The sequence below is a fragment of the Plecotus auritus genome, assembly GCF_963455305.1.
Source record: "Plecotus auritus genome assembly, chromosome: X".
Lineage (NCBI taxonomy): Eukaryota > Metazoa > Chordata > Mammalia > Chiroptera > Vespertilionidae > Plecotus > Plecotus auritus.
Genome location: NC_137784.1, coordinates 4,949,552 through 5,020,719, shown reverse-complemented (window position 1 = coordinate 5,020,719; position 71,168 = coordinate 4,949,552). Strand labels below are relative to the sequence as shown.

Here is a 71,168-nt window from a genome sequence, read left to right as displayed (position 1 = left end):
GCTGATTTCTCAACAGAAAGTATGCAGGCCAGATGGGAGTGGCAAGAAATTTTCAAAGTGATGAATAGCAAGAACCTACAACCAAGATTACTCTACCCAGCAAAGCTATCATTCAGAATTGAAGGGCAGATAAAGAGCTTCACAGATAAGAAAAAGCTAAAGGAGTTCATCACCACCAAACCAGTATTATATGAAATGCTGAAAGGTATTCTTAAAGAAGAGGAAGAAGAAAAAGGTAAAGATAAAAATTATGAACAACAAATACATATCTATCAACAAGTGAACCTAAAAATCAAGTGAATTAAAAACCTGAGGAACAGAATAATCTGGTGAATATAATAGAATCAGGGGCATAGAAAGGGAGTGGACTGATAATTCTCAGGGGGAAAGGGGTATGGGGGGGTTCATGAAGAGACTGGACAAAAATCATACACCTATGGATGAGGATAGTGGGGGGGGAGGTAAGGGCAGAAGGTGGTGTGGGAACTGGGTGGAGGGGAGCTATGGGGGGAAAAAGGAGAAACAATTGTAATAATCTGAATAAAATTTATTTAAAAAAAAAAACTTCCTATGCGCACTGCGGGCCCATAGCTGACGAGTTGGCTGCTAAGAAGGACAGGCAGCGGCACCCGGCGGGCCATATAAATGTCCTCGGCGGGCCGCATGTGGCCCGTGGGTCATAGTTTGAGGACCCCTGTCTAGGGTAAGGATTAAAAACAAAATAAAACCATAGACTGTGCTTGGGCAGTAAGAGTCAATTCAAGCCCTAGCTGGTGTGGCTCAGTGGATAGAGCACCAGCCTACCAACAGAAGGGTCCCAGGTTCGGTTCTGGTCCAGGGCACATGCCCAGGTTGCAGTCTTGATCCCCAGTAGGGGATGTGTAGGAGGCAGCCAATCAATGAATCTCCCTCATCATTGATGTTTCCGTCTCTCTCCCCCCCTCTCCCTTCCTCTCTGAAATCAATAAAAATATATCTATATTTTTAAAAAGAGTCAAGGCCACTCTGTAAGTAGCAAGGATGTTCATGTGTGTGATGTCCAGCTTGAACTAGAAGCCAGTCACAAGTCTGAAACAAATTATAGCAGAACATCTACTAGTATATTATGAAGTCATTTAACATTCTGTTGTAGTGTTACAGAAGACCGGGAAAAAAACCAAGCCACGCGTAGAGAAAGGGAGTTACATTTTATTAAGTGCAGGGTCAGAGAAAATGTGCCTTTCAAATTGTGCCCCCCCCACATGGAGGAAACCTTTTCTATTTATACTTTTCCTAGCTCTTTTGTCTCCTAAATTTGGAATGAGACTTTCGGGCCTTCTAGGAAAGAAGGCCTACGTGCTGGGAAGGGGCCATGAGACCATATCTCAAGGCCTGGCCTGGTGTCAGCACTGACAGCTCTGTCTGGGGCATAGTCCACAGCCTCTCTGGAATGGGAGTAGTCTTATTTTCCTTATTATTTAAGCAAGCAAGCGTTTACAGAAGCCAAAATAGCAGGGTTAAAATTTCAAACAGCAGTTTTTTTATAAGATGGATGCTTCAGTGGAAAGGTATTTATGGACATGGAAAAACTGTTAATGATACACAAACAACAAGAGGCATCACAAAACAGAACTTGTATTCCTGCTCACCTGAGGATCTTTTTAAGCCTGAGGTTACCACCCACTTACACAAAACATCGGCGCCGGCTGCAGCATGTGTGCACCCAAGAATTGGAACTCTCATTGTGCAGGCTCAGCCTAGTGTTTTGCGGGGTAAACTGAGGCAGGTACTTGCCAGGTTTCCTGTTCTATGGTCAAGAACGTTCATGGCCAGGCCTGGCTGGTTTGCCTCAGTGGATAGAGCATTGGCCTGCAGACCAAAGGGTCCCTGGTTCGATTCTGGTCAAGGACACGTACCTTAGTTGCAGGCTCGTCCCTGGCCTGGGCCCTGGTTAGGGCTCATGCAGGAGGCAGCCAATCCATGTGTTTCTCTCACATCGATGTTTCTCTCTGTCTTTCCCTCTCTCTTCCAATCTCCCTTAAAATCAATGGAAAAATATACTTGGGTGAGGATTAAAAAAAAAAAAAGGAATGTTCTCAGCCTACTCACGGCCTACAGGCAGCATATAATTAGGCTCTGATGTGGGCATGGCTCCTTAACCCTCCCTCCGACATGGTACCTAGCCAGGGGCAGTGGGTGCCTGTGAAGACAGTGCAGGTGATATTGACATCCCTTGGCAAGTTTGAGGGAAAGCATCGGCATTGGATTGGTCCCTAGTGACAAGGCCCAAAATAACTTTTGGTCCTCAGTCTTCTTAGCCAAGACACAATGCTGGAAGCTAAGGCTTACTCCATGCAACAGAACCCAGTGATCACTAATAGCAGCTACTTATGAAGGGGCGATGTGCCGGGCTTTTTATTCCGCATTTTCTCCAATCCCATAGACCAGTGGTTGGTAAAACGCAGCTCGCGAGCCACATGCGGCTCTTTGGCCCCTTGATTGTACCTCAATCATATTGAGGACGTTTTTAGCAAAGGCCAGCTTAGGAGTTTCCTAATTAAGTTAATAAGAATTTATCTACCTATATAGTTTAAGTTTAAAAAATTTGGCTCTCAAAAGAAATTTCAATCGTACTATTGATATTTGGCTCTGCTGACTAGTGAGTTTGCAGACCACTGCCACAGACAGTCCTCCGAGTCAGGGATTATTATCTCCACTGAAAATCAAGACAACGAAGGCCCTGGGATAGGGAGGGCATTCAGGGGCTTGCCCAAGGTGGCCCATCAGCACTCGTGCCTCCCACACGGGTTCCAGTTCCTGCTCTTTCTCAGTTTCCTTGTTCACATCCCAACAGGATTTAGAAGCTTTGAAAAGGGCCTGGAAACGCCTAAAGAGGGTTCAGATGTCTGCGTGTTAATGGTGCAGTGTGACCTCTGCTCTGTACCTGGGACAGATCAAAGTAGCCATAGCATGGGACGGACGCGCACGTTTCCATGACAACAGTCCATGAGCTGAGTGCCACAGTCACTTCAGTCTTGGCACTGCAGTCAGGTCAGCGGCCAGAGCCAGATTCGAAGTCTCCTTCCAGCCAGAATTCCAGAGAAATGGAAAGAAAATGGTTTCATACACGGTCCTAAGTATCAAATCATTAAAAAAAAATTGACCTAAGTAATAATGTATGTCTCCAAATGTCAAGAACTCTTTAAAGCTTCATTGAAGTTTGGTGTAAGAATTTTTAAGGGGTCCACTGGCGTGGCTCAGTGGCTGAGCGTCTGCCTAAGAACCAGGAGGTCATGGTTCGATTCCCGGTCAGGGCACATGCTCGGGTTGCGGGCTCGATCACCCGTAGGGGGCGTGCAGGAAGTGGTGGAGGTGAAGGGGGTCCTAATATGAGGTGACAGAAGATTTGACTTTGGGGGGCGGGCACACAGTGCAATATGCAGATCTTGTCACATAGGAACCTACACCTGAAACCTATATGATCAAGTCGACCAATGTCACCTCAATCATTTTAATTTGAAAAAATAAGGGTCACACACAGGCAGTGGGTTGTAGAAACTGTATTCCAAAATAGGTCGTTTGGTTCCATATTTTATGTTCTGTGTGTTTGTGTGTGTGTGTGTGTGTGTGTGTGTGTGCAAGTGTGAGTGCGCACCCAGCTCAATCTCCTCATCTGTCAGTTGAGTGGGATATTCATATGCAACTCAGAGGATTGCTGGGAAGATTAAGAGATAATATACTAAAAAGTACTTAGAATTGTTCCTAGCACATAATTGTTTGTCCTCGTTATCATCATCATCATCATCATCATCATCCACTATATTCTGCTCCTTCATCTCTCATGAACTTTGTCAAATCTCAGCCCCTAAACTAGCCATGAGCACTATTTTCAAGACGTTGCTTTGCTGCGGGGATGCATGGTTAGGCAAACTTATGAAAACTGTGTGAAACCAGACATGATCCATCAAACTCAGTGACCCATTGGATGGGAAGTGGGAGAGAGAAGGAGGAATCTTGGGAGACGTACAGATGTTTGGACATAAGGAGTTGGGTGAGTGATAGGTCCATTGGCCAGAAGAAGGGCTACTGCAGGAGGGACAGGCTGGGGGAAGACAGCCACATCATACAGTGGAGAAGCCAGAACTGGAACCATAATTCCTCTTCAGGCTGTGGTTTCTCAGGGTTGAGATCTTCATCGTGGGGTTGCCCATACATGACAGGGAGCATTCTGGGGCACACGTCATTGCATGTTATAGCTAAACCATAACTGAAATATTAGCCTTTTTCTTTTTCTGGCTGGTGAATGGAGATTTCCTCTTCAGACGAACCTTTCAGAGCAAGACTTCACATGCTTTCTTTTGTTTCCCTCCATTTCCACCCCTTCCTATGTACTTGAGCAAAGCCTTTGCCCTCGTCCCCTTAAAAAGTTTAAGAATGCAGAAGCCTTGGGGATCCCAAAAGGGACAAATCCCATCAGTGGCAGCCTCCCTTGCAACCCTCCTCTATATTCCCAGCCTGTAGATGTCTCCATCTCTAATGTGGGTGGAGCATTTTTTTTCCCTCTTGGGTGTAGAGGTAAAAAACACAGGGTGGGCTCTGGCATGGAGTCCCACACTTGTCACTTCCTAGTCTTGTTACTGAACTCAAGGTGTTCAGTGTTGAAGACCGAGGTGTTGTTGTCACAAAGTAGTTTTATTGATTTGTAGCAAGTAAAGGAGACGGGGATTTACACCCAATGCTTTGCCTCTCTGAATTGTTTCCTTGCAGTTGGCTACAGGTACCCAGGTGGCCACATGTACCCAGTTGCTTACAAGTGACCAGTTGAGTACATGTCAAGCTCATCCTGTGTACGGCCGCATCTGTAAAATACTGTGCTACATTTTAACATTTAGAAGAACTTTATTTGGTAGTAACATTTAGAACTGCCTGGACCTTGAGACCCTGTTCCATCTAATAATGTGTGACCTTGGACAAGTGATTAGCCTCTCGCTGAGGCAGTTTTCCAACATTTATTTATTTAATTTTAAATATGTTATTACTTTTTTATTTTTTTATTGTTTAAAGTATTACATATATTAGTACATATATCTCCTTTTTTCCCCCCATTGACCTTCCCCCAGCCTCCCCTACACCCTGTCACATGCCCTCATCCCAACCCCCAGTGTCTTCTCACACCTGTCAGAATGGCAATCACCAAAAAATCAACAAACAACAAGTGCTGGCGAGGATGCGAAGAAAAAGGAACCCTTGTGCACTGCTGTGGGAATGCAGACTGGTGCAGCCACTGTGGAGAACAGTATGGAGTTTCCTCAAAAAACTAAAAATGGAACTCCCATTTGACCCAGTAATCCCACTTCTAGGAATTTATCCCAAGAAACTAGAAACACCTATCCGAAAGGATATATGCACCCCTATGTTCATAGCAGCACAATTCACCATAGCTAAGATTTGGAATCAGCCTAAATGCTCATCAGCAGATGAGTGGATTAGAAAATTATGGTATATCTTCACAATGGAATACTACGCTGCTATAAAAAAGAAGGAATTTACCATTTGCAGCAGCATGGATGGACCTGGAGAGCATTATGCTAAGTGAAATAAGCCGGGCAATGAAAGAAAAATACCACATCATCTCACTCATTTATAGAAAATAAAGAACATTATAACCTGATGAACCAAAAGATAGATGCGGAGGCAGTAAAGCACCGAACAGACTGTCAAATTACAGCGGGCAGGCTGGGGAGTGTTGGGGAGGGAGGGAAATAGATCAACCAAAGGACTTGTATGCATGCATATAAGCACACCAATGTTATTATTATTTTTTAAAGTCAGAGAGCGAGGAAGAGAGGGAGGGAGGGAGAGAGAAACACTGATGCAAAAGAAAAATATCGATCAACTTCTCCCCTCATGCACCCCAACTGGGCTGCAGCCCACCACCTGGACATGCTCCTCTACCCAGAATCAATCCCAAGACCCTTCAGTGCACAGGCCGACACCAACCAACTGAGCCCCATGGGCAGGGCCAGTTTCCGTTCCCAGGCCTGTGTTTAGAAGAAGCCAGTCGGCTCAGTGCACATGCTTTTGCGGAGAGCCTGGCATAACATAAGTGCTGGGTAAGGGCTTGCTATCCACATTCCTCAGCCACTTCTCCTTGTCCGCCATGCCTTCAACACATGGTTATTGAGCATCCGTGTGCTGGATGCTGGACACACACAGAAGAACACACATGACCCCTGGCCTCCAAGAGGACACATTTCAGGAAAGGCGAGCCTGCTGTGTGCTCTGATGAAGCTAGTGTCCTGGAGAGCAGGCAAGTGCTTCCGTCTCTAGGAGGGACGGTGTCAGAAAAGCTCCATAGAGGACGTTGCTCTTTCTAATATTTTTTAATTTTTTAGACATATATTTTTATTGATTTCAGAGAAGAAGGGAGAGGGAAAGAGAGAGAAACATCAATGATGAGAGACAATCATGGATCCACTGCCTCCCGCACTCCCCACACTGAGGATTGAGCCCGCAACCCAGGCATGTGCCCTGACCGGGAATCGAACCCTGACCTCCTGGTTCATAGGTTCACACTCAACCACTGGTCGATGTCGGTTGGTGAAGTTGCTCTTTTTAAACAAAAAGCAAGCACATGAATGGGAGGTGGGGGTTAATGGGGGAATAAGGACACATATGTAATACCTTAATCAATAAAGAAATTAAAAACAAAAAAAAACTCCCAAGAGTTCATATGAGAAAAATCAACTGGAATCAGGTAGCACCAAATTAGAGGTGGTTAGGAGCCCTTCACTGTCAGAAGCACAGGGGCAGATTGTTACAGACAAAATGCATTAATAAGGAAAGCATTGGTGGACTATAGTATAAAGACTAGTTGGCTGCTTGCAACTGGCTATGCTTAGCCTTAACCTCGAGGCATTTACAGTTTTAGCTTTGGCCTTCCTTCCTTCCTTCCTTCCTTCCTTCCTTCCTTCCTTCCTTCCTTGTTTCCTTCCTTCCTTTTCCTTCCTTCCTTCCTTCCTTCCTTCCTTCCTTCCTTCCTTCCTTCCATCAATCCATTCATTCATCATTCCTTACTTCATTCCTTTCTTCCTTCCTTCCTGCCTTCTATCCATCCTTCCTTCCTTCATTTCTTTTATATAAGATTTGTCTTTAAAAAATATGTTTTTCTTGATTTTAGAGATAAAGGAAGAGAGAGAAACATCAATGATGACAAAGAATCATGGATTGGCTGCCTTCTGCATGCCCCACACTGGGGATACAGCTCACAACCCAGGCATGTGCCCTTGAGCAGAATAGAAACCGGGACCTTCAGTCCCCAGGGCAACGCTCTATCCACGGATCCAAACCAGCCAGGGTAAGACTTCACCTCTTGAAGACCTGCTCCCTGACTCTGGCCCTTTAAGAAGACTACTGTCACAAGCCTGCAGACTAGCCCTGGGAGCCATGGAAATAAGAGAATGTTTGTTTTCCTTATTTCTGTTACTGCTTGGCAGGGACTACCCTTTGTACCTCTGTGAAGTCTTCCTCTGCCTTTTTGTATTGTTTGGGTAATGATTGGCCTTTATCTTTCTCCCTGGTTAAGAAAGCCCTGAGATTTCTTGGGGCGGGGTTGGAGGGTTGGGGGGCGTCACTTTATTTAATCCTTTTATTTGCTCTGTGAACAGTTTAACTGTCATCAGTGGTCTTACAGGAGAGATGAACCCTAGACACCTTCCTTCCTTCTTTCCTTCTTTCTTCCTTCCTTCCTTCCTTCCTTCCTTCCTTCCTTCCTTCCTTCCTTCCTTCCTTCCTTCCTTCCTTCTCTCCTTTATTCCTTTGTAACTTCTTCACTCTCTTCTTTCCTTTCAACCTTCCTTCCTTCCTTCCATCCTTCCTTCCTTCTTTCCTTCATTTTGTCTTTCCTTCCATCTTTCTTCTTTCCCTCCTTCCTTCCATCCATCCTTCCATTCTTCCTTCCTTCCATCCTTCCTTCCTTCCTACCTTCTCTCCTTCCTTTCTTTCTTGCTTTGTTTCTTATTTCCTTCCTTCCTGCCATCTATCCATTCTTCCTTCCTTTCTTCCTTACATGCTTCCTTCCTTCCTTCCTTCTTTTCTTCCTTCCTCTCTTCCATCCATCCACCCTTCCTTCCTTCCTTGCTTTCTTCCTTCCTTCCTCTCTTCCATCTTTCCATCCTTCCTACCATCTATCCATCCATCCTTCCTATCTTCATTTCATCCTTCCTTCCTTCCTTTCTTCCACCCTTCCTTCCTTTCTTCTCCCTTCCTTCCTTCTCTCCTTCATTCCTTTCTAACTTCTTCACTCTCTTCTTTCCTTTCAACCTTCCTTCCTTCCTTCTTTCCTTCATTTAGTCTTTCCTTCCATCTTCCTTTTTTCCTTCCTTCCTTCCATCATTCCTTCTTCCTACCTTCTCTCCTTCCTTTCTTTCTTGCTTTGCTTCTCATTTCCTTCCTTCCTTCCTGCCATCTATCCATTTTTCCTTCCTTTCTTTCTTTCATCCTTCCATCTTTTCTTCCTTCCTTTCTTCCATCCATCCACCATTCCTCCCTTCCTTGCTTCCTTCCTTCTTACCTTCCTTCCTTCCTTCCTTCCTTCCTTTCATCTTTCCATCCTTCCTGCCATTAACCATCCATCCTTCCTATCTTCCTTTCTTCCTTCAATCCATCCATTCTTCCTTCCTTCCTTGCCATTCTTCCTTTCTTTCTACCTTCCCTCCATCCATCAATCCTTCCTTCCTTGCATACTTCCTTTTTTCTTCCTTTCTTCCTGTCTTCATTTCTTCCTTCTTTCCTACCATAACCCATTCCTTTCTTTCTGGCTTTGTTTTTTCTTTCCTTCCTTCCTTCCTTCCTTTCTTCCTTCCTTCCTTCCTTCCTGCCATTTATCCATTCATTCTTCCTTCCTTCCTCTCATACTTCCTGACTTCCTTTCTTTCTTCTTCCATCCTTACTTCCTGCCATCTTTCTAACCTTCCTTCCATCCTTCCATCTTTCTCTCCTTCCTTCCTTCCATCCTTTCTTTTTTCTTCCTTCCTTCCCTCCATTCTTCGTTACTTCCATCCTAGCTTCCTTCCTTTCTTCCTTCTATTCATAATTCCTTCTTTCCAGCCATTCATCCATCATTCCTTTCTTTTTCCATCCTTCCTTCCATCCTTCCTTCTTTCCTTCCATCCATCCCTCCTTCCTTTATTCCTTCCTTACTTCATCCCATCCATCACTCCTTCCTTCCTTTCTTACTCCCTTCCTTCCTTCCTTGCTTTATTTCCCTTCCTTCCTTCCTTCCATCCATTTATCCATCATTCCTTCCTTCTTTCCTTCCATATGTCCTTCCTTCCTTCCTTCCTTTTTTGCTTCCATATTTACTTCCTTCCTGCCTTCTTTCCTTGCTTCCTTCCTTCTTTCCATCTTTTCATCCTTCCTGCCATCTATTCATCCTTCCTTCCTATCTTCCTTCCTTCTTCCCTTTTTCCTTTCCTCCTTCCTAACTGTTCCCCTTTCTTCCTTACTTCTCTCCTTTATTTCCTACCTTATCTCCTTCATTCCTTTCTAACTTCTTAACTCTCTTCTTTCCTTTCAACCTTCCTTCCTTCCTTCTTTCCTTCCTTCATATCGTCTTTCCTTCCATCTTTCTTTTCTTCTTTCCTTCCTTCATTTCATCCATCCTTCCATTCTTCCTTCTTCCATTCTTTCCCTTCCTTCCTTCCTTCCTTCCTTCCTTCCTTCCTTCCTTCTACCGTTGCATCCTTCCTTTCTTTCTTCTATTCATCATTCATTCCATCCATTCATCCATCACTCCTTTCTTTTTTTCCATCCTTTTTTCCATCTTCCCTCCCTTCCTTCCTTTATTCCTTCCTTATTTCCTCCCATCCATCACTCCTTCCTTCCTTCCTTCCTTCTTACCTTCCTTCCTTCCTTCCTTCCTTCCTTCCTTTCTTCCTTCCTTCCTTCCTTCCTTCTTTCCTTCCTTCCTTCCTTCCTTCCTTCCTTCCTTCCTTCCTTCCTTTCTTCCTTCCTTCCTTCCTTTTTCTTTCTTTCTCTTCCTTCCTTCATTCCATCTTTCTTTCCTTCCTTCCTTCCTTTCTTCCATCCTTCCTTCCTTTTATATAAGATTTGTCTTATAAAAATATGTTTTCTTGAATTTAGAGTGAAAGGAAGAGAGAGAAACATCAGTGATGAGAGATAATCATGGATTGGTTGCCTCCTGCATGCCCCACATTGGGGATCAAGCGTACAGCGGGGGCATACCCTGATCAGGAATCGAACCCTGACCTCCTGGCTCTTAGGTCGACGCTCAACCATGCCTGTTGGGCTATAGCCAATCTTAATTGTGTCTTTCAACCAATGTCCAGAAGTGGAACTGCCTGTTTGAAAGTTTGTACATATTTTGATTGACTTTAGAGACAGAGAGAGGGAGAGAGAAACATCGATGTGGTGTTCCACTGACTGATGCATTCATTGGTTGATTCTTCTATGTGCCCTGACCAGGGATTGAGCTCTGCAACCAGTGCCTGTGGGAAGATGCTCTAACCCCTTACCTGTCCTGCAGGGTGAAAGTCTGTATACTTTAAGGCTTTCAGTAAATCTTGCCCAAAGACCCTTCACCAGCAGAACAAGGGGGTCAAGTGTCTCCATTCTGTAATACGGCATTTCCCTCTCCAGTATAGTGCCACTCATCCCGTTGGGCGGTTCCAGGCCGTGGGTCCCATCCTGACGACGCCCTATATTGGTTTGCAGATCCCCTGGATACAGAGCCATGGCCTTGTTCGACAAGGCCAATTGCCAGGCAGCGAGTTTAGTGCTCAACATCCTGGGATGGATCCTCACCATGGTTTGCACGGGTCTGGCCAATTGGCGGGTATGGTACATAGAGAGCAGCCCTGCGCCCCCCTGGGGGATGGCCTGCGTGGGCATGTGGAAGGTCTGCACTTACCAGCCCAACAGCCTGCAGAGCCAACCCACTGTGTGTCACCGCTACACCTACAGTGACACCTATCTGCCGCTGGATATCCGCATCGCTCAGCACCTGCTGCTGGCCGCCATCCTCCTCGGGCTCCTGGGGAAAGGGCTCATGGTCATGGGCCTGCGCAGAGTGTACGCGGGACAGCTTCAGAAGGACACCAGCTGCGATCTGTTCTTCGCTTCCAGAGTCCTGAGCATGATAGCTGGCGCATTGATCTTCATTGTCGTGATCTTGAACAACCAGGCTGTGATGGGTGAAGAGGGCATAGCCTTCCCGCCATCCTTCCACATCCCCTTACGGCCAGACCAGCAGAAGATTGGCAGCACCGTGCCCCTGGCAGTCCTGGCTGCATTCCTGATGCTGTTGAGCGGGCTGCTTACCATCTCTTTCGAGCTGTCCCCTGACTCCGAAGTGTACCCCGAAGTCTCGCAAGTGTGAAATTCCTGGTTGCATAGCTTTGCAAATCCACGATGAGCAGTTTATGGGGGTGAAGTATCTATGATATAGGTCCAAGGATTCATGACCATGGCAAAGGTCATCTTGAGCAGCAAGTGACCATATCCTGCTCTGTGCAAATTGGGCTCATCGATTGGTTAAGGAACTTTCATTAAAAAAATTCCAAAGAAACCACATTGCACCTGTCTTACTGAATGTGGATTTTACTTATTATTGATTAAACTTGTGTCCTGGGCACGAAATTCATGCCCATTAAAATGGGATTAATTAGAGGACATATTTTAATATTGCTATTTGCCCTTTCTCTATAATAGAAGTATCAGAGATGAAAGAAAATTAGTAAAATGTATATGAAAGTATTATTCCTTTCAGAGTCTGGGGCACACCACGGAACCCAGAGTCAAGTCCCCGCCTACCCACGTGCGCCTCAAAATTTTGTGAGACCCAGACCCAACCATCCCTCCCTCCTATTGGGCTAGGTCCAGACCTGGGTGGTTCCACCTTTGTCAAGGCCTGCCGAATGGTGGGGCCCAGCAACAGGTCTGCTGGGCCGGCGCGGGGGTTGGGACATGGCCTGAGGTCCCCCAGCATGGGCTGGGGTGGGGGGCGCGTCCTGAGGACTTCCGCCAAGCCCTGCCAGGGTGGAGGCATGGCCTGAGGTCACCCAGGCCTGGACAGGGTCGGGGTGTGTGGCCTGAGGTCTCCCAGTCTGGGCCAGGCGGGAGGCATGGCCTGAGGTCACTTGTCAAGCTCCGCCAGGTGGGGTGTGGCCTGAGGTCTCCCTTCAAGCCCTGCAAGGTGAGGGATGCAGCCTGAGGTCCCCTGGCTTGGTGCCAGGGTGGGGGCGCAGCCTGAGGTCCCCTGTCAAGCCCCACGGGGGCACAGCCTGAGGTCTTGCTGATTGCTCGTTAAGGCTCTTTATGGGAACTTGGCCTATGCTGTGGGCGCAGCCATCTTGTGTTCCGTAAACCCTGCCTCCGCTGGGGGCGCCGCCTTCTTTGTGGTGGAGATATGGTCAATTTGCATATTCCCTCTTTATTATGTAGGATAATCAATGCTATAGTCCTACTTGTGGAAATGAGAGTTGCTGGGATTCTCACAGCTTCCTCTCAAACTCCCACTAAAAACAACTGACCGTCGGCATGGCCCTAACACCTCTCCACCACCTGTGCAATACCCCACCTGTGCAAAAGCAGAAGAGCGGGAGGAATCCCCCTTCCATTGCCGGACTCAGCACTTACCGAGATTTTGCCATATTCGCTTTCTCTCACTTCCTTCCCTTCTTTTCCTCTACTTTTCTTTCTCCGAAGAACTTTAACACAAACCCCAGACGTCATGTTCCTTCATCCCTATGCACTTCAAAATTATTCTCTAAAAAAAAGGACATTTCCTTGCCTAACCATTGTACAGCTTTAAACATAACAACTATCTATACTAATAAAAGCTTAATATACTAATAGCCCAGACACACTTCTGGACAAAGTGGGGGATGCCAGCGAAGCCCAGGTCCCAGGTGCCTGCTGTGGCCCGAGGAAAGCCCGGGTGCCTGCCTGCGGCCAGAAGGAAGCCGGGGTCCTGGGTGCCAGAGGGAAGTCGGTGCTGGCAGTCAGGGGAAGGAAGGCCTACTCTTGCATGAATTTTGTGCATCGGGCCTCTAGTTTCTTATGAACATCTAATAAATACCAGAATTTTAAATGCTTCAAAAGTAATTCTACACTTTTATTTCATCATTCTTGCATAATATGTCCACTCTGCCTCTTAAGTTTTTATTTTTGTTAAGAGAGGGGGGCTCTATTTCTTTTAAAAAATATTTTCATTGATTTCAGAACAGAAGGTTGAGGGAGAGAGAGATTGAAACATCAATGATGAGAGACAATCATGGATTGGCTGCCTCCTACACATCCCCACTGGGTTTCAAGTCCCCAGTCAGGAATCAAACCATGACCTCCTGGTTCCTAGGTGGATGCTCAACCACTGAGCCATACGGGCTAGGCTGAAATGGGCTTCTTCTCAAAGAGTATTTAAGAAGTGGGATCACTGGGTCAAATGGCAGTTCCATTTTTAGTTTTTTGAGGAAATTCCATACCGTTCACCACAGTGGCTGCACCAGTCTATATTCCCACCAGCAGGGCATGAGGATTCCCTTTTCTACACATCCTCACCAGCACTTGTTGTCTATTGATTTGTTGATGATCGCCATTCTGAATATGCAAATTGGCTATAACTCCACCACTGGGGGGGGTGGGATGAGGGCATGTGACAGGGCATAGGGGAGGCTGGGGAAAGTCAATGGGGGAAAAAAAGGAGATATATGTACTACTATATGTAACACTTTAAACAATAAAAAAAAGAAAAGAAAGATTCTATAATTTTTAAAAAAAGTATTTAAGTCTCTGAGAGCACAGTGTTTCAAAAAATTTCCCCTGGGGCAAAAGTCTATGAGCTATTCAAATATGTGTTACGAAGACATTGCCTGTGACCCTAGAATGGTCAATGGATCCTTTGCCTGTCGGCTTTGAATCCGATCTGTGGGCAATGGATTCTTCCCTCATCCCTCTGAGGGAGCGAGTGTGAGGTGGTAGAAGCATTCTTTAGGAAATGTCCCTTCGCTGCCTGCCATGATGTGCACACTGTCCTTAGAACTGGGAGGAAGTCACAGCCTCTGCACTGAGTGAGAGACCACGGCTCCCTTCCCACGGGTTTGAAAGGAGCCTCTGCATCCCATGGATGGTCAGGGCTGGCCTTGGGCGGAGTCTTACCCACTCTCCATGCAGGTCTGGAATGGCTGGGAAGTGGTTCCCAGGTAAACACCTGTAGTCGGTTTATTTAAAAAAAACATATTTTTATTGATTTTACAGAGGAAGGGAGAGGGATAGAGAGTTAGAAACATCTGTGAGAGAGAAACACCCATCAGCTGCCTCCTGATCGCCTCCAGGGGGAATTGAGCCTGCAACCAAGAAACATGCCCTTGACCAGAGTCAAACCCGGGACCCTCACTCGGTTGGGCGACGCTCTATCCACTGAGCCAGGGTGTGTGTTCTTTAGAGAGTCAAACCTCTGGTTGTTTGAACAAGGAAGCTCCTGGGAGACAAGCTTCTGATGAGGACCATTTTCAGGAACCTGATACCCTGCTGAGGGCGGCGCGCCTGCCTCCTGCTGGTCACGCGTGGGAATGACGTAACCGCTGGGCTGTGGCAAGAGGTCTCTTGGCCCCTCTTCACCTTCAGTGTCACCAGAGAGCAAGGGGACAGGTCATGAGGGTTGAGACCCAGAAGGTGAGGCGGCCACCAGGGCGGGTCTGCTCTGGGAAGCGGGGAAGAGAGTTCCAAGCCCCTGTCCAGGGCTCTTTGGGAATGACTGTGTAAGGGCCTCACTGAATTCTTGTTTCACAGGAATCAGGCAGGAGAAGGTGTCCAGCGCATTTCCCGCGGGTGCAGCACAGCGAGGGCGCCGAGGGCGGTGGCATTTCTCTCCTCCCGTTGTGGAGCGAATGCGAGTAAAGACCACTGGAGTCCAGACCAAATTAAAATTTATGGAGCCTTTATTGCCGGCAGGCGACTGCCCTCTCTCCTGGGGGAGGTCAGAGAGCAGCCCCGACTCTTTTTGCAAGACCGCTTTTAAGCACATTAACCACAGCCTGTTTTTGCAGAGTAAGTAACCCAAGACAAAACAGGTTTTCCCAAATCATGTCAGGGCCATGCTCTTGACGACCATGTTATTTACAGGGTCATCCTGGTCTTCAGAAAGCTGACAGTGTTCTATCTTGCAAGGCTATTTTGTGAGGTGCAGCGGGGAAGGGGCCATGAGACCATATCTCAAGGCCTGGCCTGGTGTCAGCACTGACCACCCTATCTGGGGCATAGTCCACGGCCTCTCCGGAGTGCTCACAAATTCCCACTCTCTAACATTCCCCACTGGTTTTATGGGAGAATCAAATCATTGTTTCTTCATCATCAGTGCAGAGATGATGATAATGAGTGCACAGGACCATCAGCTTTCCTGCCTGTATCCGCCTTTGTACACAGTTGGTGAGACTATTTATAAGACAGGGCCCAAATGTTGCTGCTATTAGCAATAAGATCAAAGGTCCTGCTAGAGATGTTAGGAGTGTTGTTAGCCATGGGGACCAAGAGAATAGATGTTCATACCAGTTTCCCTCAGTTCTTTGCCTTTCCTCTCTCTCTTGGAGTCTTTTTCTGAGTTGACTTAGGCTTTCTCTGATGACCCCGGAATGGTTGGTATAAAAACAGCAAGTTTCTCCTAAGGCCATACAGAGTCCTCCTTGCTTCATGAATAATAAGTCTAAACCTCTTCTATTTTGTAAGACTACCTCTGCTAACGAACTGAGGGAATCCTCTAGGCGGTGTACATTCTCCTCTAGGGTGCTTAAGTCTAAATCCACTTGGCTGCTAAGTTCCTTAAAGTTTTTGTCCCCCATGACCAGTGCTGCAGTGCCTACTGCAGCTGATCCGGCTATTCCCAGACCGACAAGCAGGGGGACAATTGCCGGGGTCTATGAACCCGCCCAGGTAGACCCAGGTGCTTGTGCTCTCCCTCCCCATAATAGTAATATACCTGGGGTAGGATATGAGCTAAGATGCACACGGAAGGCTTGCGTGGTGCATCAGTGTCAGAGGAGAGACACAAGGGGTGATTCCTGTGGTGCACGTGAACCAGGTACCTTCAGGGGCCACTAGGTACCAGTCTGTCTCCTCTTCATTGTCCTGACCAAACCTCAGTACTGAGGAACAGGATTCACCCTAAGGGGATTTTGATAAATCAAACTCTGAGGACATAACACAAGTACCTCGTCCCTGGAAATCCCCAAGGTTAATTTTGGGGTGTGCCCCCATCTGCACACTCTTGTGAGGGGTTTGTAATTGAAACATTTCTAATGTCTGATGAATCTGAACCAACAGTCGCATTTACCCCTATTCCAATGTAGTAGGGGGGCTCTGGGCTTAAACACAACCAACAGTCTCTGGTGGCATTTGGGGAGGTCTGATTTAAAAAGTTAAAAACCACACCCAGAGTGTCCAGGATAGGTCTCCGACCTAGTTTGGAAGTATGAGTCTTAGAAACAAGGGTCACCGTCACCGTGGTCAGAGGAGTTAACTCAGTATTATTCCGGGAAGGAGGTGGTGGTGTGGGATGGGGCCTAAGTGGCTGTACTGGAGGCAGCCCCTGGTCTAAGGGTCTTAAAGGCCCGATGGGGTTTTTCCTTTGGGTCTGCTGGGTTCTCTGGAGGGTGAAGAGGACCCCGGGATCTCTCACAGCTACATACAGTCTCAGTCCCCAAGTTTTTCCTGCATCCCAGTATTTCTCCCACCAGTTTTGGGGCGTGATAACAACGGGATTGCAGTCTCCTATCATACAGTTATTGGAAGGGGCCCCCGGGCGGACTATTCTCTTGAACTAGATGGCAGGATCTCTGTTAGTCCACAGTGCCATAGTCTCACAACCCCATTGGGCACAATAATAGTCCCCGTCAGTTCCACATTCAAGGCTACCTTCCGCTGGGCAGACATAATGTTGAGTTCGTCAAAGTCCTCGTTCTAAGAGGAGGGTGCCACACCCATAACCCCTTCCTACATGATATGCCCCATGGGCTACTGGGGAAATATAGTGGGTATTGCTTTCTGGCGGCTTTCTCCAAGTTTCCCCAAATAATAGGCATACGTCAGTCTCTATGGAGGGGGGCCCTGGGGTCGTGGTATGACCTATAACAGTACCATCCACAGTCTGGGTCAGTTCCCATGTGTAATTAGCCCTCAGGTGGGGATTACTCACTGTGATGGGCCATAGGCACATCAGGTTTAGGACTGCCTTCGGAGTCGGATTTTCAGGGGGTCCTTGGTACTCCAGATGGTCCATCTCTCTGGCTGGTCCTCTGATTCCACCTTCTTGATTTGAGTTCGATGTATCCAGTGCTTTTTTCCCCGCAACCTTCACCGCTGATGGGGTTCTGAGGACAAGAGTGAAGGATCCAGTCCACCTGGCCTCCAAGGATGATGGCTCGTGCTTCTGCACCCACACTACGTCTCCTGGTAGAAATGCAGGTGGTGCAGGTGTAGTCCCAGGGGCTGGGTCTCGGTGAGCCTCTCGGACCAGCTGGTGGTTAAGTGTGGAACTCAAATGTAAGGCCTGTAGGGACTTTAGGAGGTCGTGATTAGAAAGGGATGCCAACACTTCCTCCCCTAGCTTGGGAAGCAGCGGTGGGGGTCAGCCAAACAGAATCTCAAAGGGGGTAAGGCCCTTTACGTAAGGGGTCCAATGGGCCTGGAGAAGGGCAAAAGGAAGGAGGCTCACCCAGTTTTCTCCAGTCTCCAGTTTTAATTTTGTTACGGTTTCCTTTAGGGTCCAGTTCATCCTCTCTACCTGCCCTGAACTCTGAGGTCTATAGATACGGTGTAATTTTCAACTTATGCCTAACATTTTTGCCAATATTTGAGTGATGTGGGCAATGAATGCCGGGCCATTGTCGGACCCCATCGCAACAGGTAGGCCAAACCTAGGAATAATTTCTGAGACTAATGTCTTAACTACTATTTGTGCTGCTCAGACTTGGTAAGGAAAGCTTCTGGACTGCTTTCTGAGTAGACTGTAAAGCCTGTAAGAACCTAGTAAAGATTGGTTATGGATTTCAGCTTTTCTAGATTGGGTTTCCATGTAAGCTGGTGAGGTGGTTAGGTCAGGGTCTGGAAGAGTCACTAGAATGTGTAGAGCCCCCACTGGTTTTAGGGCAGCCTCCCGGGCTGCTTCATCTGCAGCCTCATTCCATCTTGCTTCTGGGGAGTCCCCTTGTCTCAAATAGGTAGAGATGGAAAGACTTAATTACATCTGGTAGTGCTAGTTGGCCCATCGTCCTTGCCCTGCTCATATCTGTCTAACTGCCTAATATATTACCTCAAGGATCCTGGCTCTGAATTCTTTTAGGGAAAATGGACGTTGAATTTCTTCTGTAGCTGCTTCGTGCTGAGGAGGGGCAGAGTTTTCTCTCAGAGCCAAGAGATCCTTGCTGTCTGTCAGAGGGACAATGAGGCCTGGGCACAGAAGGAGGTGGGCTTGTGACCTGGCGGAGACAAATTGTACCAAATGGTCTAGTGGAAGGGAAAGAAAACCTTTTAGTTTCTATAACTTCTATTGAAATGGAATTTTTCTCCTCAAAATTACCCCCATGTTTATCAAAAGAGCCAAATCAAGACTAATTTATCTATTGCATTTAATTTGGCCTGATGGTTTGCATAAACATAAGAATGGTAACTGACTACCTTTGCCGGAATTTCATGACTGAATCTTAATGTGCCCCATAGGGCCAGGAAGCCAAGCCATCCAGCTGCCATCAGGCCTGCCTGTGTATCTGCTGAGTTAGGTAAATCCTCACCTGTAGTGTCTCTACCCGGGCCCATGCCCTAGGCTTCAAAGCCCATCTCAGCCCTCCTACTTGTCGCAGCTCAGAGTGCGTGGGGGTCCCGCAGGGACACAGAGACGCCCTTATTGCTCCCCTGGTACTCTGACCAACCGCCAGTGATGGTAGGGTATGGGCCTGATGCTCCAGCACCAGCCATTTTCAGGGCTACCAAGCAGGATACCAGGCTTTCTCCATGGCACTCTTATTGGCTTCGAGTCTTCAGAGTTCAGGCAGGGCTCTTTAAAACATGATACTCCAGTCAAAGTTTCTGGTTAATAAAACCACTATTGGAAACTGGTCTTATTGAATTTATGCAAAGAAATGTATTGCCATGATTTATTTATTAAGTATTGCCAAATTTCAGAGGAATTGTATAAGGAGAAAAATATACTGACCTGCTTTAAGATCTTCTGATTTTCCTTGTCAGTCCTTGCTATGGATTGTTCAGAGTAATATAACTGTCTTCAAATGACAAGGAGAAATTCAAAATGTGTCTATATTCAAAAAGACAATTATAGCTGTCCTTTTAGTAGGGTTCTCCCTACTTGACTTGTCTTTAAAATTTCATATGGTCTCTGGGAGGGGTAACATGCCCTCTGAGAAAGGACTAAGGGAGCTTTATTGCTTTACAGGGTCTCACATGTCACAGGACCTCACGGGGTCTGTAATTCCTGTAACAAAGGGCTGGTACTCACCACTTCCCTCTGTTCCAAACAGGCCTTCCCCAGTTTCCTAAAGTTGAGGTTTGTGCCACACCTGACATGGGCATGGTCACACAGGCCTGCAAGACAGTAAACAGGCTGCCAACTGTCTTTCAATAGAGACCACAACCAGATGGGTATTTTCCTTGCCCATTTGGGCACCTTCCCTTTTGGCAACTGCATTCAAATCTGTAAGGTTAATGCAATATTATTAACACAATGAAGTACAATATTGGCACTGTGGCCACCTTAGGTAGCCAAATCTTCTGCTACCATATATGACACATGGTAGGGCTATACAAATATCTTAGGGAGGTGACTAAGGTCTATTCTTGATCTTCCTACACAAAGCAAAATTGTCCTTGTCTTTCTGGAGTCATGTCCATGGAGACGCACGCATCATCTAAGTCTATTATACAGTTTTCTGCAGGCCACTGTCAGGGCTGTGCATGGTGGCCAGTTCTTCTTTCTAGCTACAAACACAGCCTGTCTAATTTCCCTAAAATTTATTCTGGCACGGGAGAAAGTTGTTTTGCTGTAAACAGGCAGCTTAACCCCTACATAACTGGGCTTGGACATCTGCCTAGAAAGCTGTAATTTATAAGTTTAACATGTGGCCTTAGGTCCTTCCAACCCAACAGGGTCTCTGCCATCCCTCAGTCAGACTCCTCCTCTCCTGGAGAATCTCAAAGTCCTGAAGGCTCCCCGGTCCAGGGAGAGTGCCTTTCCTTTGCTCTTTGACTTTAAGCTGCCAGTCCAAAACAGCCAGAGTTGCGGTTAGAAACAGCTCTGCATACTGCAAAGCGCTTCTGTGGCAGTGGCTTGGGTATTAGGCCCCTTGTCTTCCCACCAGTCCCCTTTGTGGCAGAGCAGCGACCAGGCCGCTCCCAAGGGAGTGCACTGGAAGGGGATCTCAGCCCCTCCTCTTCCAGCAGCAGCAGGTACTGAACCCTTTCAGTACATTTGCAAACAGGGAGCTTTCACTAGCTCTATCTGCTGCTTTCACAGATCCCGGGCCTGCTGCTCTATTCCTGGGGCTGCAGGGAGACTAGTAGCAGTCACTGGCTTCTGGTTTAACTGCTGCAGCCAGCAAGCCAAAGGCCTAAGTCTTGTATTGCTTGTTGTAAAACACTCATTACTCACTGGGCGGCAGTGGGGTAGCTCTAGTGTCAGGTAAATGTCTGCTGTCCCCCGCTTTTCTCGCTGCTGCTGCTTCTTCCAGGGCCACTGTAAGCAGCTGGGGCACCCAGCCCCCCTCACCCCGTTCTTTCACCTGGCTCTCGGGGGCTGAGTCTGCCTAGCACCCAGTTTTAAATCACCAAGGCGTCTGCGGACTTCAGCTCCGTTTCTCCTCCGCTTGGCTCCTGGGAGCCTAGTTGTTGCTGTTGTTTTCTTTTTGTTTGTTTGTTTTTAGAAACCTCAATCCTTTAATGATTCTTAAAAGCGAACAGTGAGCATTTTTAGATTAATTTTTATGAACACATTTAAAATGTACTTTTTCAAGAAAATATAACTAGACCTTCAGTGATAAAAGCAAGAGTAGGTAAAAATATTTCTTTTGAGAGACAGAGTTTTAAAACTTAAACTAGTTGTCAGCCTTAAAGATATTATATGTTAAAGTTCCTTCGCTGAATATTCCACCACCGCCCAAGAAGTAATAAAACGGGGCAGAGGAAGATCCACTGTGTTTTGCAAAAAACCGCATAGTTCAGATAAGTAAGAAACCAAGGACGCCAGCAGAGCGGGTTGTAACCTATCTCTCCCTACTCTCTCCACCGACGCCCCCCGCCCCTTTTCTGCATTAACCATTTACTCTGTCCTTAGCAGGGGAAATAAGGCAAGTGGTCTGAGATCCCGTATAACTAGGCTTTTTACATTTAAGGATACTTTTTTTCTTTCTGTAACCATTGTTTTCCCTCATAGATTTTTACTCGAAGCCCCTATACTCCTAGAGGATCTTAAATCCTCCTCCTTACTACTCTTGATTTCTCTGACCACCCAAAAGAGATAAGAAAGCCATAAATAAAAGTTCTTTGCTCTTTGAAATGTCACAAATTTATACCTTCAAATGAACCCTAGGACTTTAAAATTTCAATACAGCAAATTCACAAATCAGAGCAAAATGAAACCCTTACTTATACAAACATAGACAGAAATTTTTATTAGCCAAGTGGGCTGATTCCCTCTATGACGGACAGCAAAAGACTCTGAGAAAAAGGCGTCTCAGCAGCTGCTAAAGACTTTTGCATTCCATCCGCCCTATCTTTAAACAAATTAAACAATAGAAAGAGATAACAAATACTCTCACGTGTGTAGCCAGACAGCACAAAGTAGCTTTCACTTCACACAGACTCTCACACTTACACTTATACACAGACAATCTGAGTTTTTGACTTCTGGGGAGGTGATCAAGCTCCCCCTTCCACTCACTGGGATATGGGAAAGTCGGCCATTCCCGCTCACAAAATTTCTGTAAATCAAAAGCATTAATGGAGGCTCCGTAACCATCTGCTCGCCGCTTGAATTCCTGAAAAATTTTCAAAAAACATTGCAAGGGCGTACAGACAGAAGCAGACTGACCCATTCTAATGATAGAGACAATTAGACCACAATAACACAGAATAACAAAAGACAATTACAACCGACTGAGGATCACCCGGCACCGTCGTGCGCCGAGATCTGGTCTAGGAAGTAGCACTGCGTCCAGCCTTCCAGAGACCCCAGATGGGCGCCCACAGAACAGAACCAGAAATAAGTTTCTTCCCGGTAAGAACCAGATCCAGGCGGCTCCGATCAGAGTAAATCAGGAAATTTAGCAGGCGGGGTCTCTGACCTCTACCAGTCCCAGGGCTGAGGAATGTCTCTCAGAGATCTCCCCCTGGGTCGGAGCATCCGGGGACCCCAGTGGATCTGGTCACAGGACCAGGCAAAGGCTGGTTATCTCGCGGGGGCCTCCAAACGTTGTGGAGCGAACACGAGTAAAGACCACTGGAGTCCAGACCAAATTAACACTTAGGGAGCTTTTATTGCCAGCCGGCGACTGCCCTCAATCCTGGGGGAGGTCAGAGAACAGCCCCGACCCTTTGTGCAAGACCACTTTTTTTTTTTAAATACATTTTATTGATATTTTACAGAGAGGAAGGGAGAGGGATAGAGAGCTAGAAACATCGATGAGAGAGAAACATCGATCAGCTGCCTCCTGCACACCTCCCACTGGGGATGTGCCCGCAACCAAGGTACATGCCCTTGACCGGAATCAAACCCGGGACCCCTCAGTCCGCAGGCCGACGCTCTATCCACTGAGCCAAACTGGTTTCGGCTGTGCAAAACCGCTTTTAAGCACATTAACCCCATCCTGTTTTTGCAGAGTAAGTAACCCAAGACAAAACAGGTTTTCCCAAATAATGTCAGGGCCATGCTATTGACGACCATGTTATTTACAGGGTCATCCTGTTCTTTAGAAAGCTGACAGTGTTCTATCTTGCAAGGCTATTTTGTGAGGTGCAAGGGGAAAGGGGCCATCAGACCATATCTCAAGGCCTGGCCTGGTTTCAGCACTGACCACCCTATATGGGGCATAGTCCACGGCCTCTCCGGAGTGCTCACAAATTCCCACTCTCCAACAATCCTCCTCGCGGGAATCCTCCCACGGTGCCCAGGAGCCAGAGGGTGCCATGTGGCCTTTGGGCTCAGGTCCCATTGCTGGGGGCCCCAGGCAGGGAGGGGTGCCTGGTGACAGCACTCGTGGAGGGAGGCCGAGCAGGGGACGCGCCTGGGGCACAGCGTGCCTCCTGGACACCAGCAGGTGCAAGTGGGAGCAGAGTCGGGTGATGGCCGTATTTAAGGAGAGGAGAGGGGGGTGGGGATGGGACCTCTGCAAGTGGAACAGAACAGAGGCGCCCCAGAGGACCCAGGTCAGCTTCCCCCCACTGTCCTGGGCCAAGGCCCGCTCAGGGAGGCCGCCCCGTGGCCTGGCCCTGGCTCCCATCAGGACACATTTTCTCCTCTCACCTTCCCCTTCCTCGAGGCTTTCTACTTAAGACTCTGAGGAATCACAGTGCCTATCTGCTCTGAGACCTCAACAAGGACATTTCCATTGTAGAAGGACTTCAACTCTTTTAAAAAATATATTGTTATTGATTTCAGAGAGGAAGGGAGAGGGAGAGAAAAAGCGTCAATGGTGATAGAGAATCACAGGTTGGCTGCCCCTGCACACCCCCTACTGGGGATGGAGCCTGCAACCCAGGCATGTGCCCTGACCAGGAATGGAACCCTGACCTCCTGTTTCACAGGTCAACACTCAACCACCAAGCCCTACTTGTTCAATCTTAAAGCCAAATTGTGTTCACCTGAGGCCTCCCTGGCCCCCGTTCCAGGTTCTAAGAGGGACGCAGTCTCTCCCGGGCTCCGGCTCCGTGTCCGTTGGGAACCAGCCCAATTCCAGGCAGTTTGTGGACCAGTCCGGAAAGAGATGCTCAGCTAAAGTCTGCAAGCTCCTAACACGGAGGCCCGGGTGCTGGGATGCAGGACCCAGAGGGACTTGCCCGCATCTCTGGCGGCAGCGAGAAGGCCATGCACTCCAGGGCCCAGCAGGTACCTGTGTCCTTGCTCCTTGTTCCTGAGGCTGTCTGGGTGAGGGGGTTAGGGGGGCTCCTTTGGGTCCCTGTTCTGAATCCGGAGGTGCTGAAACAGAAACGGAGGCATATTAACAATGGTTCGAGTATATTTGCTCAAAAATCGATTCTGATTGGACAGCTTCAAGCCCGAAGTGGTTAGGAGGCTGTGTTGACAGGAGCCAGAGGAAAGGAGGAAAGTGTGGAAGAAGGAAAGGAAGGAAGGAAGGACTGGGGCGGGCAGCCAGCTGGCTGTCTGTGATTGGCTGTCTTTGGGGTTTGGCTGTGGTGATCTTGTGGCATTTCCAGGCTTAGATTTCGGTTTGCTTGCTAGGCCTCTGGGACATTGGAGCCGCCTCAGGGTAGAGCCCTCCGTGTTAATCAATGTAACAGTCTTGAGCTTAAGTTTATGTTTTGTTCCCTCTCATTTTCCAGCTGTTGTGAGAGGTTAGGGGTTGGAGAGCCATCAAATCTTTTTTTAACTTCATGTTCTTTATGGATTTCAGAGCGTAAGGCAAAGGGAGAGAGAGAGAACTATCAGTGATGAGAGAGAACCATTGATCGAGCGCACAACTCAGAAATGTGCCCTTGACTGGAATTGAACCCAGGACCCTTCAGTCCACAGGCAGACACTCTATCCACTGAACCAAACTGACTTGGGCTAATCCTTGCTAACCAATCTTTATTTCCCATTGGAGGTCGCCACCTAGTGGGTAGCTGACCTGCAGCGGTCCCTTCGGCATAGCAAGGTGTCCACGTGGCAGGTCTAGTTACTTGCTCCCCCGTGGCCACTGGTGGGGCCCCAGTTTTTTTCCGGTGTTGCCCTCCCAAGGTCTGAGAGGAGACCTCCCGCAAGAGGTCAGGCCGGGGTGAGACTTGGTTAGGCCAATGCAGTGGGGCTGGCTTCTGAGTACATACCTGTGGAACTATTAAACCTGTTGCCACCCTGGCCAGTTTTGCAGGGTGGATAGAGCATCAGCCTGCAACACAAAGAGTCCCGGGTTGAATTCCGGTCAAGGGCACCTACCTTGGTTGCAGGCTCCTGAGGGAGGCAACCAATCGATGTGTGTCTCTCACATCAATGTTTCTCTCTGTCTCTCCCTCTCCCTAAAATCGATGTGTGTCTCTCACATCAATGTTTCTGTCTCTCCCTCTCCCTAAAAACCAATGAAAAAGTATCCTCGGGTGAGGATTGAAAACCAAACCAAACCAAACCTCTTGCTGAACATTAGAATTTTGTTTTTTTTATTTGAACATCAGAATTTTGGTTCCAGCATTTGTTGTGGATTCAGGGGGGCAGAGCAGGGAGAGGGCACTTCCTCTCTTCCTAGATAAGAGCTCCACGTGGTATAGAGTCTCCTCTTTCTCACTGGGCTTATAGTCTGCGTGGGAAAGCGGGGACCTGCTGAGCCACCTCGGCTCCAGGAAGCCAGCCATCCCCGGTGGCTGAGGAGGAGGGCAACCGTTAGGGTGGGGTCACTCCCCTGGGGCCTCAGTGCCCAATATTTGGAACTCTCATTGTGTAGGTTCACCCTGCCCCAGTGTATATTGGGGTAAACTGAGGCAGGTACTTGCCAGGTTGCCTGTTCTATGGTCAAGAACGTTCATGGCCAGCCCTAGCCGCTGTAGTTCAGTGGATAGAGCATTGCCCTGCGGACCAAAGGGTCCCTGGTTCGATTCTGGTCAAGGACATGTACCTTAGTTGCAGGGTAGTCCCTGGCCTGGGCCCTGGTTGGGGCTCATGCAGGAGGCAGCCAATCCCTGTGTTTCTCTCACATCGATGTTTCTCTCTGTCTTTCCCTCTCTCTTCCACTCTCCCTTAAAATCAATGGAAAAACATCCTCGTGTGAGGATTAAAAAAAAAAAAAAGAATGTCCTAGGCCTACTCAAGGCCTAAAGGCAGCATATAATTAGGCTGTGATGAGGTCAGAGCTGTGGGCATGGCTCCTTAACCTCCGTCCCACACGGTACTTAGCCAGGGGCAGTGGGTGCCTGTGAAGACGGTGCAGGTGATATTGACATCCCTTGGCAAGTTTGAGGGAAAGCATCGGCATTGGATTGGTCCCTAGTGACAAGGCCCAAAATAACTTTTGGTTCTCAGCCTTCTTAGCCAAGACACACTGCTTGAAGGTAAGGCTTACTCCGTGCAACAGAACCCAATGATTACTAATACCGTAGCAGCTACTTATGAAGTGGTGATGTGCCGGGCAATTTATTCCCCATTTTCTCCAATCCCATAGACCAGTGGTCAGCAAACCGCGGCTCGCGAGCTACATGGGGCTTTTTGGCTTCTTGAGTGTACCTCAATCAGATTGAGGACGTTTTTTAGCAAAGGCCAGCTTAGGAGTTCCCTAACTAAGTTAATAACAATGTACCTACCTATATAGTTTAAGTTTAAAAAATTTGGATCTCAAAAGAAATTTCAATCATTGTACTGTTGATACTTGGCTCTGCTGACTAATGAGTGTGCCGACCATTGCCACAGACAGGCCTCCGAGGCAGGGATTATTATCTCCACTTAAAATCAAGACAACGAAGGCCGGGGGATTGGGGGGGCATTCAGGTGCTTGCCCAGGTGGCACACCAGCACAAGTGCCTCCCTCTCGGGTTCCACTTCCTGCTCTTTCTCAGTTTCCTTGTTCACATCCCAACAGGTTTACACGCTTTGAAAAGGGCCTGGAAACGCCTAGAGAGGGTTCAGAGGTCTGCGTGTAAATGGTGCAGTGTGACCTCTGCTCTCTGCACCTGGGACAGATCAAAGTAGCGCTAGCACTGGATGGACACGCCCGTTTCCATGACAACAGTGCATGAGCTGAGTGCTACAGTCACTTCAGTCTTGGTTACTGCAGTCAGGTCAGCTGCCAGAGCCAGATTTGAAGTCTCCTTCCAGCCAGAATTCCAGAGAAATGGATAGAAAATGGTTTTATACAAGGTCCTAAGTATCGAATCATTAAAAAAAATTGACCTAAGTAATATTGTACATCTCCAAATGCCAAGAACTCTTTAAAGCCTCATTGAAGTTTGCTGTAAGAATTTTAAAGGGGCCCAGCTGGTGTGGCTCAGTGGCTGAACATCTGCCTGAGAACCAGGAGGTCATGGTAGATTCCCGGTCAGGGCACATGCCCTGGTTGTGGGCTGGATCCCCCGGAGGGGGCGTGCAGGAAGGGGGTGGAGGTGAAGGGTGTCCTAATATGAGGTGCCAGAAGATTTGACTTTGGGGGGCGGGCACACAGTACAATATGCAGATCTTGTCACATAGGAACCAACACCTGAAACCTATATGATCAAGTCAACCAATGTCACCCCAATCAATTTAATTTAAAAAAATTAGAGGCATACATAGGCAGCAGGTTGTAGAAACTGTATTCCAAACTAGGTCATTTGGTTCCATATTTTATGTAGTGTGTGTGTGTGTGTGCGCGCGCGCGTGCGCCCATGGGCACTCATCTCAATCTCCTCATCTGTCGGTTGAGTGGGATATTCATATGCAACTCAGAGGATTGCTGGGAAGATTAAGTGATAATATACTGAAAAGTACTTAGAATCATTCCTGGCACATAATTGTTTCTCGTCGTTGTCATCGTCATCATCATCATCCACTATATTCTGCTACTTCAATCTCTCATGCCCTTTGTCAAATCTCAGCCCCTAAAGTAGTCATAAGCACTATTTTCAAGACGGTACTTTGCTGCGGGGATGCATGGTTAGGCAAACTTATGAAAACTGTGTGAAACCAGACATGATCCATCAAACTCAGTGACCCATTGTATGGGAAGTGGGAGAGATAAGGAGGAATCTTGGGAGACGTACAGATGTTTGGACATAATGAGTTGGGTGAGTGATAGGTCCATTGGCCAGAAGAAGGGCTACTGCAGGAGGGACAGGCTGGGGGAAGACAGCCACATCATACAGTGGAGAAGCCAGAACTGGAACCGTAATTCCTCTTCAGGCTGTGGTTTCTCAGGGTTGAGATCTTCATCGTGGGTTCCCCATATATGACAGGGAGAGTTCTGGGGCACAAGTCATTGCATGTTATAGCTAAACCATAACTGAAATATTAGCCTTTTTCTTTTTCTGGCTGGTGAATGGAGATTTCCTCTTCAGACTAACCTTTCAGAGCAAGACTTCACATGCTTTCTTTTGTTTATCTCCATTTCCACCCCTTCCTATGTCCTTGAGCAAAGCCTTTGCCCAGTGTCTGTCTTCCACCTGTCAGAAAGGCAATCATCAACAAATCACCAAAGACAAGTGCTGGCGAGGATTCGGAGAAAAAGGAACCCTCGTGCACTGCTGGTGGGAATGCAGACTGGTGCAGCCACTGTGGAGAACAGTATGGAGTTTCCTCAAAAAACTAAAAATGGAGCTGCCATTTGACCCAGTAATCCCACTTCTAGGAATATATCCCAAGAAACTAGAAACACCAATAAGAAAGAATATATGTACCCCTATGTTCATAGCAGCACAATTCACCATAGCTAAGATTTGGAAACAGCCTAAGTGCCCATCAGCAGATGAGTGGATTAGAAAACTATGGTACATCTACATAATGGAATACTACTCTGCTATAAAAAGAAGGAATTCTTACCATTTGCAGCAGCATGGATGGACCTGGAGAGTATTATATTAAGAGAAATAAGCCAGGCAATGAAAGAAAAATACCACATGATCTCATTCATTTATGGAAAATAAAGAATATTATAACCCGATGAACCGAAAAATAGATACGGAGGTAGTAAAGCACCGAACAGACTGTCAAATAACAGCGGGAAGGCTGGGGAGTGTTGGGGAGGGAGGGAAATAGACCAATCAAAGGAATTGTGTGCATGCATATAAGCACACCAATGTTATTATTATTTTTTAACGTCAGAGAGCGAGGAAGAGAGGGAAGGAGGGAGAGAGAAACACTGATGCAATAGAGAAATATCGATCAGCTTCCCCCCTCATACACCCTCACCGGGATGGAGCCCACAACCTGGACATGTCCCCCGACCCAGAATCAATCCCAAGACCCTTCAGTGCCCAGGCCGACACCAACCAACCGAGCCCCACAGGGAGGGCCAATATCCGTTCCCAGGCCTGTGTTTAGAAGAAGCCTGTCGGCTCAGTGCACATGCTTCTGCGGAGAGCCTGGCATAATATAAGTGCTGGGTAAGGGCTTGCTATCCACATTCCTCAGCCACTTCTCCTTCTCCGCCATGGCTTCACACATGTTTATTGAGCCTCCGTGTGCTGGATGCTGGACACACACAGAAGAACACACATGACCCCTGGCCTCCAAGAGGACACATTTCAGGAAAGGCGAGCCTGCTGTGTGCTCTGATGAAGCTGGTGTCCTGGAGAGCAGGCAGGTGCTTCCGTCTCTAGGAGGGACAGTGTCAGAAAAGCTCCATAGAGGAAGTTGCTCTTTCTGATATTTTTAATTTTTTAGAAATATATTTTTATTGATTTCAGAGAGGAAGGGAGAGGGAAAGAGAGAGAGAAATAAAAATGAGAGAGAATCATGGATCCGCTGCCTCCCGCACTCCCCACACTGGGGATTGAGCCCGCAACCCGGGCATGTGCCCTGACCGGGAATCGAACCCTGACCTCCTGGTTCATAGGTCCACTCTCAACCACTGGTCCATGTCGGTTGTTGAAGTTACTCTTTTTAAACAAAACAAGCACATGAAAACTCCCAGGAGTTCATATGAGAAAAATCAACTGGAATCGGGTAGCACCAAATTGGAGGTGGTTAGGAGCCCTTCACTGTCAGAAGCACAGGGGCAGATTGTTACAGACAAAATGCATTAATAAGGAAAGCATTAGTGGACTATAGTATAAAGACTAGTTGGCTGCTTGCAACTGGCTATGCTTAGCCTTAACCTCGAGGCATTTACAGTTTTAGATTTGGCTTTTCCCTTTCCTCCTTTCCTTCCTTCCTTCCTTCCTTCCTTCCTTCCTTCCTTCCTTTTCTTCCTCCTTCCTTCCTTCCTTCCTTCCTCCCTTCCTCCTTCCTTCCTTTCTTCCTTCTTTCCTTCGTTTCCTTCCTCCTTCCTTAATTCCTTCTTCCTTCCCTTCCTTCCTTCTTTCCTTCCCTTCCTTCCTTCCTTCCGTCCTTTTTTTCTTCCTTCCTTCCTTCCTTCCTTCCTTCCTTCCTTCCTTCCTTCCTTCGTTTCCTTCCTTCTTCCTTCCTTCCTTTCTTCCTTCTTTTCCTTCCTTCCTTCTTTTTTTCCATCAATCCATTCATTCATCATTCCTTCCTTCATTCCTTTCTTCCTTCCTTTCTACCATCTATTCTTCCTTCCTTCCTTCCTTCCTTTCTTCCTTCCTTCCTTCCTTCATTCCTTCGTTTCCTTCTTCCTTCCTTCCTTCCTTCCTTCCTCCTTCCTTCCTTTCTTCCTTCTTTCCTTCATTTCCTTCCTCCTTCCTTCTTTCCCTTCCTTCCTTCCTTCCTTCCTTCTTTCCTTCCATCAATCCATTCATTCATCATTCCTTCCTTCATTCCTTTCTTCCTTCCTATCATCTATCCTTCCTTCCTTCCTTCCTTCTTTCCTTCCTTCCTTCCTTCCTTCCTTCCTTCCTTCCTTCCCTCTTTCCTTCGTTTCCTTCCTCCTTCCTTCCTTCCTTCCTTCTTTCCCTTCCTCCCTTCCTTCCTTCCTTCCTTCCTTCCTTCCTTTTTTCCTTCCTTCCTTCCTTTCTTCCTTCCTTCTTTCCTTCCATCAATCCATTCATTCATCATTTCTTACTTCATTCCTTTCTACCATCTATCCTTCCTTCCTTCCTTCCTTCCTTCCTTCCTTCCTTCCTTCCTTCCTCCCCTCAATCACTGCTTCGTTTCTTTTTTCCTTATTTCCTGCCTTCATTTCTTTTATATAAGATTTGTCGTTTAAAAAATATGTTTTTCTTGATTTTAGACATAAAGGAACAGAAACATCAATGATGAGAGAGAATCATGGATTGGCTGCCTTCTGCATGCCCCACACTGGTGATCCAGCTCACAACCCAGGCATGTACCCTTGAGCAGAATAGAAATGGGGACCTTCAGTCCCCAGGCCAACGCTCTATCCACGGAGCCAAACCAGTCAGGGCAATACTTCACCTCTTGAAGACCTGCTCCCAGACCCTGGCCCTTTAAGAAGACTACTCTCACAGGCCTGCAGACCAGCCTGGGAGCCATGGACACATGAGAATGTTTCGTTTCCTTATTTCTGTTACTGCTTGGCAGTGGCTACCATTTGTACCTCTGAGACGTCCTCCTCTGCCGTTTTGTATTGCTTCCGTAATGATTGGGCTTTATTTTTCTCTTTATTTAATCCTTTTATTTGCTCTGTGAATAGGTTAACTGTCATCAGTGGTATTATAGGAGAGATGAATGCTAGCCCCCTTCCTGCCTTCCTTCCTTCTTTCCATCCCATCTGATCTCCTTCCTTTTTTCCTTCATTTCATCTTTGCTTCCATCTTTCTGTTCTTCTTTCCTTCCTTCCTTCCATCCATCCTTCAATTCTTCCTTCCTGCCATCATTACATCTTCCTACCTTCTCTCCTTCCTTTTTTTCGTGCATTTTTTGTTATTTCCTTCTTCCTTCCTTCCTTCCTTCCTTCCTTCCTTCCTTCCTTCCTGCCTTCCTTTCTTCCTTCCTTCCTGCCACCTATGCATTCTTCCTTCCTTTCTTCCTTCCTTCTTTTGTTCCTTCCTTTCTTCCATCCACCCTTCCTTCCTTCCTTCTTTACTTCCTTCCTTCCTTCCTTCCATCCATCCATCTTTCCATCCTTTTTGCCATCTATCCATCCTTCCTTCCTATCTTCCTTCCTTCTTCCCTTTTTCCTTACTTCCTAACTGCTCACCTTCCTTCCTTCCTTCTCTCCTTTCCTTCCTACCTTCTCTCCTTCATTCCTTTCTAACTTCTTCACTCTCTTCTTGCCTTTCAACTTCCCTTCCTTCCTTCCTTCCTTCCTTCCTTCCTTCCTTCCTTTCTTCCTTCCTTCTTTCCTTCATATCGTCTTTCCTTCTATCTTTCTTTTCTTCTTTCCTTCCTTCCTACCATCCATCCTTCCTTCTTTCCATTCTTTCTCTTCCTTCCTTCTTTCCATCCTTGCATCCTTCCTTTCTTTCTTCTATTCATCATTCCTTCTTTCCATCCATTCATCCATCATTCCTTTCTTTTTTCCATCTTTTCTTCCATCCTCCCTTCCTTCGTTCCTTTATTCCTTCCTAACTTCCTCCCATCCATCACTCCTTCCGTCCTTCCTTCCATCTGCCCATCCTTCCTTCCTTCTTTCCTTCCATCTGTCCTTCCTTCATTCCATCTTTCCTTCCTTTCTTCTTTCCTTCCTTCCTACCTTTTATATAAGATTTGTCTTGTAAAAATATGTTTTCTTGATTTTAGAGTGAGAGGAAGAGAGAGAAACATCAGTGATGAGAGATAATCATGGATTGGTTGCCTCCTGCATGCCCCACACTGGGGATCAGGCATACAGCGGAGGCATACCCTGATCAGGAATCAAACCCTGACCTCCTGGTTCTTAGGTCGACACTCAACCATGCCTGCTCGGCTGTAGCCAATCTAAATTGTGTCTTTCAACAAATGTCCAGAAGTGGAACTGCCTGTTTGAAAGTTTGTGCATATTTTGATTGACTTTAGAGAGAGAGAGAGGGAGAGAGAGAGAAACATCGATGTGGTGTTCCACTGACTGATGCATTCATTGGTTGATTCTTATATGTGCCCTGATCGGGTATTGAGCTCTGCGACCTGGGCCCTTTGGGAAGATGCTCTAACCCCTTACCTGTCCTGCAGGGTGAATGTCTGTATACTTTAAGGCTTTCAGTAAATCTTGCCCAAGGACCCTTCGCCAGCAGAGCATGGGGGTCAAGTGTCTCCATTCTGGAGTATGGCATTTCCCTCTCTAATATAGTGCCACTCAACCCGGGGAGAGAAGTCGGTGCTGGCAGTCAGGGGAAGAAAGGCCTTCTCTTGCACGAATTTCATGCATCAGGCCTCTAGTTTCTTATGAACATCTAATAAATACCAGAATTTTAAATGCTTCAAAAGTAATTCTACACTTTCATTTCTTCATTCTTGCATAAGATGTCCACTCTGCCACTTAAGTCTTTATTTTTGTTAACAGAGGGGAGCTCTATTTCTTTTAAAAAAATATTTTCATTGATTTCAGAACAGAAGGGAGAGGGAGAGAGAGATTGAAACATCAATGATGAGAGACAATCATGGATTGGCTGCATCTTACATATCTCCTCTGGGTTTCAAGCCCCCAGTCAGGAACCAAACCATGACCTCCTGGTTCCTAGGTGGATGCTCAACCACTGAGCCACACGGGCTAGGCTGAAATGAGCTTCTTCTCAAAGAGTATTTAAGAAGTGGGATCACTGGGTCAAATGGCAGTTTTATTTTTAGTTTTTTGAGGAAACTCCATACCGTTCTCCACAGTGGCTGCACCAGTCTACATTCCCACCAACAGTGCACGAGGGTTCCCCTTCTCCACATCCTCACCAGCACTTGTCATTTGTTGATTTGTTGATGATTGCCATTCTGAATATGCAAATTGACCATAACTCCACCACTCCTCGGGGGGGGGGGGGTGAGGGCATGTGACTGGGGGTAGGAGATGCTGGGGGAAGGTCAATGGGGAAAAAAAGGAGATATATATACTACTATATGTAACACTTTAAACAATAAAAAAAAAGATTCTATAAATAAAAAAAGAGAGAGAGAATTTAAGTCTCTGAGAGCACAGTGTTTCAAAAAATTACGCTGGGGCAAAAGCCTATGAGCTATTCACATATGTGTTCCAAGGACAGTGCCTGTGACCTAGAATGTTCAATGGATCCTTTGCCTCTCGGCTTTGAATCTGATCTGTATGCAACGGATTCTTCCCTCTTCCCTGTGAGGGAGCGATTGTGAGGTGGTAGAAGCATTCTTTAGGAAATGTCCCTTCGCTGCCTGCCATGATGTGCACACTGTCCTTAGAACTGGGAGGAAGTCACAGCCTCTGCACTGAGTGAGAGACCACGGCTCCCTTCCCACGGGTTTGAAAAGAGCCTCTGCATCCCATGGATGGTCAGGGCTGGCCTTGGGCGGAGTCTTACCCACTCTCCATGCAGGTCTGGAATGGCTGGGAAGTGGTTCCCAGGTAAACACCTGTAGTCGGTCTCATTTAAAAATATATATATTTTCATGGATTTTACAGAGAGGAAGGGAGAGGGATAGAGAGTTAGAAACATCCGAGAGAGAGAAACACCATCAGCTGTCTCCTGATCGCCTCCTACTGGGGATTGAGCTTGCAACCAAGGTACATGCCCTTGACCAGAGTCAAACCCGGGACCCTTCACTCCATGGGGCGATGCTCTATCCACTCTGCCAGGGTATGTGTTCTTTAGAGACTCAAACCTCTGGTTGTTTGAACAAGGAAGCTCCTGGGAGACATGCTTCTGATGAGGACCGGTTTCTGGAACCTGATACCCTGCTGAGGGCGACGCGCCTGCCTCCTGCTGGTCACCCGTGGGAATGACAGAACCGCTGGGCTGTGGCAAGAGGTCTGTTGTCCCCTCTTCGCCCTCAGTGTCACCAGAGAGCAAGGGGACAGGTCATGAGGGCTGAGACCCAGAAGGTGAGGCGGCCACCAGGGCGGGTCTGCTCTGGGAAGCGGGGAAGAGAGTTCCAAGCCCCTGTCCAGGGCTCTTTGGGAATGACTGTGTAAGGGCCTCACTGGATTCTTGTTTCACAGGAATCAGGCAGGAGAAGGTGTCCCGCGCATTTCCCGCAGGTGCAGCACAGCGAGGGCGCCGAGGGCGGTGGCATTTCTCTCCTCCTCCTCCTCCTGCCGGGAATCCTCCCACGGTGCCCAGGAGCCAGAGGCTGCCATGTGGCCTTTGGGCTCGGGGCCAGCGTGGGGCAGGGCCGGGCCCTTTGCTTGAGGCCCCAGGCAGGGAGGGGTGCCTGGTGACAGCATTCGCGGAGTGAGGCCGAGCAGAGGCAGCGCCTGGGGCACAGCGTGCCTCCTGGCACCAGCAGGTGCAAGTGGGAGCAGAGTCCGGTGATAGCCGTATTTTAGGTAGAGGAGAGGGGGGAGGGATGGGAGCTCTGTAAGTGGAACAGAACAGAGGCGCCCCAGAGGACCCAGGTCAGCTTCCCCCACCGTCCTGGGCCAAGGCCTGTTCAGGGAGGCCGTCCCGTGGCCTGGCCCTGGCTCCCATCACGTCACACTTTCTCCCCTCACCTTCCCCTTCCTCCGGCTTTCTACTTAAGACTGAGGAATCACAGTGCCTATCTGCTCTAAGACCTCAACAAGGACATTTCCATTGTAGAAGGACTTCAACTCTTTTTAAAAAATATATTGTTATTGATTTCAGAGAGGAAGGGAGAGGGGAGAAAAAATATCAATGGTGATAGAGAATCACAGGTTGGCTGCCCTTGCACACCCCCTACTGGGGATGGAGCCTGCAACCCAGGCATGTGCCCTGACCAGGAATCGAACCCTGACCTCCTGTTTCACAGGTCAACACTCAACCACCAAGCCCTACTTGTTCAATCTTAAAGCCAAATTGTGTTCACCTGAGGCCTCCCTGGCCCCTGTTCCAGGTTCTAAGAGGGACGCAGTCTCTCCCGGGCTCCGGCTCCGTGTCCGTTGGGAACCAGCCCAATTCCAGGCAGTTTGTGGACCAGTCCGGAAAGAGATGCTCAGCTAAAGTCTGCAAGCTCCTAACACGGAGGCCCGGGCGCTGGGATGTAGGACCCAGAGGGACTTGCCCGCATCTCTGGCGGCAGCGAGAAGGCCATGCACTCCAGGGCCCAGCAGGTACCTGTGTCCTTGCTCCTTGTTCCTGAGGCTGTCTGGGTGAGGGGGGTTAGCGGGGCTCCTTTGGGTCCCTGTTCTGACGCAGGAGCTGCTGAAACAGAAACGGAGGCATATTAACAATGGTTCGAGTTTATTTGCTCAAAAATCGATTCCGATTGGACAGCTTCAAGCCCGAAGTGGTTAGGAGGCTGTGTTGACAGGAGCCTGAGGAAAGTAGGAAAGTGTGGAAGAAGGAAAGGAAGGAAGGAAGGACTGGGGCGGGCAGCCAGCTGGCGCTCTGTGATTGGCTGTCTTTGGGGTTTGGCTGTGGTGATCTTGTGGCATTTCCAGGCTTAGATTTCGGTTTGCTCTCTAGGCCACTGGGACATTGGAGCCGCCTCAGGGTAGAGCCCTCCGTGTTCATTAAGGTAACAGTCTTGAGCTGAAGTTTATGTTTTGTTCCCTCTCATTTTCCAGCTGTTGTGAGAGGTTAGGGGTTGGAGAGCCATCAAATCTTTTTTTAACTTCATGTTCTTTATGGATTTCAGAGCGTAAGGCAAAGGGAGAGAGAGAGAGAACTATCAGTGATGAGAGAGAACCATTGATTGAGCCCACAACTCAGAAATGTGCCCTTGACTGGAATCAAACCTCGGACCATTCAGTCCACAGGCGGACACTCTATCCACTGAACCAAACCAACTTGGGCTAATCCTTGCTAACCAATCTTTATTTCCCATTGGAGGTCGCCACCTAGTGGGTAGCTGACCTGCAGCGGTCCCTTCTGCATAGCAAGTAGTCCACGTGGCAGGTCTAGTTACTTGCTCCCCCGTGGCCATTGGTGTGGCCCCAGTTTTTATCCGGTGTTGCCCTCCCAAGCTCTGATCAGAGGAGACTCCAGCAAGAGGTCAGGCCGGGGTGAGACTTGGTTAGGCCAATGCAGTGGGGCTGGCTTCTGAGTACACACCTGTGGAACTATTAAATCTGTTGCCACCCTGGGCAGTTGTGCAGGGTCGATAGAGCATCAGCCTGCGGCCCAAAGAGTCCCGGGTTCAGTTCCGGTCAAGGGCACCTACCTTGGTTGCAGGCTCCTGAGGGAGGCAACCAATCGATGTGTGTCTCTCACATCAATGTTTCTCTGTCTCTCCCTCTCCCTAAATACTAATGAAAAAGTATCCTCAGGTGAGGATTCAAAACCAAACCAAACCAAACCTGTTGCTGAACATTAGAATTTTGTTCTTTTTATTTGAACATCAGAATTTTGGTTACAGCATTTTGTTGTGGATTCAGGGGGGCAGAGCAGGGAGAGGGCACTTCCTCTCTTCCTAGACAAGAGGTCCACGTGGTACAGAGTCTCCTCTTTCTCACTGGGCTTATAGTCTGCGTGGGAAGGCGGGGACCTGTTGAGCCACCTCGGCTCCAGGAAGCCAGCCATTCCAGGTGGCTGAGGAGGAGGGCAACCGTTAGAGTGGGGTCACACCCCTGGGGCCTCGGTGCCCAAGATTTGGAACTCTCATTGTGTAGGCTCAGCCTGCCCCAGTGTATTGCGGGGTAAACTGAGGCAGGTACTTGCCAGGTTTCCTGTTTTATGGTCAAGAACGTTCATGGCCAGCCCTAGCCGCTGTGGCTCAGTGGATAGAACATTGGCCTGCGGACCAAAGGGTCCCTGGTTCGATTCTGGTCAAGGACACGTACCTTAGTTGCAGGGTAGTCCCTGGCCTGGGCCCTGGTTGGGGCTCATGCAGGAGGCAGCCAATCCATGTGTTTCTCTCACATCAATGTTTCTCTCTGTCTTTCCCTCTCTCTTCCACTCTCCCTTAAAATCAATGGAAAAACATCCTCCTGTGAGGATTTAAAAAAAAAAAAAAAAAGAATGTTCCCGGCCTATTCCCGGCCCACTTGTAACCTACACACAGCATATAATTAGTCTGTGATGAGGTCAGAGCTGTAGGCATGGCTCCTTAACCTCCCTCCCACACGGTACTTAGCCAGGGGCAGTGGGTGCCTGTGAAGACGGTGCAGGTGATATTGACATCCCTTGGCAAGTTTGAGGGAAAGCATCGGCGTTGGATTGGTCCCTAGTGACAAGGTCCAAAATAACTTTTGGTTCTCAGCCTTCTTAGCCAAGACACAATGCTGGAAGCTAAGGCTTACTCCGTGCAACAGAACCCAGTGATCACTAATAGCAGCTACTTATGAAGTGGCGATGTGCCGGGCTTTTTCTTCCCCATTTTCTCCAATCCCGTAGACCAGTGGTCTGCAAACCGTGGCTCTCGAGCCACATGGGGCTCTTTGGCCCCTTGAGCGTACCTCAATCAGATTGAGGACGTTTTTTAGCAAAGGCCAGCTTAGGAGTTCCCTAATTAAGTTAATAACAGTGTACCTATCTATATAGTTTAAGTTTAAAAAATTTGGCTCTCAAAAGAAATTTCAATCATTGTACTGTTGATATTTGGCTCTGCTGACTAATGAGTTTGCCGACCACTGCCCTAGACAGTCCTTCAATTCACGATTATTATCTCCACTGAAAATCAAGAAAACCAAGGCCCGGGGATCGAGGGGGGGCTTTCAGGGGCTTGCCCAAGGTGGCACATCAGCACAAGTCCATCCCACCCGGGTTCCAGTTCCTGCTGCTTTCTGAGTTTCCTTGTTCACATCCCAACAGGTTTTACAAGCTTTGAAAAGGGCTGGGAAACGCCTAAAGAGGGTTCAGATGTCTTCGTGTTAATGGTGCAGTGTGACCTCTGCTCTCTGCACCTGGGACAGATCAAAGTTGCGCTAGCACGGGATGGATGCGCCTGTTTCCATGACAACAGTGCATGAGCTGAGTGCCACAGTCACTTCAGTCTTGGTCACTGCAGTCAGGTCAGCTGCCAGAGCCATATTGGAAGTCTCTTTCCAGCCAGAATCCAGAGAAATGGAAAGAAATTGGTTTCATACAAGGTCCTAAGTATCAAATCCTTAAAAAAATTTGACCTAAGTAATAATGTATGTCTCTAAAGGCCAAGAACTCTTTCAAGCTTCATTGAAGTTTAGTGTAAGAATTTTCAAGGGGCCCAGCTGGCGTGGCTCAGTGGCTGAGCGTCTGCCTAAGAACCAGGAGGTCATGGTTCGATTCCCGATCAGGGCACATGCCCAGGTTGTGGGCTCGATCCCCCATAGGGGGCATGCAGTAAGGGGATGGATGTGAAGGGGGTCCTAATATGAGGTGACAGAAGATTTGACTTTGGGTGGTGGGCTCACAGTGCAATATGCAGATCTTATCTCATAGGAACCCACACCTGAAACCTATATGATCAAGTCTACCAATGTCACCCCAATCAATTTAATTTAAAAAAAATAAGAGGTACACATAGGCAGCGGGTGGTAGAAACTGTATTCCAAGCTCGGTCGTTTGCTTCCATATTTTATGTAGTGTGTGTGTGTGTGTGTGTGTGTGTGTGTGTGTGTGTGTATGCAAATGTTTGTGCCCACTCATCTCAATCTCCTCATCTGTCGGTTGAGTGGGATATTCATATGCAACTCAGAGGATTGCTGGGAAGATTAAGTGATAATATACTGAAAAGTCCTTAGAATGATTCCTGGCACATAGTTGTTTCTCGTCGTTGTTATCATCATCATCATCATTATCATCACTATATTCTGCTCCTTCGTCTCTCATGAGCTTTGTCAAATCTCAGCCCCTAAAGTAGCCATGAGCACTATATTCAGGACGTTGCTTTGCTGCGGGGATGCAAGGTTAGGCAAACTTATGAAAACTGTGAAACCAGACACGATCCATCAAACTCAGTGACCCATTGGATGGGTAGTGGGAGAGGGAGGAATCTTGGGAGACGTACAGATGTTTGGACATAATGAGTTGGGTGAGTGATAGGTCCATTGGCCAGAAGAAGGGCTACTGCAGGAGGGACAGGCTGGGGGAAGACAGCCACATCATACAGTGGAGAAGCCAGAACTGGAACCATAATTCCTCTTCAGGCTGTGGTTTCTCAGGGTTGAGATCTTCATGGTGGGGTTCCCCATACATGACAGGGAGCGTTCTGGGGCACAAGTCATTGCATGTTATAGCTAAAACATAACTGAAATATTAGCCTTTTTCTTTTTCTGGCTGGTGAATGGAGATTTCCTCTTCAGACTAACCTTTCAGAGCAAGACTTCACATGCTTTCTTTGTTTATCTCCATTTCCACCCCTTCCTATGTCCTTGAGCAAAGCCTTTGCCCAGTGTCTTTCTTCCACCTGTCAGAATGGCAATCATCAACAAATCACCAAACGACAAGTGCTGGCGATGTTGCAGAGAAAAAGGAACCCTCGTGCACTGCTGGTGGGAATGCAGACTGGTGCAGCCACTGTGGAGAACAGTATGGAGTTTCCTCAAAAAACTAAAAATGGAACTCCCATTTGACCCAGTAATCCCATTTCTAGGAATATATCACAAGAAATTAAAAACACCAATCAGAAAGAATATATGCACCCCTACGTTCATAGCAGCACAATTCACCATAGCTTAGATTTGGAAACAGCCTAAATGCCCATCAGCAGATGAGTGGATTAGAAAACCATGGTACATCTACACAATGGAATACTATGCTGCTATAAAAAATAAGGAATTCTTACCATTTGCAGCAGCATGGATGGCCCTGGAGAGTATTATATTAAGAGAAATAAGCCAGGCAATGAAAGAAAAATACCACATGATCTCACTCATTTATGGAAAATAAAGAATATTATAACCTGATGAACCAAAAGATTGATACAGAGATAGTAAAGCACCGAACAGACTATCAAATAACAGCGGGAAGGCTTGGGAGTGTGGGGGAGGGAGGGAAATAGATCAACCAAAGGAATTGTGTGCATGCATATAAGCACACCAATGTTATTATTATTTTTTAAAGTCAGTGAGGAAGAGAGGGAGGGAGGGAGAGAGAAACACTGATGCAAAAGAGACATATCGATCACCTGCTCCCCTCATGCACCCCAACCGGGATGGAGCCCACAACCTGGACATGTGCCCCGACCGAGAAGCAATCCCAAGACCCTTCAGTGCACAGGCCGACACCAACCAACCGAGCCCCACGGGCAGGGCCAGTTTCTGTTCCCAGGCCTGTGTTTAGAAGAAGCCTGTCGGCTCAGTGCACATGCTTCTGCGGAGAGCCTGGCATAACATAAGTGCTGGGTAAGGGCTTGCTATCCACATTCCTCAGCCACTTCTCCTTGTCCGCCATGCCTTCATCACATGGTTATTGAGCCTCCGTGTGCTGGATGCTGGACACACACAGAAGAACACACATGACCCCTGGCCTCCAAGAGCACACATTTCAGGAAAGGCGAGCCTGCTGTGTGCTCTGATGAAGCTGGTGTCCTGGAGAGCAGGCAGGTGCTTCCACCTCTAGGAGGGACGGTGTCAGAAAAGCTCCAGAGAAAGTTGGTCTTTCTGATATTTTTAATTTTTTAGAAATATATTTGTATTGACTTCAGAGAGGAAGGGAGAGGGAAAGAGAGAGAGAAACATCAATGATGAGAGACAATCATGGGTCCGCTGCCTCCTGCACGCCCCACACTGGGGATCGAGCCCGCAACCCGGGCATGTGCCCTGACCGGGAATCGAACCCTGACCTCCTGATTCATAGGTCCACGCTCAACCACTGGTCCATGTCGGTGGGTTAAGTTGCTCTTTTTCAACAAAAACAAGCACATGAATGGGAGGTGGGGGGTAATGGGGGAATAAGGACACATATGTATTACTTTAATCAATAAAGAAGTTAAAAAAAAACCTCCCAAGAGTTCATATGAGAAAAATCAACTGGAATCGGGTAGCACCAAATTGGAGGTGGTTAGAAGCCCTTCACTGTCAGAAGCACAGGGGCAGATTGTTACAGACAAAATGCATTAATAAGGAAAGCATTGGTGGACTATAGTATAAAGACTAGTTGGCTGCTTGCAACTGGCTATGATTAGCCTTAACCTTAAGGCATTTACAGTTTTAGCTTTGGCTTTTTCCTTTCCTATTATTCTTCCTTCCTTCCTTCCTTCCTTCCTTCCTTCCTTCCTTCCTTCCTTCCTTCCTTCCATCAATCGATTCATTCATCATTCCTCCCTTCATGCCTTTGTTTCTTCCTTCCTACCATCTATCCTTCCTTTCTTCCTTTTTTCCTTCCTCCCCTCCATCACTGCTTCCTTTCTTTTTTCCTTCCTTCCTGCCTTCATTTCTTTTATATAAGATTTGTCTTTAAAAAAATATCTTTTTTCTTAATTTTAGAGATAAAGGAAGAGAGAGAAACATGAATGATGACAAAGAATCATGGATTGGCTGCCTTCTGCATGCCCCACACTGGGGATCCAGCTCACAACCCAGGCATGTGCCCTTGAGTAGAATAGTAATCGGGACTTTCAGTCCCCAGGCCAACACTCTATCCACGGAGCCAAACCAGCCAGGCCAATGCTTCACCTCTTGAAGACCTGCTCCCTGACCCTGGCCCTTTAAGAAGTCTAACTGTCACAGGCCTGCAGACCAGCCTGGGAGCCATGGAAACATGAGAATGTGAGGTTTCCTTATTTCTGTTACTGCTTGGCAGGGACTACCGTTTGTACCTCTGAGACGTCCTCCTCTGCCTTTTCGTATTGTTTGGGTAAAGATTGGGCTTTATTTTCTCCCTGGTTAGGAAAGACCTGAGATTTCTTGGGGTGGTGGTGGAGTTCACTTTATTTAATCCTTTTATTTGCTCTGTGAATAGGTTAACTGTCATCAGTGGTCTTACAGGAGAGATGAACCCTAGCCCCCTTCCTGCCTTCCTTCCTTCTTTCCATCCCATCTGCTCTCCTTCCTTCCTTCCTTCTCTCCTTCATTTTGTCTTTTCTTCCATCTTTCTGTTCTCTTTCCTTCCTTCCATCCATCCTTCAATTCTTCTTTCCTTCCATCATTACATCTTCCTACCTTCTCTCCTTCCTTTTTTTCTTGCATTGTTTCTTATTTCCTTCCTTCCTTCCTTCCTTCCTTCCTGCAACCTATGCATTCTTCCTTCCTTCTTTTCTTCCTTCCTTTCTTCCATCCACCATTTCTTCCTTCCTTCCTTCCTTCCTTCCTTCCTTCCTTCCTTCCTTCCTTCCTTCCTTCCTTTCTTCCTTTCTTCCTTCCATCTTTCCATCCTTTCTGCCATCTATCCATCCTTACTTCCTATCTTCCTTCCTTCTTCCCTTTTTCCTTACTTCCTAACTGCTCACCTTCCTTCCTTTCTTTTCTCCTTTCCTTCCTACATTCTCTCCTTCATTCCTTTCTAACTTCTTCACTCTCTTCTTGCCTTTCAACCTTCCTTCCTTCCTTCCTTCCTTCCTTCCTTCCTTCCTTCATATCGTCTTTCCTTCTATCTTTCTTTTCTTCTTTCCTTCCTTCCTACCATCCATCCTTCCATTCTTCCTTCTTTCCATTCTTTATCTTCCTTCATTCTTTCCATCCTTGCATCCTTCCTTTCTTTCTTCTATTCATCATTCCTTCCTTCCATCACTTCATCCATCATTCCTTTCTTTTTTCCATCTTTTCTTCCATCCTCCCTTCCTTCGTTCCTTTATTCCTTCCTAACTTCCTCCCATCCATCACTCCTTCCGTCCTTCCTTCCATCCGTCCATCCTTCCTTCCTTTGTTCCTTCCATCTGTCCTTCCTTCATTCCATCTTTCCTTCCTTCCTACCTTTTATATAAGATCTGTCTTGTAAAAATATATTTTCTTGATTTTAGAGTGAGAGGAAGAGAGAAACATCAGTGATGAGAGATAATCATGGATTGGTTGCCTCCTGCATGCCCCACACTTGGGATCAGGCATACAGCAGAGGCATACCCTGATCAGGAATCGAATCCTGACCTCCTGGTTCTTAGGTCGACGCTCAACCACGCCTGCTCAGCTGTAGCCAATCTAAATTGTGTCTTTCAACAAATGTCCAGAAGTGGAACTGCCTGTTTGAAAGTTTGTACATATTTTGATTGACTTTAGAGAGAGAGAGAGAGGGAGAGAGAGAGAAACATCGATGTGGTGTTCCACTGACTGATGCATTCATTGGTTGATACTTGTATGTGCCCTGATTGGGTATTGAGCTCTGCAACCTGGGCCGGTTGGGAAGACGCTCTAACCCCTTACCTGTCCTGCAGGGTGAATGTCTGTATACTTTAAGGCTTTCAGTAAATCTTGCCCAAGGACCCTTCGCCAGCAGAGCATGTGGGTCAAGTGTCTCCATTCTGGAATATGGCATTTACCTCTCCGGTATAGTGCCACTCACCCCGGGGAGAGGTACCAGGCCGTGGGTCCCATCCTCATGACGCACTCTATTGGTTTGCAGATCCCCTGGATACAGAACCATGGCCTTTTTCGACAAGGCCAATTGCCAGGCAGCGAGTTTAGTGCTCAACATCCTGGGATGGATCCTTACCATGGTTTGCACGGGCCTGGCCAATTGGCGAGTATGGTACATAGAGAGCGGCCCCGCCCCACCCTGGGGGATGGCCTGCATAGGGATGTGGAAGGTCTGCACTTACCAGCCCAACAGCCTGCAGAGCCGACCCATAGCGTGTCACCGCTACACCTACAGTGACACCTACCTGCCGCTGGATATCCGCATCGCTCAGCACCTGCTGCTGGCCGCCATCCTCCTCGGGCTCCTGGGGAAAGGGCTCATGGTCATGGGCCTGCGCAGAGTGTACGCGGGACAGCTTCAGAAGGACACCACCGGCAATCTGTTCTTCGCTTCCAGAGTCCTGAGCATCATAGCTGGCACATTGATCTTCATTGTCGTGATCTCCAACAACCAGGCTGTGATGGATGAAGAGGGCATAGCCTTCCCGCCATCCTTCCACATCCCCTTCAGGCCGGACCGGCAGAAGATCGGCAGCACCGTGCCCCTGGCGGTCCTGGCTGCATCCCTGATGCTGTTGAGTGGGCTACTTACCATCTCTTTCCAGCTGTCCCCCGACAACCAAGTGTACCCCGAAGTCTCGCAAGTGTGAAATTCCTGGTTGCATAGCTTTGCAAATCCACGATGAGCAGTTTATGGGGGTGAAGTATCTATGATATAGGTCCAAAGATTCATGACCATGGCAAAGGTCATCTTGAGCAGCAAGTGACCATATCCTGCTCTGTGCAAATTGGGCTCATCGATTGGTTAAGGAACTTTCATTAAAAAAATTCTAAAGAAACCACATTGCACCTGTCTTACTGAATCTGGATTTTACTTATTATTGATTAAACTTGTGTCCTGGGCATGAAATTCATGCCCATTAAAATGGGATTAATTAGAGGAAATATTTTAATATTGCTATTTGCCCTTTCTCTACAATACAAATATCAGAGATTAAAAAAAATTAGTAAAATGTATAGGAAAATATTCCTCCTGTCAGAGTCTGGGGCACACCACAAAACCCAGAGTCAAGTCGCCGCCCACCCACATGCGCCTCAAAATTTTGGGAGACCCAGACCCAGCCAGCCCGCCCTCCCATTGGTCTAGATCCAGACCTGGCTGGTCCCACCTTTGTCAAGCCCTGCCGGATGGGGGAGCGCAGCATCAGGTCTCCTGGCCCAGCGCCGGGTTTAGGACATGGCCTGAGGTTCCCCAGCATGGGCCACGGCGAGGCGCGTCCTGAGGTCTTCCGTCAAGTCCTGCCAGGTGGGAGGCATGGCCTGAGGTCCCCCAGCCCTGGCCCGGGCGGGTGTGTGGCTTGAGGTCTCCCAGTCTGGGCCAGGCCGTAGGCATGGCCTGAGGTCCCTTGTCAAGCTCCGCCAGATGGGGATGTGGCCTGAGGGTCCCCCTTCAAGCCCTGGGAGGTGGTGGATGCAGCCTGAGGTCCCCAGGCTTGGTTCCAGGGTGGGGGGCGCGGCCTGAGGTCCCCTGTCAAGCCCCATGGGGGCGCAGCCTCAGGTCTTGCTGATTGTTCCTTAAGGCTCTTTATGAAAACTTGGCCTATGCTGTGGGCGCAGCCATCTTGTGTTACGTAAACCCTGCCTCCGCTATGGGTGCCGCCTTCTTTGTGGTGGAGATATGGTCAATTTGCATATTCCCTCTTTATTATGTAGGATAATCAATGCTATACTCCTACTGTGTGGAAATGAGAGTTGCTGGGATTCTCACAGCTCCCTCTCAAACTTCCACTAAAAACAACTGACCTGACCTTCCATGGCATGGCCCTAACACCTCTCCACCACATGCAATTTCCCACCTGTGCAAAAGCAGAAGAGCGGGAGGAAGCCCCCTACTATTACCGGACTCAGCAGTTACCGAGATTTTGCCATATTCGCTTTCTCTCACTTCCTTCCCTTCTCTTCCTCTACTTTGCTTTCTCCGAAGAACTTGAACGCAAACCTCAGACATCACATTGCTTTATCCCTATGCATTTCAAAATTATTCTCTAAAAAATAGGACATTTCCTTGCATAACCATAGTACACCTTTAAACATAACAACTATCTATACTAATAAAAGCTTAATATGCTAATTAGCCCAGACATTCTTCCGGACGAAGCAGGGGATGCGAGGGAAGCCCAGGTCCCAGGTGCGTTCTGTGGCTGGAGGAAAGTCTGGGTGCCTGCCTGCGACCAGGAGGAAGCCTGGGTCCGGGAGCCAGAGGAGTCAGTGCTGGCAGTCAGGGGAAGGAAGGCCTACTCTTGCATGAATTTCGTGCATCGGGCCTCTAGTTTCTTATGAACATCTAATAAATACCAGAATTTTAAATGCTTCAAAAGTAATTCTGCCGAGACTGGTTTGGCTCAGTGGATAGAGCGTCAGCCTGCGGACTGAAAGGTCCCGGGTTCGATTCCGGTCAAGGGCATGTACCTTGGTTGCGGGCACAACCCCAGTAGGAGGTGTGCAGGAGGCAGCTGATCGATGTTTCTCTCTCATCGATGTTTCTAACTCTCTATCCCTCTCCTTTCCTGTCTTTAAAAAATCAATAAAATATATTTAAAAAAAAATTAAAAAAAAGTAATTCTACACTTTTATTTCTTCATTTTTGCATAAGATGTCCACTCTGCCTCTTAAGTCTTTATTTTTGTTAAGAGAGGGGAGCTCTATTTCTTTTAAAAAATATTTTCATTGATGACAGAACAGAAGGGAGAGGGAGAGAGAGATTGAAACATCAATGATGAGAGACAATCATGGATTGGCTGCATCTTACATATCCCCTCTGGGTTTCAAGCCCCCAGTCAGGAATCAAACCATGACCTCCTAGTTCCTAGGTGGATGCTAAACCACTGAGCCACACGGGCTAGGCTGAAGTGAGCTTCTTCTCAAAGAGTATTTAAGAAGTGGGATTACTGGGTCAAATGGCAGTTTTATTTTTAGTTTTTTGAGGAAACTCCATACCGTTCACCACAGTGGCTGCACCAGTCTACATTCCCACCAGCAGTGCACGAGGGTTCCCCTTCTCCACATCCTCACAAGCCCTTGTCATTTGTTGATTTGTTGATGATTGCCATTCTGAATATGCAAATTGACCATAACTCCACCAGTCGGGGGGGGGTGGGATGAGGGCATGTGACAGGAGGTAGGGGATGCTGGGGGAAGGTCAATGGGGGGAAAAAAGGAGATATATATACTACTATATGTAACACTTTAAACAAAAAAAATAAAGATTCTATAAATAATAAAGAGAGAATTTAAGTCTCTAAGAGCACAGTGTTTAAAAAAATTTACCCTAGGGCAAAAGTCTATGAGCTATTCAAATATGTGTTCCGAAAACAGTGCCTCTGACCTAGAATGGTCAATGGATCCTTTGCCTCTCGGCTTTGAATCCGATCTGTGGGCAACGGATTCTTCCCTCTTCCCTGTGAGGGAGCTAGTGTGAAGTGGTAGAAGCATTCTTTAGGAAATGTCCCTTCGCTGCCTGCCATGATGTGCACACTGTCCTTAGATCTGGGAGGAAGTCACAGCCTCTGCACTGAGTGAGAGACCACGCTCCCTTCCCACGGGTTTGAAAGGAGCCTCTGCATCCCATGGATGGTCAGGGCTGGCCTTGGGCGGAGTCTTACCCACTCTCCATGCAGGTCTGGAATGGCTGGGAAGTGGTTCCCAGGTAAACACCTGTAGTCGGTCTCATTATAAATATATATATTTTCATGGATTTTACAGAGAGGAAGGGAGAGGGCTAGAGAGCTAGAAACATCTGTGAGAGAGAAACACGATCAGCTGTCTCCTGATCGCCTCCTACTGGGGATTGAGCCTGCAACCAAGGTACATGCCCTTGACCAGAGTCAAACCCGGGACCCTTCACTCCGTGGGGCGATGTTCTATCCACTGAGCCAGGGTGTGTGTTCTTTAGAGAGTCAAACCTCTGGTTGTTTGAACAAAGAAGCTCCTGGGAGACATGCTTCTGATGAGGACTGGTTTCTGGAACCTGATATCCTGCTGAGGGCGGCGCGCCTGCCTCCTGCTGGTAATGCGTGGGAATGACGGAACCGCTGGGCTGTGGCAAGAGGTCTGTTGTCCCCTCTTCGCCCTCAGTGTCACCAGAGAGCAAGGGGACAGGTCATGAGGGTTGATACGCAGAAGGTGAGGCGGCCACCAGGGCGGGTCTGCTCTGGGAAGCGGGGAAGAGAGTTCCAAGCCCCTGTCCAGGGCTCTTTGGGAATGACTGTGTAAGGGCCTCACTGGATTCTTGTTTCACAGGAATCAGGCAGGAGAAGGTGTCCCGCGCATTTCCCGCGGGTGCAGCACAGCGAGGGCGCCTGAGGGCGGTGGCATTTCTCTCCTCCTCCTCCTCCTCCCGGGAATCCTCCCACGGTGCCCAGGAGCCAGAGGCTGCCATGTGGCCTTTGGGTTCAGGGCCAGCGTGGGGCAGTGCCGGGCCCTTTGCTGGGGGCTCCAGGCAGGGAGGGGTGCCTAGTGACAGCACTCGCGGAGGGAGGCCGAGTAGAGGCCCCGCCTGGGGCACAGCGTGCCTTCTGGACACCAGCAGGTGCAAGTGGGAGCAGAGTCGGGTGATGGCCGTATTTAAGGTGGAGGAGAGGGGCGTGGGGATGGGACCTCTGCAAGTGGAACAGAACAGAGGCGCCCCAGAGGACCCAGGTCAGCTTCCCCCCACTGTCCTGGGCCAAGGCCCGCTCAGGGAGGCTGCCCCGTGGCCTGGCCCTGGCTCGCATCACGTCACACTTTCTCCCCTCACCTTCCCCTTCCTCCAGGCTGTCTACTTAAGACTGAGGAATCACAGTGCCTATCTGCTCTGAGACCTCAACAAGGACATTTCCGTTGTAGAAGGACTTCAACTCTTTTTAAAAAATATATTGTCATTGATTTCAGAGAGGAAGGGAGAGGGGAGAAAAAACATCAATGGTGATGGAGAATCACAGGTTGGCTGCCCCTGCACACCCCCTACTGGGGATGGAGCCTGCAACCCAGGCATGTGCCCTGACCGGGAATCGAACCCTGACCTCTTGTTTCACAGGTCAACACTCAACCACCAAGACCTACTTGTTCAATCTTAAAGCCAAATTGTGTTCACCTGAGGCCTCCCTTGACCCGTTCCAGGTTCTAAGAGGGACGCAGTCTCTCCCGGGCTCCGGCTCCGTGTCCGTTGGGAACCAGCCCATTTCCAGGCAGTTTGTGGACCAGTCCGGAAAGAGATGCTCAGCTAAAGTCTGCAAGCTCCTAACACGGAGGCCCAGGCGCTGGGATGCAGGACCCAGAGGGACTTGCCTGCATCTCTGGCGGCAGCGAGAAGGCCATGCACTCCAGGGCCCAGCAGGTACCTGTGTCCTTGCTCCTTGTTCCTGAGGCTGTCTGGGTGAGGGGGTTAGGGGGGCTCCTTTGGGTCCCTGTTCTGAAGCAGGAGCTGCTGAAACAGAAACAGAGGCATATTTACAATGTTTCAATTTTATTTGCTCAAAAATCGATTCCGATTGGACACGTTCAATCCCGAAGTGGTTGGGAGGCTGTGTTGACAGGAGCCAGAGTAAAGGAGGAAAGTGTGGAAGAAGGAAAGGAAGGAAAGATGGACTGGGGTGGGCAGCCAGCTGGCTGTCTGTGATTGGCTGTCTTTGGGGTTTGGCTGTGGTGATCTTGTGGCATTTCCAGGCTTAGATTTCGGTTTGCTTGCTAGGCCTCTGGGACATTGGAGCCGCCTCAGGGTAATGCCCTCCGTGTTCATTAATGTAATAGTCTTGAGCTGAAGTTCATGTTTTGTACCCTCTCATTTTCCAGCTATTGTGAGGGGTTAGCAGCCTTGGGCAAACTACGGCCCGCGGGCCGGATCCGGCTGTTCTATCCGGTTCTCTTGCTCTCCCCTCCGCTCCTTTACTTTGAATTTATATTAGTTTACACAAACACTCCATACATGCTTTTGTTCTGGCACTCTGGTCCAGTTTAAGAACCCATTGTGGCCCTCAAGTCAAAAAGTTTGCCCACCCCTGGGTTAGGGGATGGAGAGCCATCAAATCTTTTTTTAATTTCATGTTCTTTATTGATTTCAGAGCGGAAGGCAAAGGGAAAGAGAGAGAACTATCAGTGATGAGAGAGAACCATTAATCGAGCCCATAACTCAGAAATGTGCCCTTGAGTGGAATTGAACCCAGGACCCTTCAGTCCGTAGGCAGACACTCTATCCAATGAACCAAAGGGACTTGGGCTAATCCTTGCTAACAAATCTTTATTTCCCATTGGAGATCGCCACCTAGTGGGTAACTGACCTGCAGCGGTCCCTTCTGCATAGCAAGGTGTCCACGTGGCAGGTCTAGTTACTTGCTGCCCTGGGGCCACTGGTGGGGCCCCAGTTTTTTTCCAGTGTTGCCCTCCCAAGGTCTGAGAGGAGACCTCCCCCAAGAGGTCAGGCTGGGGTGAGACTTGGTTAGGCCAATGCAGTGGGGCTGGCTTCTGAGTACACACCTGTGGAACTATTAAACCTGTTGCCACCCTGGCCAGTTTTGCAGGGTGGATAGAGCATCAGCCTGCGGCCCAAAGAGTCCCGGGTTCAATTCCGGTCATAGGCACCTACCTTGGTTGCAGGCTCCTGAGGGAGGCAACTAATCGATGTGTGTCTCTCACATCACTGTTTCTCTCTGTCTCTCCCTCTCCCTAAAAACCAATGAAAAAGTATCCTCGGGTGAGGATTCAAAACCAAACCAAACCAAACCTGTTGCTGAATATTAGAATTTTGGTTTTTTTATTTGAACATCAGAATTTTGGTTCCAGCATTTTGTTGTGGATTCAGGGGGGCAGAGCAGGGAGAGGGCACTTCCTCTCTTCCTAGACAAGAGGTCCACATGGTATAGAGTCTCCTCTTTCTCACTGGGCTTATAGTCTGCGTGGGAAGGCGGGGACCTGCTGAGCCACCTCGGCTCCAGGAAGCCAGCCATCCCAGGTGGCTGAGGAGGAGGGCAAACGTTAGGGTGGGGTCACCCCCTTGGGGCCTCGGTGCCCAGGATTTGGAACTCTCATTGTGTAGGCTCAGCCTGCCCCAGTGTATATTGGGGTAAACTGAGGCAGGTACTTGCCAGGTTTCCTGTTTTATGGTCAAGAACGTTCATGGCCAGCCCTAGCCGCTGTGGCTCAGTGGATAGAACATTGGCCTGCGGACCAAAGGCTCCTGGGTTCGATTCTGGTCAAGGACACGTACCTTAGTTGCAGGGTAGTCCCTGGCCTGGGCCCTGGTTGGGGCTCATGCAGGAGGCAGCCAATCCATGTGTTTCTCTCACATCGATGTTTCTCTCTGTCTTGCCCTCTCTCTTCCCCTCTCCCTAAAAATCAATGGAAAAACATCCTCGTGTGAGGATTTAAAAAAAAAAATAGTATGTTCCTGGCCTATCCGCGGCCTACTCGTGGCCTACACACAGCATATAATTAGGCTGTGATGAGGTCAGAGCTGTGTGCATGGCTCCTTAACCTTCCCTCCCACACGGTACTTAGCCAGGGGCAGTGGGTGCTTGTGATGACGGTGCAGGTGATATTGACATCCCTTGGTAAGTTTGAGGGAAAGCATGGGCGTTGGATTGGTCCCTAGTGACAAGGCCCAAAATAACTTTTGGTTCTCAGCCTTCTTAGCCAAGACACAATGCTGGAAGCTAAGGCTTACTCCGTGCAACAGAACCCAATGACCACTAACAGCAGCTACTTATGAAGTGGTGATGTGCCGGGCAATTTATTCCCCATTTTCTTCTTTCCCATAGACCAGTGGTCTGCAAACCATGGCTCTCGAGCCACATGGGGCTCTTTGGCCCCTTGAGTGTACCTCAATCAGATTGAGGACGTTTTTAGCAAAGGCCTGCTTAGGAGTTCCCTAAATAAGTTAATAACAATGTACCTACCTATATAGTTTAAGTTTAAAAAATTTGGCTCTCAAAAGAAATTTCAATCATTGTACTGTTGATGTTAGGCTCTGCTGACTAATGAGTTTGCCAACAGCTGCCCTAGACAGTCCTTCGAGGTAGGCATTATTATCTCCACTGAAAATTAAGACAACGAAGGCCTGGGGAGCGGGGAGGGGGACATTCAGTGGCTTGCCCAAGGTGGCCCATCAGCACACGTGCCTCCCACCCGGGTTCCAGGTCCTGCTGCTTTCTCAGTTTCCTTGTTCACATCCCAACAGGTTTTACAAGCTTTGAAAAGGGCTGGGAAACACCTAAAGGGGGTTCAGATGTCTGCATATTAATGGTGCAGTGTGACCTCTGCTCTCTGCACCTGGGACAGATCAAAGTAGCGCTAGCACTGTACGGACGCGCCTGTTTCCATGACAACAGTGCCTGAGCTGAGTGCCAGAGTCACTTCAGTCTTGGTCACTGCAGTCAGGTCAGCTGCCAGAGCCAGATTCGAAGTCTCCTTCCAGCCAGAATCCAGAGAAATGGATAGAAAATGGTTTCATACAAGGTCCTAAGTATCAAATCATTAAAAAAAATTGACCTAGGTAATAATGTATGTCTCCAAATGCCAAGAACTCTTTAAAGCCTCATTGAAGGTTGGTGTAAGAATTTTCAAGGATCCCAGCTGGCTTGGCTCAGTGGCTGGGCGTTTGTCCAAGAACCAGGAAGTCACGGTTCGTTTCCCGGTCAGGGCACATGCCCAGGTTGCGGGCTCGATCCCCCGTAGGGGGTGTGCAGTAAGGGGATGGATGTGAAGGGGGTCCTAATATGAGGTGACAGAAGATTTGAATTTGGGGGGCGGGCACACAGTACAATATGCAGATCTTGTCACATAGGAACCCACACCTGAACCCTATATGATTAAGTCGACCAATGTCACCCCAATCAATTTAATTAAAAATAAAAGAGGCACACAGAGGCAGCAGGTGGTAGAAACTATTTCAAACTAGGTCATTTGCTTCCATATTTTATGTAGTGTGTGTGTGTGTGTGTGTGTGTGTGTGTGTGTGTGTGTGCGCACAACTCAATCTCCTCATCTGTTGGTTGAGTGGGATATTCATATGTAACTCAGAGGATTGCTGGGAAGATTAAGAGATAATATACTGAAAAGTACTTAGAATCCATCCTGGCTTATAATTGTTTGTCCTCATTGTCATCATTATCATCAACATCATAATCTACTATATTTTGCTCCTTCAGTGTCTCATGAACTTTGTCAAATATCAGCCCCTCAACTAGCCATGAGCACTATTTTCAAGACGTTGCTTTTCTGCGGGGATGCATGGTTAGGCAAACTTATGAAAACTGTGTGAAACCAGACACGATCCATCAAACTCAGTGACCCATTGGATGGGTAGTGGGAGAGGGAGGAATCTTGGGAGACGTACAGATGTTTGGACATAATGAGTTGGGTGAGTGATAGGTCCATTGGCCAGAAGAAGGGCTACTGCAGGAGGGACAGGCTGGGGGAAGACAGCCACATCATACAGTGGAGAAGCCAGAACTGGAACCATAATTCCTCTTCAGGCTGTGGTTTCTCAGGGTTGAGATCTTTATGGTGGGGTTCCCCATACATGACAGGGAGCGTTCTGGGGCACACGTCATTGCATGTTATAGCTAAACCATAACTGAAATATTAGCCTTTTTCTTTTTCTGGCTGGTGAATGGAGATTTCCTCTTCAGACTAACCTTTCAGAGCTAGACTTCACATGCTTTCTTTTGTTTCTCTCCATTTCCACCCCTTCCTATGTCCTTGAGCAAAGCCTTTGCCCAGTGTCTGTCTTCCACCTGTCAGAATGGCAATCATCAAAAAATCACCAAAGACAAGTGCTGGCCAGGATGCGGAGAAAAAGAACCCTTGTGCACTGCTGGTGGGAATGCAGACTGGTGCAGCCACTGTGGAGAACAGTATGGAGTTTCCTCAAAAAACTAAAAATGGAACTCCCATTTGACCCAGTAATCCCACTTCTAGGAATATATCCCAAGAAGCTAGAAACACCAATCATAAAGGACATATGCACCCCTATGTTCATAGCAGCACAATTCACCATAGCTAAGATTTGGAAACAGTCTAAATGCCCATCAGCAGATGAGTGGATTAGAAAATCATGGTATATCTTCACAATGGAATACTATGCTGCTATAAAAGAGAAGGACTTCCTACCATTTGCAGCAGCATGGATGGACCTGGAGAGCATTATGCTAAGTGAAATAAGGCAGGCAATGAAAGAAAAATACCACATGATCTCACTCATTTATAGAAAATAAAGAACATTATAACCTGATGAACCAAAAGATAGATGCGGAGGCAGTAAAGCACCGAACAGACTGTCAAATTACAGCGGGCAGGCTGAGGAGTGTTGGGGAGGGAGGGAAATAGATCGACCAAAGGACTTGTATGCATGCATTCATATAAGCACACCAATGTTATCATTATTTTTTAAAGTCAGAGAGCCAGGAAGAGAGGGAGGGAGGGAGAGGGAAACACTGATGCAAAAGAGAAATTTCGATCAGCTACTCCCCTCATACACCCCAACCAAGATGGAGCCCACAACCTGGACATGTGCCCCGACACAAAATGAATCCCAAGACCCTTCTGTGCACAGGCCGACCCCAACCAAACGAGCCCCACGGGAAGGGCCAGTTTCCGTTCCCAGGCCTGTGTTTACAAGAAGCCAGTCAGCTCAGTGCACATGCTTTTGCGGAGAGCCTGGCATAACATAAGTGCTGGGTAAGGGCTTGCTATCCACATTCCTCAGCCACTTCTCCTTCTCCGCCATGGCTTCACACATGTTTATTGAGCCTCCGTGTGCTGGATGCTGGACACACACAGAAGAACACACATGACCCATGGCCTCCAAGAGCACACATTTCAGGAAAGGCGAGCCTGCTGTGTGCTCTGATGAAGCTGGTTTCCTGGAGAGCAGGCAGGTGCTTCCACCTCTAGGAGGGACGGTGTCAGAAAAGCTCCAGAGAAAGTTGGTCTTTCTGATATTTTTACTTTTTTAGAAATATATTTGTATTGACTTCAGAGAGGAAGGGAGAGGGAAAGAGAGAGAGAAACATCAATGATGAGAGACAATCATGGGTCCGCTGCCTCCCGCACTCCCCACACTGGGGATCGAGTCCGCAACCCGGGCATGTGCCCTGACCGGGAATCGAACCCTGACCTCCTGGTTCATAGGTCCACGCTCAACCACTGGTCCATGTCGGTTGATGAAGTTGCTCTTTTTAAACAAGAAACAAGCACATGAAAACTCCCTGGAGTTCATATGAGAAAAATCAACTGGAATCGGGTAGCACCAAATTGGAGGTGGTTAGGAGCCCTTCACTGTCAGAAGCACAGGGGCAGATTGTTACAGACAAAATGCATTAATAAGGAAAGCATTGGTGGACTATAGTATAAAGACTAGTTGGCTGCTTGCAACTGGCTATACTTAGCCTTAACCTCGAGGCATTTACAGTTTTAGCTTTGGCTTTCTTCCTTTCCTTTCTTCCTTTCCTTCCTTTCTTCCTTCCTTCCTTCCTCCCATCCTTCACTGCTTCCTTTCTTTTTTCCTTCCTTCCTGCCTTCCATCCATCCTTCCTTCCTTCATTTCTTTTATATAAGATTTGTCGTTTAAAAAATATGTTTTTCTTGATTTTAGAGATAAAGGAAGAGGGATAAACATCAATGATGACAAAGAATCATGGATTGGCTGCCTTCTGCATGCCCCACACTGGGGATCCAGCTCACAACCCAGGCATGTGCCCTTGAGCAGAGTAGAAACTGGGACCTTCAGTCCCCAGGCCAACGCTCTATCCACAGAGCCAAACCATCCAGGGCAATACGTCACCTCTTCAAGACCTGCTCCCTGACCCTGGCCCTTTAAGAAGACTACTGTCACAGGCCTGCAGACCAGCCTGGGAGCCATGGAAACACGAGAATGTTTCGTTTCCTTATTTCTGTTACTGCTTGGCAGGGACTACCGTTTGTACCTCTGAGACGTCCTCCTCTGCCTTTTCGTATTGTTTGGGTAAAGATCGGGCTTTATTTTCTCCCTGGTTAGGAAAGACCTGAGATTTCTTGGGGTGGTGGTGGGGTTCACTTTATTTAATCCTTTTATTTGCTCTGTGAATAGGTTAACTGTCATCAGTGGTATTACAGGAGAGATGAATGCTAGCCCCCTTCCTGCCTTCCTTCCTTCTTTCCATCCCATCTGCTCCCCTTCCTTACGTCCTTCTTTCCTTCATTTCGTCTTTCCTTCCATCTTTCTTTTCTTCCTTCCTTCCTTCCTTCCTTCCATCCATCCTTCAGTTCTTCCTTCCTTCCATCATTCCATCTTTCTACCTTTTCTCCTTCCTTTTTTTCTTGCATTGTTTCTTATTCCCTTCCTTCCTTTCTTCCTTCCTGCCACCCATCCATTCTTCCATCCTTTCTTCCTTCCTTCTTTTCTTCCTTCCTTTCTTCCTTCCTTTCTTCCATTAACCCTTCCTTCCTTCGTTCCTTCGTTCCTTCCTTCGTTCCTTCGTTCCTTCCTTCGTTCCTTCGTTCCTTCCTTCCTTCCTTCCTTCCTTCCTTCCTTTCTTCCTTCCTTCCTTCCATTTTTCCATCCTTTCTGCCATCTATCCATCCTTCTTTCCTATCTTCCTTCCTTCTTCCCTTTTTCCTTCCTTCCTAACTGCTCACCTTTCTTCCTTCCTTCCCTCGTTTCCTTCCTACCTTCTCTCCTTCATTTCTTTCTAACTTCTTCACTCTCTTCTTGCCTTTCAACCTTCCTTCCTTCCTTCCTTCCTTCCTTCCTTCCTTCCTTCCTTCCTTCTTTCCTTCATATCATCTTTCCTTCTATCTTTCTTTTCTTCTTTCCTTCCTTCCTACCATCAAACCTTCCATTCTTCCTTCCTTCCATTCTTTAACTTCCTTCCTTCTTTCCATCCTTGCATCCTTTTTTTCTTCTATTCATCATTCCTTCCATCCATTCATTGATCATTCCTTTCTTTTTTCCATCCTTTCTTCTATCCTCCCTTCCTTCATTCCTTTATTCCTTCCTAACTTCCTCCCATCCATCACTCCTTCCATCCTTCCTTCCATCCGTCCTTCCTTCCTTATTTCTTTCCTTCCTTCCTCCTTTTATATAAGATTTGTCTTGTAAAAATATGTTTTTCTTGATTTTAGAGTGAGAGGAAGAGAGAGAAATATCAGTGATGAGAGATAATCATGGATTGGCTGCCTCCTGCACGCCCCACACTGGGGATCAAGCGTACAGCGGGGACTTGTGCCCTGATCAGGAATCGAACCCTGACCTCCTGGTTCTTAGGTCAATGCTCAATGATGCCTGCAGTGCTGTAGCCAATCCTAATTGTGTCTTTCAACAAATGTCCAGATGTGGAATTGCCTGTTTGAAAGTTTGTACATATTTTGATTGACTTTAGAGACAGAGAGAGGGAGAGAGAGAAACATCGATGTGGTGTTCCACTGACTGATGCATTCATTGGTTGATACTTCTATGTACCCTGACCAGGGATTGAGCTCTGCAACCTGGGCCGGTTGTGAAGACGCTCTAACCCCTTACCTGTCCTGCAGGGTGAAAGTCTGTATACTTTAAGGCTTTCAGTAAATCTTTCCGAGGACCCTTCGCCAGCAGAGCATGGGGGTCACGTGTCTCCATTCTGGAATATGGCATTTCCCTCTCCAGTATAGTGCCACTCACCCCAGCGAGCTTTTCCAGGCTGTGGGTCCCATCCTCACGACGCCCTCTATTGGTTTGCAGATCCCCTGGATACAGAGCCATGACCTTGTTCGACAAGGCCAATTGCCAGGCAGCGAGTTTAGTGCTCAACATCCTGGGATGGATCCTCACCATGGTTTGCACGGGTCTGGCCAATTGGCGAGTATGGTACATAGAGAGCAGTCCCGCCCCGCCCTGGGGGATGGCCTGCGTGGGCATGTGGAAGGTCTGCACTTACCAGCCCAACAGTCTGCAGAGCCGACCCATAGCGTGTCACCGCTACACCTACAGTGACACCTACCTGCCGCTGGATATCCGCATTGCTCAGCACCTGCTGCTGGCCGCCATCCTCCTCGGGTTCCTGGGGAAAGGGCTCATGGTCATGGGCCTGCGCAGAGTGTACGCGGGACAGCTTCAGAAGGACACCACCGGCAATCTGTTCTTCGCTTCCAGAGTCCTGAGCATCATAGCTGGCACATTGATCTTCATTGTCGTGATCTCGAACAACCAGGCTGTGATAGAGGAAGAGGGCATTGCATTCCCGCCATCCTTCCACATCCCCTTCAGGCCGGACCGGCAGGAGAACGGCAGCACCATCCCCGTGGCGGTTCTGGCTGCATCCCTGATGCTGTTGAGTGGGCTGCTTACCATCTCTTTCCAGCTGTCCCCCGACAACCAAGTGTACCCCGAAGTCTCGCAAGTGTGAAATTCCTGGTTGCATAGCTTTGCAAATCCACGATGAGCAGTTTATGGGGGTGAAGTATCTATGATATAGGTCCAAGGATTCATGACCATGGCAAAGGTCATCTTGAGCAGCAAGTGACCATATCCTGCTCTGTGCAAATTGGGCTCATCGATTGGTTAAGGAAATTTCATTAAAAAAATTCCAAAGAAACCACATTGCACCTGTCTTACTGAATCTGGATTTTACTTATTATTGATTAAACTTGTGTCCTGGTGCACAAAATTCATGCCCATTAAAATGGGATTAATTAGAGGACATGTTTTAATATTGCTATTCGCCCTTTCTCTATAATAGAAGTATCAGAGATGAAAGAAAATTAGTAAAATGTATATGAAAATATTCCTCCTGTCAGAGTCTGGGGCCCACCACGTATCCCAGAGTCAAGTCGCCGCCCACCCACATGCGCCTTAAAATTTTGGGAGACCCAGACCCAGCCAGCCCGCCCTCCCATTGGGCTAGATCCAGACCTGGCTGGTCCCACTTTGTCAAGCCCTGCCGCATCGGGGGTGCAGCGTCAGGTGTTGTGTCCTGGCTCCGGGGTTGGGACATGGCCTGAGGTCCCCAGCATGAACCAGGGCAGGGGCGCGTCCTGCGGTCTTTTGTCAAGCCCTGCCTGGTGGGAAGCATGCACTGAGGTCCCCCAGTCCTGGCCAGGGTGGGGGTTGTGGCCTGAGGTCTCCCAGTCTGGGCCAGGCAGGAGGCATGGCCTGAGGTCACTTGTCAAGCTCCACCAGGTGGGGGTGTGGCCTGAGGTCCACCTTCAATCCCTGCTGGGTGGGGGATGCAGTCTGAGGTCCTCCGGATTGGTTCCAGGGTGGGGGGTGTGGCCTGAGGTCCCCTGTCAAGCCACATGGGGGTGCACCCTCAGGTCTTGCTGATTGCTCGTTAAGGCTCTTTATGGAACTTGGCCTATTCTGTGGGCGCAGCCATCTTGTGTTACGTAAACCCTGCCTCTGCTATGGGTGCCGCCTTCTTTGTGGTGGAGATATGGTCAATTTGCATATTCCCTCTTTATTATGTAGGATAATCAATGCTATAGTCCTCCTGTGTGGAAATGAGAGTTGGTGGGATTCTCACAGCTCCCTCTCAGACTCCCACTAAAAACAACTGACCTGACCTTCCATGGCCTGGCCCTAATACCTCTCCACCACATGCAATTCCCCACCTGTGCAAAAGCAGAAGAGCGGGAGGAATCCCCCTTCCATTGTCAGACTCAGCAGTTACCGAGATTTTGCCATATTCGCTTTCTCTCACTTCCTTCCCTTCTTTTCCTCTACCTTGCTTTCTCCGAAGAACTTGAACACAAACCCTGACATCACGTTCCTTTATCCCCATGCACTTCAAAATTATTCTCTAAAAAAAGGGACATTTCCTTGCCTAACCATAGTACACCTTTAAACATAACAACTATCTATACTAATAAAAGCTTAATATACTAATAGCCCAGACATCCTTCTGGACAAAGCAGGGTTTGCGAGGGAAGCCTAGGTCCCAGGTGCCTGCTGTGGCTGGAGGAAAGCTCGGGTGTCTGCCTGCGGCCAGAAGGAAGCCTGGGTCCAGGTGCCAGAGGGAAGTCGGTGCTGGCAGTGAAGGGAAGGAAGGCCTACTCTTGCACGAATTAAGTGCATTGGGCCTCTAGTTTCTTATGAACATCAAATAAGTACAAGAATTTTAAATGCTTCAAAATTAATTCTACACTTATTTCGTCATTCTTGCATAAGATGTCCACTCTGCCTCTTAAGTCTTTATTTTTGTTAAGAGAGGGGAGCTCTCTTTCTTTGAAAAAATATTTCCATTGATTTCAGAACAGAAGGGAAAGGGAGAGAGAGATTGAAACATCAATGAGACAATCATGGATTGGCTGCCTCCTACACATCCCCACTGGGTTTCAAGCCCCCAGTCTGGAATCAAACCATGACCTCCTGGTTCCTAGGTGGATGCTCAAACACTGAGCCACACCGACTAGGCTGAAATGAGCTTCTTCTCAAAGAGTATTTAAGAAGTGGGATCACTGGGTCAAATGGCAGTTCCATTTTTAGTTTTCTGAGGAAACTCCATACTGTTCTCCACAGTGGCTGCACCAGTCTGCATTCCCACCAGCAGTGAACGAGGGTTCCTTTTTCTCCACATCCTCGCCAGCACTTGTCGTTTGTTGATTTGTTGATGATTGCCATTCTGAATATGCAAATTGACCATAACTCACCACTCGGGGGGTGGGATGAGGGCATGCAACAGGGCGTAGGGGAGGCTGGGGGAAGGTCAATGGTGGAAAAAAGGAGATATATGTACTACTATATGTGACACTTTAAACAATAAAAAAAAGAAAAGAAAGATTCTATAATTATTTTTTAAATGAGTATTTAGGTCTCTGAGAGCATAGTGTTTAAAAAAATTTCCCCCTGGGGCAAAAGTCTGTGAGTTATTCAAATATGTGTTCCGAAGACAGTGCCTCTGACCCTAGAATGGTCAATGGCACCTTTGCCTCTCGGCTTTGAATCTGATCTGTGGGCAACGGATTCTGCCCTCTTCCCTCTGAGGGAGTGAGTGTGAAGTGGTAGAAGCATTCTTTAGGAAATGTCCCTTGGCTGCCTGCCATGATGTGCACACTGTCCTTAGAACTGGGAGGAAGTCACAGCCTCTGCACTTAGTGGGAGACCACGGCTCCCTTCCCACGGGTTTGAAAGGAAACTCTGCATCCCATGGGCTGGTCAGGGCTGGCCTTGGGCGGAGTCTTACCCACTCTCCATGCAGGTCTGTAATGGCTGGAAATGGTTCCCAGGTAAACACCTGTAGTTGGTCTAATTTAAAAATATATATATTTGAGGAGAAATCAAGATGGTGGCATAGGTAAGCATCTAAACTGCTGCCTCGCACAACAATTTCAAAACTACAACTAAAAGACAGAATGGACACCATCCAGAACCACAGGAAAGCTGGCTGAGTGGAAATTCTACCACTAGAAGGAAAGAGAAAATCTCACGGAGAATTGGAGGTAAGGCAAAGGGTCTTTGTGCACGCAGAGAGGAAGGGCGGCTGAGAGCCTGGCTGACTTTCTCTGGCGGAAGGGGGAAGGAAGCCCCCGACCACACTGAACCCCAGTTCTGACTGCACTGAACCCAAGTCCCAGGTGAAACCTGGTGGACCCAGGCTCATACAGGTGGAGTCTGGACTGTCAGGCAGAGAGAAAGGCACGCGGAGACTCGGAGACCCGGGAGAGCCCTGGCGGGCAGGGGTCTGGAGGTGCGCGCCAGTGTGCATCAAGACTGCAGAGGTTGTCACAGGCTTTCCCTAGCAGAAGGGAGTCGGAAGCTTCTGACTGCACTGAACCCCAGTTCTGACTGCACTGAACCCCAGTTCCAGGTGAGCCACTGGAGACCCACGCTTTTACGGGTGGGAATCTGGACTCTCGGGCGGAGACTTGGGAGCTGGGGAAGGCAGAGGTCTGGAGGTGTGCACGTGCCAGTGCGCACAAAGGCTGCGGAGGTTGCCACAGGCTTTCTTTAGCAGAAGGGAGTCGGAAGATCCTGACTGCACTGAACCCCAGTTCTGACTGCACTGAACCCCAGTTCCAGGTGAGCCCCTGGAGACCCACAGAGACTTGGGAGCTGGGGAAGGCAGAGGTCTGGATGGGCACGCGCGCGCAAGGGCAAGGCTGACTGGAAGCTAAGACTGTCTGCTTCGCCCTAAGACTCCACCCCATCCAAGCTGAGCACAGAGGCTATTGCAATTTGGCAAGTCTAATCCTATAAGGCTGTCTCCAGCACCGAACTTCTCCCAGCATAGACACAGCTGATCCTTACAGCCAACTGGCCTGGAGGTCAATTCCTCCCAGTGATGCCAACAACAATCAAGACTTAACTACAACAAGGCTGTACACGCAGACCACAAAGGGGTGCACCAAGAGTGTCCACCTCAGGTTAACTGGGGAGGCCGACCCACTGGGCCATATAGGAAATCTAGCACACAAATCTACCCTACAAACTCAGGGAAGCAGTGTAAATGTGGCGTCAAAGAAACAGATCACAAACGAAAGAAATGGAGAAAAACAAATGACTGGATATAGAATTCAAAACCACGGTTATAAGGCTTTTCAAGAATATCCTAGAAAAGGCCGATAAATATAACGAGACCCTCGAATATATAAAAAAGGACCAACTAGAAATTAAACATACACTGACTGAAATAAAAAATATTATACAGAGACCCAACAACAGACTAGAGGAACACAAGAATCAAGTCAAAGAATTGAAATACAAAGAAGCAAAAAACACTCAACCGAAAAAGCAAAAAGAAAAAAAAATTCAAAAAGTTGAAGACAGTGTAAGAAGCCTCTGGGACAACTTCAAGCGTACCAACATCAGAATTATGGGGGTGCCAGAAGAAGAGAGAGAGCAAGATACTGAAAACCTATTGGAAGAAATAATGACTGAAAACTTCCCCCACCTGGTGAAAGAAATAGATTTACAAGTCCAGGAAGTGCACAGAACCCCAAACAAAAGGAATCCAAAGAGGACCACACGTAGACACATCATAATTAAAATGCCAAGAGCAAAAGACAAAGAGAGAATCTTAAAAGCAGCAAGAGAAAAACAGTTAATTACCTACAAGGGAGTACCCATACGATTGTCACCTGATTTCTCAACAGAAACTATGCAGGCCAGACGGGAGTGGCAAGAAATTTTCAAAGTGATGAATAGCAAGAACCTACAACCAAGATTACTCTACCCAGCAAAGCTATCATTCAGAATTGAAGGGCAGATAAAGAGCTTCACAGATAAGAAAAACCTAAAGGAGTTCATCACCACCAAACCAGTATTATATGAAATGCTGAAAGGTATTCTTAAAGAAGAGGAAGAAGAAAAAAGTAAAGATAAAAATTATGAACAACAAATACATATCTATCAACAAGTGAACCTAAAAATGAAGTGAATTAAAAACCTGAGGAACAGAATAATCTGGTGAATATAATAGAATCAGGGGCATAGAAAGGGAGTGGACTGATAATTCTCAGGGGAAAAGGGTATGGGGGGTGGTTCAGGAAGAGACTGGACAAAAATCATACACCTATGGATGAGGACAGTGGGGGTGAGGGGAGGTAAGGGCAGAAGGTGGGGTGGGAACCGGGTGGAGGGGAGCTATGGGGGGGGGGAAAAAGGAGGAACAATTGTAATAATCTGAATAAAGATTTATTTAAAAAAGTAAATAAATTAAAGTGAAAAAAATAAATATATATATTTTCATTGATTTTACAAAGAGAAAAGGAGAGGGATAGAGAGTTAGAAACATCTGTGAGAGAGAAAAACCCATCAGCTGCTTTCTTATCGCCTCCTACTGGGGATTGAGCCTGCAACCAAGGTATATGCCCTTGACCAGAGTCAAACCCGGGACCCTTCACTCCGTGGGGCGAAGCTCTATCCACTGAGCCAGGGTGTGTGTTCTTTAAGTGAGTCAAACCTCTGGTTGTTTGAACAAGGAAGCTCCTGGGAGACATGCTTCTGATGAGGACCGGTTTCTGAAACCTGATACTCTGCTGAGGGCAGCGCGCCTGCCTCCTGCTGGTCACCCATGGGAATGAGGGAACCACTGGGCTGTGGTTCGCCCTCAGTGTCACCAGAGAGCAAGGGGAGAGGTCATGATGGTTGAGACGCAGAAGGTGAGGCGGCCACCAGGGCGGGTCTGCTCTGGGAAGCGGGGAGGAGAGTTCCAAGCCCCTGTCCAGGGCTCTTTGGGAATGACTGTGTAAGGGCCTCACTGGATTCTTGTTTCACAGGAATCAGGCAGGAGAAGGTGTCTCGCGCATTTCCCATGGGTGCAGCAGAGCGAGGGCGCCAGAGGGCGGTGGCATTTCTCTCCTCCTCCTCCTCCTCCTCCCGGGAATCATCCCATGGTGCCCAGGAGCCAGAGGCTGCCATGTGGCCTTTGGGCTCGGGGTCAGCATGGGGCAGTGCCGGGCCCTTTGCTGGGGGCCCCAGGCAGACAGGGGTGCCTGGTGACAGCACTCAAGGAGTGAAGCCTAGCAGAGGCCCCTCCTGGGGCACAGCGTGCCTCCTGGACACCAGCAGGTGCAAGTGGGAGCAGAGTCGGGTGATGGCCGTATTTAAGGTGGCGGAGAGGGGGGAGGGAGGAAGGCTCTGCAAGTGGAACAGAACAGAGGCGCCCCAGAGGACCCAGGGCAGCTTCCCCCACCATCCTGAGCCAAGGCCCGCTCAGGGAGGCCGCCCCGTGGCCTGGCCCTGGCTCCCATCACGTAACACTTTCTCCCCTCACTTTCCCCTTCCTCCAGGCTTTCTACTTAAGACTGAGGAATCACAATGCCTATCTGCTCTAAGACCTCAACAAGGACATTTCCATTGTAGAAGGACTTGAACTCTTTTTAAAAAATATATTGTTATTGATTTCAGAGAGGAAGGGAGAGGGGAGAAAAAATATCAATGGTGATGGAGAATCACAGGTTGGCTGCCCCTGCACACCCCCTACTGGGGATGGAGCCTGCAACCCAGGCATGTGCCCTGACCGGGAATCGAACCCTGACCTCTTGTTTCACAGGTCAACACTCAACCACCAAGCCCTACTTGTTCAATCTTAAAGCCAAATTGTGTTCACCTGAGGCCTCCCTGGCCCCCGTTCCAGGTTCTAAGAGGGAGGCAGTCTCTCCCGGGCTCTGGCTCCCTGTCCGTTGGGAACCAGCCCAATTCCAGGCAGTTTGTGGACCAGTCCGGAAAGAGATGCTCAGCTAAAATCTGCAAGCTCCTAACACGGAGGCCAGGGCGCTGGGATGCAGAACTGAGAGGGACTTGCCCGCATCTCTGGGGGCAGCGAGAAGGCCATGCACTCCAGGGCCCAGCAGGTACCTGTGTCCTTGCTCCTTGTTCCTGAGGCTGTTTGGGGGAGGGGCGGGGAGGAGGGGGGGCTCCTTTGGGTCCCTGTTCTGACTCCAGAGCTGCTGAATCAGAAATGGAGGCATATTTGCAATGTTTCAATTTCATTTGCTCAAAAATCGATTCCGATTGGACAGGTTCAAGCCCGAAGTGGTTGGGAGGCTTGTTGACAGGAGCCAGAGGAAAGGAGGAAAGTGTGGAAGAAGGAAAGGAAGGAAGGCTGGACTGGGGCGGGCAGCCAGCTGGCTGTCTGTGATTGGCTGTCTTTGGGGTTTGGCTGTGGTGATCTTGTGGCATTTCCAGGCTTAGATTTCGGTTTGCTTGCTAGGCCTCTGGGACATTGTAGCCGCCTCAGGGTAGAGCCCTCCATGTTCATTAATGTAACAGTCTTGAGCTGAAGTTTATGTTTTGTTCCCTCTCATTTTCCAGCTGTTGTGAGAGGCTAGGGGATGGAGAGCCATCAAATCTTTTTTTAATTTCATGTTCTTCATGGATTTCAGAGCGGAAGGCAAAGGGAGAGAGAGAGAACTATCAGTCATGAGAGAGAACCATTGATTGAGCCCACAACTCAGAAATGTGCCCTTGACTGGGATCGAACCTGGGACCCTTCCGTCCCCAGGCAGACACTATCCACTGAACCAAACTGACTTGGGCTAATCCTTGCTAACAAATCTTTATTTCCCATTGGAGGTCGCCACCTAGTGGGTAGCTGACCTGCAGCGTTCCTTCTGCATAACAAGGTGTCCACATGGCAGGTCTAGTTACTTGCTCCCCTGTGGCTACTGGTGGGGCCCCAGTTTTTTTCCAGTGTTGCCCTCCCAAGCTCTGAGAGGAGACCTCCCCCAAGAGGTCAGGCCGGGGTGAGACTTGGTTAGGCCAATGCAGTGGGGCTGGCTTCTGAGTACACACCTGTGGAACTATTAAATCTGTTGCCACCCTGGCCAGTTCTGCAGGGTGGATAGAGCATCAGCCTGCAGACCAAAGAGTCCCGGGTTCAGTTCCGGTCAAGGGCACCTACCTTGGTTGCAGGCTCCTGAGCGAGGCAACCAATCGATGTGTGTCTCTCACATCAGTGTTTCTCTCTATCTCTCCCTCTCCCTAAAAACCAATGAAAAAGTATCCTCGGGTGAGGATTCAAAACCAAACCAAACCAAACCTGTTGCTGAACATTAGAATTTTTTTTTTTTTTTATTTGAACATCAGAATTTTGGTTCCAGCATTTGTTGTGGATTCAGGGGGGCAGAGCAGGGGAGAGGGCACTTCCTCTCTTCCTAGAGAAGAGGTCCACGTGGTATAGAGTCTCCTCTTTCTCACTGGGCTTATAGTCTGCGTGGGAAGGCGGGGACCTGCTGAGCCACCTCGGCTCCAGGAAGCCAACCATCCCAGGTGGCTGAGGAGGAGGGCAACCGTTAGGGTGGGGTCACACCCCTGGGGCCTCGGTGCCCAAGATTTGAAACTCTCATTGTGTAGGCTCACCCTGCCCCAGTGTATTGCGGGGTAAACTGAGGCAGGTACTTGCCAGGTTTCCTGTTTTATGGTCAAGAACGTTCATGGCCAGCCCTAGCCTCTGTTGCTCAGTGGATAGAGCATTGGCCTGCGGACCAAAGGGTCCCTGGTTCGATTCTGGTCAAGGACACGTACCTGAGTTGCAGGGTAGTCCCCGGCCTGGGCCCTGGTTGGGGCTCATGCAGGAGGCAGCCAATCCATGTGTTTCTCTCACATCGATGTATCTCTCTGTCTTTCCCTCTCTCTTCCACTCTCCCTAAAAATCAATGGAAAAACATCCTCGTGTGAGGATTTAAAAAAAAAAAGTATGTTCCTGGCCTATCCGTGGCCTACTGGTGGCCTACACACAGCATATAATTAGGCTGTGATGAGGCCAAACGTGATGAGGCCAAACGTTAGGGTGGGTTCACCCCCCTGGGGCCTCGGTGCCCAAGATTTGGAACTCTCATTGTGTAGGCTCAGCCTGCCCTACTTTATTGTGGGGCAAACTGAGGCAGGTACTTGCCAGGTTGCCTGTTCTATGGTCAAGAACGTTCATGGTCCACCCTAGCCGCTGTGGCTCAGTTGATAGAGCATTGGCCTGCGGACCAAAGGGTCCTGGGTTCGATTCTGGTCAAGAACACGTACCTTAGTTGCAGGGTAGTCCCTGGCCTGGGCCCTGGTTGGGGCTCATGCAGGAGGCAGCCAATCCATGTGTTTCTCTCACATCGATGTTTCTCTCTGTCTTTCCCTCTCTCTTCCACTCTCCCTAAATATCAATGGAAAAACATCCTCGTGTGAGGATTTAAAAAAAATATATTCCCGGCCTATTAGCGGCCCACTCGTGGCCTACACACAGCATATAATTAGGCTGTGATGAGGTCAGAGCTGTGGGCATGGCTCCTTAACCCTTCCTCTGACATGGTACCTAGCCAGGGGCAGTGGGTGCCTGTGAAGACGGTGCAGGTGATATTGACATCCCTTGGTAAGTTTGAGGGAAAGCATCGGCATTGGATTTGTCCCTAGTGACAAGGCCCAAAATAACTTTTGGTTCTCAGCCTTCTTAGCCAAGACACAATGCTGGAAGCTAAGGCTTACTACGTGCAACAGAACCCTATGATCACTAATAGCAGCTACTTAGGAAGTGGTGATGTGCTGGGCTATTTATTCCCCATTTTCTCCAATCCCATAGACCAGTGGTCTGCAAACCGCGGCTCGTGAGCCACATGCGGCTCTTTGGCCCCTTGAGTGTACCTCAATCAGATTGAGGACGTTTTTAGCAAAGGCCAGCTTAGAAGTTCCCTAATTAAGTTAATAACAATGTACCTACCTAAATAGTTTAAGTTTAAAAAATTTGGCTCTCAAAAGAAATTTCAATCATTGTACTGTTGATACTTGGCTCTGCTGACTAATGAGTTTGGCGACCACTGCCCTAGACAGTCCTCCGAAGCAGGGATTATTATCTCCACTGAAAATGAAGACAATGAGGGCCCGGGGATAGGGGGGGGCATTCAGGGGCTTGCCCAAGGTGGCCCATCAGCACACATGCCTCCCACCCGGGTTCCAGGTCCTGCTGCTTTCTCAGTTTCCTTGTTCACATCCCAACAGGTTTACAAGCTTTGAAAAGGGCCTGGAAACGCCTAAAGAGGGTTCAGAGGTCTGCGTGTTAATGGTGCAGTGTGACCTCTGCTCTCTGCACCTGGGACAGATCAAAGTAGCGCTAGCACGGGTCGGACACGCCCGTTTCCGTGACAACAGTGCATGAGCTGAGTGCCACAGTCACTTCAGTCTTGGTCACTGCAGTCAGGTCAGCTGCCAGAGCCAGATTCGAAGTCTCCTTCCAGCCAGAATTCCAGAGAAATGGATAGAAAATGGTTTCATACAAGGTCCTAAGTATCAAATCATTAAAAAAAATTGACCTAAGTAATAATGTATGTCTCCAAATGCCAAGAACTCTTTAAAGCTTCATTGAAGTTTGGTGTATGAATTTTCAAGGGGCCCAGCTGGCGTGGCTCAGTGGCTGAGCGTCTGCCTAAGAACCAGGAGGTCACGGTTCGATTCCCGGGCAGGGCACATGCCCGGGTTGCGGGTTGGATCCCCCGTAGGGGGCGTGCAGGAAGGGGTGGAGGTGAAGGGGGTCCTAATATGAGGTGACAGAAGATTTGACTTTGGGTGGTGGGCACACAGGGCAATATGCAGATCTTGTCTCATAGGAACCCACACCTGAAACCTATATGATCAAGTCGATCAATGTCACCCCAATCAATTTAATTTAAAACAATAAGAGGCACACAGAGGCAGCAGGTGGTAGAAACTTTATTCCAAACTAGGTCCTTGGGTTCCATATTTTATGTAGTGTGTGTGTGTGTGTGTGTGTGTGTGTGTGTGTGGAAGTGTGTGTGCGCACACAGCTCAATCTCCTCATCTGTCAGTTGAGTGGGATATTCATATGGAACTCAGAGGATTGCTCAGAAGATTAAGAGATAATATACTGAAAAGTACTTAATCGTTCCTGGCACATAATTGTTTGTCATCATTGTCGTCGTCATCATCATCATCATCATCATCATCATCCACTATATTCTGCTCCTTCATCTCTCATAAGCTTTGTCAAATCTCAGCCCCTAAACTAGCCATGAGCACTACTTTCAAGACGTTGCTGTGCTGTGGGGATGTATGGTTAGGCAAACTTATGAAAACGGTGTGAAACCAGACACGTGCAAACTTTCCTGATCTAATACTGAAATGAACACATTGAAGTTTTTGGTGGGCGCAACTCAGAACTTGAGCCTTAAAGAGACCTGTACCTTTTCTACCCAGCAGCACTTTTACAGCAGGGACAAATGTTTATGTTGCAATAAATCTTTAACGTAAATTCTGCCGTTTGAAAGAGACATATGTCCTAGGAGGGGAAGCACAGTGACTGAGAGACACTGAGAACAGGAAAGAGGGCCAGGCAGTGTTCTCATGTTGATCATTCATTCTTCCTCTTCTTTTTTTTAGATTAAATTTTTAAATAAGTATTTCATAGGCACTGCATACTAGAGGAGAGACCGGAAGATAGCAGCAGGAAAGTATGTTCCTGGCCTCATGACACTACAGCCTACCAGCCTTGGGCAAACTACAGCCCGCGGGCCAGATCCGGCTGTTCTATCCGGTTCTCTTGCTCTCCCCTCCGCTCCTTTATTTTGAATTTATATTAGTTCACACAAACACTCCATCCATGCTTTTGTTCCGGCCCTCTGGTCCAGTTTAAGAACCCATTGTGGCCCTGGAGTCAAAAAGTTTGCCCACCCCTGGTCTAGACCAAGCATGTCAAACTCAGAGGCTAACACGGGCCAAATAAACAAGGTTTAAGTGTATGTGGGCCATCAAAAAACAAAAGCTTCCATTTTCATAGAAACGTAGGTCTATTTCGTTAGAGAAATGCTGAATACAAAGGGCTGAATAAATGAGTCATCGTTATCATAAAATAATAGAACATTTTAATAAAAATTAATATTTTTTCTTGAACATTAACTTACCAGACACTGAATAACTCACAAATTAATAATCATAACGCAAATAAACCTATTTTTCTTGTTATCCAAAAGCGAAATATTTCCTGTTGCGCGCACCGAACAAGTCAGTCCAAGACTAATGACATGGCCATCGGCTGCTAAAATATTTGCTGCTGGTATTAGTGGAGAGAAACGGTGCGCCTGCGCCTAAGGCACGTAAGGGAAGTGAACGCAACACGATGATAGTCATCAGTCATTAGCGAACGTTGTAGTTCGTTATTAGTAATTATGTAAAAAGGATATTTTAAATATTAAGTTAGGAAATTTTTATTAAAATGTTTCTTACATACCATTATATTGGCTGGGCTGCAAAAATATTCGTTGTGGGCCGCATGCAGCCCGTGGGCCGCGAGTTTGACATGCTTGGTCTAGATCCGTGGTCGGCAAACTCATTAGTCAACAGAGCCAAATATCAACAGTACAACGATTGAAATTTCTTTTGAGAGCCGAAAACCGACTTCTGCGCATGGGCCACGAAGTTTCAATCGCAGTGTACGTGCGCGCCCACACATGGTATTTTGTGGAAGAGCCACACTCAAGGGGCCAAACAGCCGCAAGTAGCTCACGAGCCACAGTTTGCCGACCACT

General features: G+C 48.1%; 3 protein-coding genes across 3 annotated transcripts; all 3 read left to right on the top strand.

The window, feature by feature from the left end:
* Positions 1–10,732: 10,732 nt before the first annotated feature.
* On the top strand, positions 10,733–11,377 carry LOC308239745 (claudin-34-like; the record flags this gene model as incomplete). Its single annotated transcript, XM_080652555.1, has 1 exon — positions 10,733–11,377. The coding sequence occupies one exon, from the start codon at positions 10,733–10,735 to the stop codon at positions 11,375–11,377; it is 645 nt and encodes a 214-aa protein (XP_080508681.1).
* A 32,853-nt stretch (positions 11,378–44,230) lies between these two features.
* Positions 44,231–44,875, top strand: LOC308240021 (claudin-34-like; the record flags this gene model as incomplete). Its single annotated transcript, XM_080652918.1, has 1 exon — positions 44,231–44,875. One exon carries the CDS (start codon positions 44,231–44,233, stop codon positions 44,873–44,875), a length of 645 nt encoding a protein of 214 aa, XP_080509044.1.
* A 13,098-nt stretch (positions 44,876–57,973) lies between these two features.
* On the top strand, positions 57,974–58,618 carry LOC308239481 (claudin-34-like; the record flags this gene model as incomplete). Its single annotated transcript, XM_080652283.1, has 1 exon — positions 57,974–58,618. One exon carries the CDS (start codon positions 57,974–57,976, stop codon positions 58,616–58,618), a length of 645 nt encoding a protein of 214 aa, XP_080508409.1.
* Positions 58,619–71,168: the final 12,550 nt, after the last annotated feature.